General features: G+C 37.3%; 4 protein-coding genes across 4 annotated transcripts in view; 2 read left to right on the plus strand and 2 right to left on the minus strand.

Moving 5' to 3' along the window:
- The first annotated feature begins 6,283 nt into the window (after window positions 1-6,283).
- On the plus strand, window positions 6,284-10,596 carry LOC103712591 (40S ribosomal protein SA-like). Its single transcript, XM_008799155.4, has 5 exons — window positions 6,284-6,554; window positions 8,784-9,046; window positions 9,136-9,333; window positions 9,463-9,667; window positions 10,222-10,596. The coding sequence occupies exons 1-5, from the start codon at window positions 6,428-6,430 to the stop codon at window positions 10,359-10,361; spliced, it is 933 nt and encodes a 310-aa protein (XP_008797377.2). The 5' UTR covers window positions 6,284-6,427; the 3' UTR covers window positions 10,362-10,596.
- Window positions 10,597-11,149: 553 nt separating this feature from the next.
- LOC103712590 (phosphoinositide phosphatase SAC3-like) lies at window positions 11,150-32,431 on the minus strand. The gene is made up of 16 exons (XM_039129457.1): window positions 31,818-32,431; window positions 30,048-30,252; window positions 29,777-29,942; window positions 27,773-27,995; window positions 25,449-25,525; window positions 25,070-25,257; window positions 24,892-24,989; window positions 24,644-24,777; window positions 24,396-24,521; window positions 17,561-17,984; window positions 15,251-15,372; window positions 15,013-15,126; window positions 14,066-14,260; window positions 13,470-13,610; window positions 12,884-12,992; window positions 11,150-11,627 (listed from the first exon to the last, which is right to left on the minus strand). The coding sequence occupies exons 1-16, from the start codon at window positions 31,911-31,913 to the stop codon at window positions 11,508-11,510; spliced, it is 2,538 nt and encodes an 845-aa protein (XP_038985385.1). The 5' UTR covers window positions 31,914-32,431; the 3' UTR covers window positions 11,150-11,507.
- Window positions 32,432-50,977: 18,546 nt separating this feature from the next.
- Window positions 50,978-68,404, plus strand: LOC103712594 (RRP12-like protein). Its single transcript, XM_008799160.4, has 19 exons — window positions 50,978-51,601; window positions 52,938-53,469; window positions 53,562-53,819; window positions 56,735-56,826; window positions 59,627-59,836; window positions 59,915-60,106; window positions 60,197-60,409; window positions 60,975-61,153; window positions 61,261-61,354; window positions 61,443-61,499; window positions 61,638-61,772; window positions 61,902-61,973; window positions 63,899-64,012; window positions 64,138-64,299; window positions 64,450-64,578; window positions 65,935-66,036; window positions 66,116-66,192; window positions 66,851-67,003; window positions 67,477-68,404. Exons 1-19 carry the CDS (start codon window positions 51,089-51,091, stop codon window positions 68,042-68,044), a joined length of 3,852 nt encoding a protein of 1,283 aa, XP_008797382.2. The 5' UTR covers window positions 50,978-51,088; the 3' UTR covers window positions 68,045-68,404.
- Window positions 68,405-70,758: 2,354 nt separating this feature from the next.
- The window catches only part of LOC103712595 (respiratory burst oxidase homolog protein E), an 8,705-nt gene continuing 7,374 nt past the window's right edge, over window positions 70,759-72,089 (minus strand). Inside the window, exons 14-15 of the mRNA XM_026806737.2 lie at window positions 71,398-71,476; window positions 70,759-71,133 (exon numbers count right to left, since the gene is read on the minus strand). Coding sequence (XP_026662538.1) covers window positions 71,024-71,133; window positions 71,398-71,476 — 189 coding nt within the window. The 3' untranslated portion in view covers window positions 70,759-71,023. The remainder of the gene's footprint in view (window positions 71,134-71,397; window positions 71,477-72,089) is intronic.

Here is a 72,089-nt window from a genome sequence, read left to right on the forward strand (position 1 = left end):
TTCCCTTTCCTCATTCCTAATATGATCCATCTGGGTTACTTGCAGGGATCAAAATTATTTTTGACCTTTGCAGACATACGGTGAGAGAGATTCTCCTATACTATAATTATCTAAAATTAAAATTTTAGCATGGACCAAACCAAACTTTTTAATTGCTAAGCAAAGATCAATTCTAGCATTACAATATCCACATATTATATCAGTGCACGTATTGAAGACTTGCATGGTCTCATTTAATACCTACATATTATAAGATAAGGTGAGATTCGAACCTAAATCTCTGTTGCAATAATCAAGAGTGATCGAGCTCCAACGACAAACTACAACAGTATCTTGGAGCATGCATCATATAATAATATGTTGTCGAGCAAGTAATTTACTTCCATATATATATATATATATATATATATATATATATATATATATATATATAGTAAAATCAAAGCAAAGAGGTCCATCACAATATACATTCAACATCAAAGACCATCAAGCGGTGGAATGGTTAATGAATTGCAAAACTTCGCAACCACGATTGGTGGCTTTTCGTCTCATATTTCGTCCCTCCCAATCTCGTTCATGGGGCCCAGAGGACGGTTCACCTAAAGACAGACCGGCCATTCCACGTCCCTCCCATCATCCATGAGACGGACGGCTGCGATTTTTCCATCGCGTCCAGAATCGGATGTGTTCGACGTCGTCGTTCCGACGTCCCTGCGGACCGTCGACCGACACGTACCGGAGATCGGGAACCGAGGATTTGGACGGCGGGGGGGCGGCGGGCGTGGCGGTCATCGCGGCAGCGAAACATTCCCGGATCGAGAAGGGGGGGGGAGGTCGGTCGGAAAGCGACGGATATTATCCAAATCTATTTGGCGGGGATTTAGGATCCGGCGACGGACGGTGGCGTCTCACAGCAGACGGTCAACGGGGTGGGCCCCAGGGAGGCGCGTAAGCTCTGACGCCTGCCTGCCTGCTGAGCTGGCGCCCACGCAGGGAAGGGAGGAGACCAGTGAGGCTGCGACCGCCCGCGCCCCATGGATAACGATAAGGTGGAATCTATTGGCGGATTCGGTGGGTCCTCCCACAGGAAAATCTCTCGTACTTGCACCAAACATTTTGCTTTATTTCCTTAGCGGCACATTTCATGATGCGACGCGCAACTACAGCGCACCATGTATACGAGCTCAGGGTTTTTTTTTTTTTTTTAGTTAATTAGCCATTGCAAGGTGGAAAGAATTCATTCCTAAACAATCTTGTGTGTCCATATGGTATTAATGGTTACACTAGTATGGGCATGAACAATGTAATTACCGCCGCGCACCGATCATAAAAAACTATTATCATGCTATTAGAGCACGATTAACGGTTACCATGCTTCCTCATAAATTAGGTGATGAAAACCATTCTCATTCTATATATACAGAGAGAGATGATTGGGGAACAAAGGGTGAGAAATTTTCGGACTTTTCTTAATATATTTTACTTTTGCTTTCATTGTTGCTTTAGACCTCTAACTTTAAGTATTAGAGTATCTCTCGCCAAAAATTTTTCAATAAACGAATTTTTTTTTTTGCAGGTTTTCCAATCGATCTAAGATTGCTTGGATTTCATCCGTTCTTAGCGTACTTCAATTCTAACCGACCTCAACACAGCTCAGACATCTACTGACCTTAGTCTAGAATCTAATGACAACACAGTCCATCACCACAAGAGCCGGAGTTTAGAATCATTTGAGTGAGATGGATCTTAGGGAGGAAAAAGAAATGTTTACCAATAGAGCAACAGATGAAGAGGAAAGAGGAATGCTCAGTTTTTTTTTTTTTTTTTTAATGACAAGGGCAAGCATCTTCAAATTGATCAGATAATGCATTATGTACCACTGCAACAAACCTCCACTGAAACTGTTATTTATTATTATATAGCTACAGTAGTCATTATTTGCTTCAAAATGCATGATTCCATTTTTAAATATATTTAAATAATAATTGTCATACAGTTGTTATGACAATGTTATGGTGGATAATACTAGAACAATAATGACATTATAGCTTGTAATCCAATAAAAAGTTATTATCTTTGAGACCACAAAATTATTTTTTAATGTAATAAAATTTTAACTTTAAAAAATTAATATTTTATAAAAAGGTAGTGGTAAAAGTAATAAGAATTGTTTACCTTATAAAAGATAATTATAATGGTATATGATGTATCATACTGCTGTCATTTTTCCATCCATTATTGTATAAAAATTAAGCCAAACTTTAATATATGCTGCTCAACTACTATCAAACAATGAGCCAACTATAAATCGGATCCATCTCACAAACTTCAACATACAAAGAAAATTTCAAATCAAAAGAACTTTCAGACCACCTAATCACATGAAGGCAATAGCCTCGCAGAACTACTTTGATCCATTTTCCTCTCAACTTTAGTTCAAAAAAATAGAGACTAGATGCATTCTCGATTGGATGGTAAAACCACAGCCACTCATATTTTTCTTCTACGTACATCGAATATGTCGGGCACTACCTAACTTATAAATCAAATGGTAATATAAAAATTAGAGTATCGGCACAAAGCTTAGCTTGCCAACCTGTAGATCTCTTTATGAGAGAACATGGAATGTTTTGGGTTCAAGGCCTCAATCTAATCCAAAAAAGGAGGAGGAGGAGAATTTGGACACTCATACTTTGGCACCCAAGATTGGACGTTTAGTTTTCATTCTCAACCAGCGGTCCACAAACCGTCGGCTTGCCAATTTCATTTGGCTTAATTGGTCTTCGGTGGCCTTGGAATAAATCCCAGCAGAACATAAAACGGAAGGAATGCACCTGGGTCCGGTGACTGGTGGTGGGTCCGACCACGTCGTTACCAAAACGGCAAGAAAAGGAGCGGAGATCATCCAAGCGTCAAAGACATGCACTCAGGTGCACCAACAATAGCACGGCAGGTTGCATCTAGGGGTATAAATAGGTCGGATCGGATCGGATCGGATCATAAGTGATCCCGACCCAACATAATTTCTTATTCGAGTTCTAATTTTGGATCCAAACCCAAGATTGGGTCGGATTGGATTCACCGCTACAATTTTTGGCCCAATGGATTATTTGGGTCGGATCGGATCCATGTATAACTCGTACTCAATCTAAAATATTCGGTCCGGTTCGGATTAATCCATCTATAGCTTCAGAACTTGTTTGCACCTTTGAGGGTTGCGGTCCAGAGGTCCAAATAATTTTACAAGTTTAAATCGGGTCGTAGGATTGAAAACCCAAATTACTCGAATTTCAAATGGGACAGGTCGGATCGAATATGAATTTCAGTAAAACCAGACCCAACCTTACAGGTCCTTCAAAACAGATCGGATAGATCGGGTCACGAGTCAACCTAACCCATTTGCAGCATTACTCGCGCCTTCGTCTTTTCTCACACAAATCCACCGCATCCTGCACCTATGCCTTAGAAGGATTTCCGATCTGAACGGATGCCCTTCCGACCTATAAGTTGATGCCCACCATACCTCTCAAGGGTCGAGTGCTGACTCTTGCAAGCATCGAAAGGGAAGATCTAGGTGCCAACTGACATCAAACATGGTCAAAATATTATTAGACGCAGTCTTACATGAGAAAATTTAAGCCAAGCTCACGGCATACCGGCCTTTCCGAGTTAAGTGGGGCCCTGAAACCAAGTCAGATGGGACCCTTCACATATCATCCATGTCCATTTGGTGGGGCCAACTGATGGTGGGACTAGGGATGGCAATTGGGTCGGGTCAGGTCATAAATGAGTCGGATCACATGCAGGTCGGGTCAGAAAATCATAAACCTGAACCCGACCTGTTTATTAAATAGGTCAGAAATTACAACCTGAATCTGACCTGTTTATTAAACAGGTAACCCAACCCGACCCGTTTAACCTGTTTAATAAACAGGTAACCTGTTTACTCAATCCGACCCGACCTGTTTAACCTGTTTGCCCAACCTGACCCGTTTAACCTGTTTAGACATGTTTAACCTGCCTAATCCAACCTGTTTAACCTGCCCAACCCGATCTATTTAGACCTATTTAAATCTGTTTAATCTGTTTAGACCTGTTTAACCTATTTAACCCGTTTAACCTGTTTAGACTTGCCCAACAGTTAAACGGGTTAAACGGTTTAAACGGGTCAGACATCTAAAACCCGTATCCGACCCAATTAATAAATAGGTTAAACGGATCGACCTGTTTACGACCCGAATCTGTTTAGGCCAAACCCAAACCTGTTTATGGCGGGTCGAACACGGGTCGGATTGGCGGGTCGGGTCATATTTTGCCACCTCTAGGTGGGACTGCAACCCCACCTCGAGTGCCAATTAAGATTATTATTTTGATGGCCAGGCCATTATTGTTCTAAGCCCGCTTGTTGGGGTCGGTGGACGATAACATTTTATATTAATTGAGCTACGTAAGGCCATATATATTTGCATGCAGTGCTTAGTATATTGGAGCGTAATTTCTGAGCAAAAAGTGGATATAATTATATGCATCTTCTTCTTCAATGGACCATGCTGATCCATCACGCAATAACATTGTCAAAACAACCGAATGGCAGTTCTTAGGGGCACCATTAATTCCGAAAAAAAGTAAAACGGCTGTTTAGAACTCTCAAAAGCCAATCGATGGGGCCAAGGGCCGCTAAATCATATTTGATCGTAAGATCACTAAGAAGAATTTCTAGTTTAAGGTCAGAGAATGCATTTGCGTTGATGTCCTTCTCTTTTTTATTTCAATTGTTGGACAACTTACAACTAGGTATTCAAAATTTATTCTTTTTTGAACAAGAAGTGTCATCAAATTCCTTTAGAATGAGATCCTTCTCTATTTTGCTATCAAAATTGGATTCTTTTGAAGTATGAGGACTTCCAATAGGTCGAGCCAGATTCAGGCTAGATTTGTTAGGCCAGTAGCCTGACTCAGCCTAATTATTCAAAGGCCAATTAATTCGTACGCAGAATTTTGGAATAAAATGGATCATGGCCCAATTTGAGCCCCACCCTGCCCACAACTGTCAAGTTGGGCTTAGATCTGGTACAAATCTGGCCCAAAACCTTCTTTATCTCTTCTATCATAACTAGAACTACTGAAGATTGATGAACTCCATCTTTATGACAGCTATTAAATTGCTAGATAACTTTTTCACAACACAATAAACGGGTGCAAACATATAGCAACGTTTGATATTTTCACTGTTTTCCCTCTTCAGAGCTACCTACATAGGACATGTCCAACACTAGTAACTTATATGAGCCATAAAATATTGATATTAGACTATGAATTAAAATTAAACAATTAATCATAAAATATGTCGTACATATTTTCAAGTATTTATAGAAAATTTCAATGGTAGCCACGAGGTTATCAACCTTTCTCTCTATTTTTCTATTTTCTTTCTTTCTTTCGAAGTCCTGCAAGGACAACCTCAGCCAACATGACAAGTAGGTGAAGAACAAGCAAAATCGACAATCCAATCTACGACTTGGTTTCCTCGCAGCCAATGGGGGTGGCACGAAGAGGAACAACACATCATGTCGGATTGAAGATATTCATGCATAGAGATGCAAAGTAGGACAAACAACCCCTAATCCAGTTAATCACAACAATGATGAAGTCCTCTTCTCGACTATAATCTTTATGGAACCAAACTGTTCTATCACTTTGAGGATACCGGCTCGAGCACCGGTTTTCTCTCGTAGTAGGTACAAGGTAGGTTGAAAAAGGATAGCACTAGCTCAGTATACAAAAATGTGCTTCAAAAGAAGGAGGAGGAGGAGGAAAAAAAAGAATAGAATTCGAGCACGATCTAGCTTAAAATGGATCCGATGGATGCCATTTAGTTCATAGAGCACTAACTAAACACCCTAATGGGATCCTTGGAACAAATCCAACTTGAATTACATTGATGTCCACAAACAAGCCTGAAAGGCCATGCAAATACGAAGCCCATGAACGATCAAATGCTCTAATGGTCCACTGGATGTACGGCAGGCATTTCTGACTTTATTGGATGTATTCGTACCTATGTTATATGAAATGCCCGTTTTTAGCAGAAAATAAAAAAAAAAAAAGGCCTAATTGACATCCAATTCGAGATTGATCGAGCCCGAAATCGAGCCTAATACGGCCATTTGCAATCTGGTCGAGCCACTACTGCCTTGTGACTCAGAATCGGATTGGGGAGTAAAAAAAGTGAGGGCCGAGTCCTTTTTGGTCATTTCACACCTGCCCGGCATTAAGGTTTTGCGGCACAACATAGGGACCTCGGCTCCTCTCTTCTTCTTGTTTCGGCTAAGAGGCTTGGGGTCTCCGATCCCCCGCCCCCTCTTCACAATCCTAACCCTAACCCTAACCCTAACCCTCGATCTTAGAGGATATTGGAGTTGGAGCCATGGCGACGAGGGCTCTCTCGCAGAAGGAGGAGGACATCCAGATGATGCTCGCTGCCGACGTCCACCTCGGCACCAAGAACTGCGACTTCCAGATGGAGCGTTACGTCTTTAAGAGGAGATCCGATGGTAACGAAGCCCTAAACCTAGTCCAGATTGCTCTTCTTTCTAGATCTGTGGCTTTTTGTTGTTAAATTCGAAGAAAAAAGTGGCGCGATTTCGTGTTGATCTACATACGGTTGTTGCAGTTTTTAAATTTTTTATGAGGGTTTTAGTAAGCAAACGGTTTGAATCGCCTTAGGTTCGTAGACAGTAGTTATTTTGAGGAGTTGGTTATGTAAAAGGAGAGATTTTTTATGAGTTTGGTGCTCTCTTTTTTTGGATCATTGTGCATGCGTTGCCTATCCATTTAGGTAAAAGCTAACAGAGGAACAGTGTGGGCCTTTAGGCTGCTCATTAGTTGGATAGTACATGGCTTCCAAGTCAATTCATGGCACTAATTTTTTTTTCAAAATAACACTTTTTGCATTATGTTGTTCTAGATTTGAAAAGTTTGCTGATTTGATTATAATGGCCTTTGAATATGAACATGCATTGTCACATGGTTGCTTGTAATTGTCTTCTGATCCCATCATAGAGAGAGAGAGAGAGAGAATAGTTGTAGCATCTTCATATGCGCTGCAATTACACATCAAAACTTGATGATCTATAATGAATGGTAATCATATCCAAAATGGCTGCATGCGCACATAGAGTGATCACTGCCGAGTTCCTTTTTGTGTGTTGTTCACCAGGCCATGTTCGTTAAGGTGAAAAAAGTCGTTGCATGGAATGTTGTCTGTGTGTACCCATCTTCAATAAAATAATAATTTCACCACGATTTGAAGTTATGTTATGGTGATCAACATCAACATGCCCTCTATAAATATTCCCATCACTAGAATTTTGAATGTCCATTGCTTTTAAAACACTTGCACACGCTTCTGTTATCCTCTAGGGGATGGACCTCATGTTTCTATGTACATTCTTGGTCGAGAAGAAATAATTGGTAGTCTAGGTGATCATTGTGGAATATGGTCAATCTGCAGGTAGAGCTATCCCGCTCGCATGAGGTTTTGATTCCCTGTAGCATGCTGATCAAAGTTCCAATTCATTTATAAGAATTTACTGTTTGGAAGCAAACTATGTATTTCATCTTCCACCAGTTTCAACATTTTAAAAGATGGGCATGTTGGCCACCTAGACACTCTCCTTGACAGTTTATCATGCTTGAATTTGGAAAATGAGACTGATTTATGAATTAGAATATTGTTGGCTAGTTGATACTCCCAATTGGCTTACTACTTTTTATTTGATTTATAAAGCTTCACTTGGTAGCTTATAACTTTCTTTGAGGCTTCTCGTTATATTTATTAGTTCTTTGAGTATATTATTCCGGGGCTGCTTTGACCTCTTAGGGTCTGTTCTATTCCAACATGTATGTAGAAAACTTTTTAACCTTTTTCTTCTCAATATTGGAATATAACTTATCAGGTCCTCCGTCATGTCTATTGCCTAAATTTCTGAACTTGAGATATACATTCTTAAGAAATCGGAACTTCATAATAAACAGGCAATAATGCTATTTGCACACCTTGAGATGTAGTCGTAAGTTCTAACTGGGTGCGATCAAAACAGTATAAACTATGATGATTCTATGACTGTTATGATCTGTTTCATTGTCAAACTTGACAGATGCCAAACATCCAATAAAAAGTGGTCATGGCTTCCTTCACGAAAACCACCACGTGTAATCTTAATTGGTGATTACGCTAGTAAATATCATTACCCTTACCTCCTCCAACATATCTATGCTAGTCTATGATTTGACAATTAAAGATAAACTGTATGTGTCATACCCCTGCTGATAAGGATTCCACATCATGCATCATAACCTACGGTCTTTTGATTAAACATGTCCTGGTTTGTTGAATGGGTTAGCTTGCAAAATAAAAAAATTGAAAAAAAAACTTTTTTCCTTTCAAACAGTCAACTAAATATGATAAAAATTGAAACGGATGGGTACATATCTCTGCATATTTAAGCTGACAATAGGATAAACCCATTTGTGAACAGGTTACTCATCACAATGTTTTACAGCTCGCCACTAATTGTAGCTGTATAGCATGGCAGTAGCACTGCTCCTAATTAATGCTTTTCTTTTTCTCTCTCTTTTTTTGACTTTTGTGTTTATATATTGGTGTCTTTGCCCCTCACTCCTGGCAATGCAGAAAAAGTTTCTTTGATATAATGAGCATTACCTGGACAATATATACTATTAACTTTGTCTTCTTTCTTATATTTACATTCATTGCTCAGGTATCTTCATCATCAACCTTGGTAAAACTAGGGAAAAGCTTCAGTTAGCAGCTAGGGTTATTGTTGCCATTGAAAACCCCCAAGACATCATTGTTCAGTCTGCTAGACCTTATGGACAGAGAGCTGTCCTGAAATTTGCACAATACACTGGTGCTCATGCCATTGCTGGAAGGCACACACCTGGAACCTTCACTAATCAGCTTCAAACGTCCTTTAGCGAGCCCCGTCTCCTCATTCTCACTGATCCTAGAACGGACCATCAGGTGAATTGATCATTAATGTAGTTGAGCTAACACAAAAGTGGTGAATGTTATTTGTTCTTATTTATCTGTGCTTTGAAAAAATTCTGCAGCCAATTAAGGAATCTGCTCTTGGAAATATTCCTACTATTGCTTTCTGTGACACTGATTCACCAATGCGATATGTTGACATTGGAATTCCGGCCAACAACAAGGGGAAGCTCAGTATTGGTTGCCTTTACTGGTTGCTGGCTAGGATGGTTCTGCAAATGCGTGGTACTATTGCTCCTGGGCACAAATGGGAAGTAATGGTAGGATACAGGAATTTTATCAACACACCTTTTCTGCTGTACTGGAATAATTATTGTTTGCCTGTTTACTTTCGCTCTCGTCCATTAAGTATGTGCTTCCATTAACAGACTATGCCATGACACATGCAGGTAGACCTGTTTTTCTACAGGGATCCTGAGGAGGCCAAGGAGCAGGAAGAGGAAGCTCCTGTTGCTCCTGAGTATGGTGCTGTTGCTGAGTATACAGGTATGATACCAAATGATCAATGGCCTGCTGAACAATGGGCACCTGATAGGGGAGCTGTACCTCCTGCTGTTCCTGCAGTGCCTGGAGTCGATTGGACTGCTACTCAAGGTCAGAATCCAGTCCCTTTTCTTAAATGTTTTAAGGCTCATCAGTTTATTTCTGGATGCAAATTTCGTTACAAATTTCTTCATCCGGGTAATTATTTCCTTTCCTGGGTGAAAATAGCAAATTTTCTTTTCAGCATTGTTATCTATCCATCTACTTTCTTGTATCTGTGGACTGTGGTATCTGAAGAGTAGGTGGATTAACATTAACGATCATGAACATCGCTCATGCTTTTATGAATTTACCAGAAATCATATTCTGGTCATACTTTTAGTGACATAGGTTAAACCTGTGGATCCATTGTTATTGATAAATTTATGACGCTCATGCATATTATTAAGTGGACGTGACCCCTTGCATCACGCCCTACTTATCAGAATTCACCAGATATTTTCTGCTAAAAATCATCCTCAGATGTTTCACAAAGTCTGACGTCAGTCACAATAGGGCTTTATGAGTCTTGGTTCCATTACATATCTCAGAGTGGTAATGCTACCTTCATTTTGTGATGGGCCAGTCATGTACATACATTGAGGAATGTTCTCTTATTCTTATAGGTGCTGTAGCTGGTGATGGATGGGATGCTGCTGCGGCTCCGACCACGGACCTTCCTCCTGTTGCCCCGGATCTTCCTCCTGTTGCCCCGGCTAATTGGGATGGCCAGCCTCCTCCTGCCCCCTCAGGATGGGAGAGCTAGCATACAAATGGAATACATCTCTTTTCTCCAAAAAAACAAGGAGAGAAAAATATTGAATTAGGATTCTTTTTTTTTAATCTAATTTTGAGTGGCTGCCATGAGTTTTGATCGTGGACTGTAGATTAAGAGTTCATCATGGGCATTGCTGCTGGAGGCTTAATTTTCTTTTTTGTTTAACTATCCATTGAGATTAAATTTCGTAGGAGGAAAAAAAATATTGCTTCTCTATTTTCTATGGTTAACTTCATTTGATGCGTTTCTAGTGCATGTTTGGAAGCACAAAGCTTTTTAACATAGCTTAATGGCATTGGCCTGAAGGTGACATGGACAACAGTATTTTAGTAATAAATGTCTCAGTTCTTCAAATCCCGTGACTGATTGGATTGGAACAGAGAGCATTTTCTCTTTTCCTTAACTAAAAGTGCTGACTAAAAGTCTGACAACAGCGAGAAACAGTGCTTATCTGGCGTCAACATCCAAATAGAGCTCAGGCTGCAGGTATGAGAGGCCAATAGTTTGTCATTGTTATTACATAACTAAATACTCTGCTGCTGGATTAACTTCATAAACCATTGTTTATGGTTCAATAAATGCAAATTAAGCTCCAGATTTTATTGATCAAGCATGCAAGAATCATAATAATGAAACCTATAAAACCAGATTCCGCCTTCAGCGGCTAGGGCTAGTCAAGGGAGAGAAAGGGGGGCAAGAATACCATTAAAGATTATTTTTTGCATTTACCTGCTATTATGTATGTATAACTCTGAAGGCAGTTTACACTAATCATCAACCAAAATTGGTAAGAGGGAAAAATTGCTGCCATAAATGTTGTGCTCGAATGAGCAAATATATGTGAATATTTACATGATGGCATATTGAGGGTGGAACAAATGTAAACAGAGATCCGAAAGAATTATACCTATGTACTCATTCTTCTATCAGACTATTACTGAAGACAGCACTTTTTAACCAAATTAACACAATTGTACACGGCTGAAAAGAACGACATATGGGCAGGGATATCTTACAAGAATGTCCACCTTGAACATGTAATTTGTCCCCTTTCCTAATCATTTTGCTAAATTTTTGAGGGACCGACATCTGGATGCTGAGGGTCAGATGGGGCATTACCTAAATTTTCCTGCATCAGTGACATAGAGCATCTCCCTGGATCACCCAACGCACGAAGCTGTCAGAATACTCATGGAGAACATCGGAATTTTGGGCAGCTTCATTGACCATTTGTACCTCAGTTGTCTGCTTTCTCTGCAAGGTAAATGCTCATAAGATAGAGTTGATAGTGCCAAAATTAGCTGAAATTACCTTATCATACACAATGAATTACACTTTTTGTGGAAAAAAAACAATAATGTGTGCTACTGAAACAATTAAGTTAAATCTTCAACCTGCATCTTATTGTTCTCCAAACAAAAAAAAAATCTACATATTCTAGAGGGAATTTAGGGTGATACTGTGCAAGAGTTCCTACCCAGATTTTGAGCTGATCTAGGATTCAAGTTAAAATTTGATATACAGAGCCAGTCAAGTTAAATATACAGAAATGTCATCTAATACCTAAGTTTCAAATGTGATGTCAAATTATTAATGTATGAAACCTTTTGCCATGTTAAAGTTTATATTCAATTTCACACACATAAACAAATGTACAAATATGCACTAATTTCTGGTATTTAAGTAGCAGTTTCTGGTATCAGATAAAATTTAATGCTTCAGGTTCATAAAGTTGACTGCAGATTGATTAATTCCACCTGAACTCATGATTTGTATAAATTTTTGGTCACTCATGATTTGTTTATATCTTTTGACCACTTGATGCATAAACTAGCGGCTTCCAAAGCACATAATTTTTAGTATTTAAGTAGTTTAGAGGTCATATATTACATTCAATAGCTTGGATCGTCAATGTGGGACCCCTATTGTCAAATCTAGATTTGACCGGATTTGAGTGGAGACCCTCCCTAGGGTAACTCTCTCTCTCTCTCTCTCTCTCTCTATATATATATATATATATAGAGAGAGAGAGAGAGAGAGAGAGAGAGATCAAAATGCAAGACCTATACAGAATATCTTCTCTGCCTCTGCCCAATGGCTGCCAAATATCTACGGCAGTCGAACAAATAGAAACCCATCTCCCCCCTCCCCGCAAACAAAAAAAAAAAGAGGAAAAAACCAACAAAAAAGTCTAGATTTCTTAAATCGCCTTTTGGGAGAAATATATTATCCTGATTTTACCGGGACAATAAGCTCCAAAGGCTTCTGAACTAACACCGCATTCTTTCTCTATCTTACCCCTTCTCATCTTAAAACTCCACACACCTTATCTAGAGGTTAATGTGTGTGGTCCATTCCAAATGACCTGAAGTAAGGTGCACCGGCTAATCGATTTTTTTGTCTTAGTTCATAGGTCATACAAGCCCCAGACTGGAAATTTAAAAAACAAGCCTTGATCCAGTTAAGAGGTGAACAAATGAAATAGAACAACTGTGGATAGGACCGCTGACCTTTATGCCAGTCCCATTCTCACTTAAAGGTGGTGTTGTCTCAGTAGCTATGCCATTGATGACATTTTCGGTGGACAGATTCTCACTTGGAGAGTTCATGTTTGGGAACCTGCAAGGACATAAAAGCACTGTTAAAATATTCCAGAAGTTTTAGCAACAAGAGAAATGGTTCAATGAGACAAACAACTGATAAGTAGATTATGTTGCATGAAGACAACTTAATTGGTCTTGTACATATAATACACATCAAGGAAGTTAGGGGGAAAGAATGAAGAAAACAAGAAAGACCTTCGGAAAACTCCATACTCAATGGTAGTTAAGAAAGCATAAAAATAAACGAGCACATAAAACAGGATTAGTTAAAGTTCAAGATATCTTTATTTAATACAAAGAAGTTCAAAAATCAAAAATTATATAAACAGTCTATAGAGACTCTTCTACCTTGTACTGTACCAGAAAAGCAGCAGCAAACAATCAGAGAAAATTCATAAGCAGCTCAGATATACTACAACATGTGTTGAAATTCATATACAGTTTAAGTTGACATTACAACTATATACACAGTAAATTCTGGCTAGAAGATCACCTTTCATAAATTTCCTCCTCGCATGAATTACCAGAAGATGAAAGCCAATCAAGGTCCAGGAAATTTGAATCCCCATTTTCACAGAAAGAACTATGCTCATTATCTGCAAAAAGCTGTCTGCGAGACATTGTGGGAGTGTACCTGCAGAAAATAGGGAAAAACATTAGTCCAACTACAAATGAACTGACAATATGTATGCACTCAATGGTGTTGGAGATGCAAGTGACATAATGATAGGAAAAAAAGAGTAAGAAAACATCTACCCTCATCCATAGGCCATAGACCAGTCAAACCTTGATAAATTCGAGCATGATAGTGATGTGTAATTTCTTTTAGCAATAAAAAAAAAAAAGAACAATTCACCTCTATATTTGAATATGCATTGAAGATTTGATCTTATGTTTCCTGTCAAGATGGTAGTTGTGCAGGTTGTCCTTGTCTACATTATTTTTCTTTTTGAAATGGAAAAGGATCCCAAAATATCATCTGCTTTATGTGGTACAGTTTTTGGTTAAATTATGAACCTTGACATCAGACATTAAGTCAAAATCAAGAGCTTCTTAGTGCAATAAATTTCAAAATCTATAGCGGTTGACCTGGAATATGATACGTCACTTCCACAGGTTGAAATATCTGGTGTTGAATCAGACAGACCCTTGGCATCTCCCACTTGATGCTTTCTATCAGACAAAGCTGAGTTAGGGAGCTTTTTCCTGCTAACATTACAGCTGGAGGGTGTATTGTTTCCACGCAGAATATTGCCATCTGACAGGGATCTTTTGAAAAATGACCTATGGAACCAAATATGAATGTTAAGAAAATATATACAATTTCTGATCTTAAAAATAGATTCAATGGAGATATGAAGGTCAGGTGAAAACATGAATGCACGAGATCATGCACTATGTAAAACATCAGTTAAAAAAATACAAGCTGAGATTTTTTTTTTTTCTTAATGGAACAATTGTCATTGTAGATAGCAATTAGCATGCAATGGAAGTATAGATGTTCTAATCCAATATTAAAATGTGAACAGAAACAAAGTAGCAAATCATCAACTACAAGGTTCAAGCTTTGAGGACACAAGGCGTCTGGGTAGTAGAAAAAACTGTGCTGTGTTTGTGTCATACAGACAACTTTGACAGACAATTTTGATTACAGCTTCCATATCAAAACTACAACATACTGTTGCCAATTGACTAGGCTATGAGAAAGCTAATTACAATGGATAATTTTAGATGGTTCTTACTTAGACTGTATATCAAACTGCCTCATAAATCACCAAGCCCATGTTTATTAAATCCTAGACCATCAGCGAAATACTTTTCCACTATAAGATTGAGTGGAGTTGACATCATTCTAACCACAGGGGAAAAACTCACTGGAGTTACTAATAACTATGTAGTTTTAGGATCACCACCACACAAAAAAAAAATGAAAAAGACAACAAGAAATATTCTTTTCTCATAGTAAATTGATAGAAGCAACTAGATAGTTTTGTGCACCACTCACAAAATCACTAGAACTGTATTATTAACAATACCTTTCATTTTCATCAGCAACAGCATAAGCATGTTTCCCTATATTGCAATGCTGATCAGAGTCCAGCTCCCACAGTGCTGGTTTACCCTGTTGAGGCTGGAAGTTGCCCAAGAATCTGCATCATATGATATCAAATCAACTAATACACCACAGTCCACAAAGAAATGAAATTTCATTGCAGAAGCAATAACAGGCCATGAGATCAAGGTGAATTCACAATGATTTGATCATGAACCTACAAGTTTATTGCATCTTGTTTTTCAGCATCCATGTAGGCATTGCTGTAATATCTTTGAAGTGTTCTGAAGAATTCTTGAGACTGGGTTGCTGCCTTCCATTGACCTCTTCTCTCAGAGAATATCTACAAAGCATTAGCAAAGCAATGAGTCCATGGCACTTGAATGGTGGTGCAGTAGTGAGGACTGTTGTCAGAAAAATAATAGATAAAATACCTCACAAGCAAAGGGAACAATATATGTAATGCTAGACATAGTTAAGTTTAATTAATGAATAGAAAAGAGCAGGAACAACAATAGCAGGTTTTTTAAGGGCCACCCTACTCTAAGGACCAATTCCCTGGCTGAAACAATTTAGACAATGTTCCTAAATGATCAAGAAATTAAAGCACCAGCTACTTTCCAACAGCTTTAGTAATTGGTTGTTTTTACACCTTTTGGTATCTGGAAGGGCACCAAAGATCACTCATTGATCTAAACATCATGTTCAGTGATCCACTTCAGATAGTCCTTTGACAAAGATGATAACTTATAGGAGGTGCATACCGCTCCTATGTTAAACATTTTTCAGCCTTTTGGCATATGGTTAATTTAGTGAGTCGTGAAGAATAGCATGCTACAGAGGCAACTTTTTTATTTTTGAGCTAAGAAACTATAATATTTAGAAGAAACATCAGAATATACAGGTCTATAAAATTTCTACCACATGCAGCCAAATGGAGGCTCAACTTGGAATAATGATATCCTGTCAAGGCACCATTGGTCCTTTCCAGCACCTGGCATTAGTGCTTCCATTGAAAAAAATTTAAATGCCACACAGGTAAGATCGCTATTTCAATATGTTTGGGTAACAAAACATCACTAAAATTTTTCAAAAAAAAAATAAATCTATAAATAACCAGTTTTGTAGAAAATAAAATAATACATCCGTAGTTGGTTCCAACCTCTTCCAAGACAAGATTGCCAATCTATTTAGTGAGCTAGAAGAGTCTCATTGCTCAGTTTAATATAGATATTCACTGTGTTGTAGCACAATGGAAAGGACTTGGGTTGCACCATTCACAGAAGTTCTATATTCAAGTTTATATTATTTTGCTGATACATACTTTTGACAAGAAAAATTTCTGGATAATCAGTAATTGCTCTTCAAGTAAATTTCCATTCCCTGCAACAGTTCTTGGCTTCTATAGATAAACCATAAACCCAGGATCAACCATATGAGATACCTCTTGTTTCTTATTTTTTGAGAATCATTTGAGATACAATTGCTCGCAGTTGAAAATTTAAATGATTAAAATATGAAAAAAGAAATGATAAAAAAATTATGCTTGTGCTAAACAGATTATTGGAAGCATGGATATCTGATACTTTACTTCTGTTAAAACCATTGTCACACAAAGTCGTATTTTGCAAATATCTTTGGTAAATAAGCTATGGTTCCAAAATCCAAACAAAAACTCAAATGAAAATTGACTCTTTTCTGCATTATAAAAATAATAAAAGACAGGTTTATTCAATAAATATTTACATGCCCAGAGTCTAAATCATCCAGAGAAAAAAGTCAGAGAAATATCAACTCACGAAGCTTCATATCTACATAATTTTCGTAATCACTTCCACATGCATCATAACTGATATCCCCACCATTGTCACACAAAGTCATATTTTCCAGATATCCTTGGTAAATAAGCTATGGTTCCAAAATCCAAACAAAAAACCCAAATAAAAATTGATTTTTTTCTGCAATATGAAAATAATAAAGGACAGGTTTATTCAATAAATATTTACATGCCCAGAGTCTAAATCATCCAGAGAAAAAATTCAGAGAAATATCAACTCACGAAGCTTCATATCTACGTAATTTTCAAAATCACTTCCATATGTATCATAACTGATATCCTGAACAAAATGGGGAACCTGAATATCTTCACATTGCCAAAAGGATACATGACTTTTCAACAAATAAATCACTGGCACAGGACTAATTATTGTAATTTAATATTCCTATACTGTTAAATTTGAAAATATGGAAACTATTTCTGTATCCCAGCATTAGAGCACTAAACATTACTCTGGTGATCAAGAAATCCAGGCTTATATCTTCTCCTCAACCCTCTGTATAAAATTAAAAAATTTAAATATCCAAAGAAAAAGAAAGAGGGGATAAAATAAGCAATATACATATGGTAAGAAACATTGCCTATAACTATAAGATTATCATGAATCAACCATCCCAGCAGTATCAAATGATAGAAACAGCTTTTTGAAGGAATAATGGACTAAGAAATCTTAGATAACACTCCACAGCTATACCTTGTTGTGAGCAGCAGAACCACCATACTGTAGAGCAAGTGTGTCGCCCATCGTCTCATAAAACCTCATTAAATCATCAGCCAGAGGAGAATCTAGATCAATTTTGGGAATGTCTATTAAGCCTAAGACATGTAGTTGATGCCCGAGAGCAGCTAAACCATAGGCATATTGTGCAACATTAGTGCGATCCAAGCAGTCTATGCAATTTGTGCGCAGGATGCCCTTTTGAAACATAGGTGGCTTAACCAAGCAATTTTCACTACTTCTCGCTTTATCCTCTGCGGTTGAAGGTCCAGAGATATCAGAGCTCACTGCATTATCTTCCTGGTATCCATCAGCTGCGATCTCAGCATCATCATGGTTATCATTCGTGTTGTTGCTGCTTTTGTGATTATTAAATGACCAGTGACCAACATTGTCGTTCCTGTAGATCACGAGCATTAACCATATTAATAAACTACAAATGATAAAAATTAAACATGTATGAAAGATATGCCCTGCACTATAATTTTCTGAAGTGATGCATGTCTAAATTGGCTATTAAGTTCAATGTATTGGTCTAGGTCCGTAAGAGCACATCAGCATGACTTATTTAATATCACCAAAAGAATTTTAAGGAAAAAATAAAAGTGTCTTAGAACTGAAGAAATAAATTCTCTTGATTAGTATGGCTAGTTTGTGTCTTATCCTTAATCAACAAGCCTGATCCTAACTATAGGGCGTTGGCTTCACAAATCAAATAATAAGTCACAGTGTTCGAGAAGATTATATAACCAGCTTTAAACTTGACATAGATCCTCTAAACTGGTGCTGAATTGTTGCCCAAATGAACTTTGGTTGGGGAAAAGGCCTGCATGGTTGGCTAAGATGACAGTAACCATGTGACCATCAGAGAGATAATATGCCATTGAAATTTAAGATGCATATTATATGAGTCCCAGTCCTATCATCAGCTAAAAATTTATGAATATTCGTATTATGGAATTCACAATGTAAACAGACAATTCTCAAATGTACACTACAAGCATTACTTTTCTATAGATGTAATTTTTATTCATAATTATCAGAAATATGCCTATTTTAGTCCAGTGAGGGAAGATACTAGAAAGAAATTGCAACTTTGCAGGGAAATGTGGTTTATACAGAAGATGGCACACATATCTTATCTATGATAATCATATCCTTCAGGTTACCCAGGTACATGACCTAAAGGATAAGTTCGGAAGGATACTCTAATTTATTGGATCCTACAAAGTGCTACATCAAGTCATTAACTACTTGCATTAAGATATATACTTACTTCAAATTACATAGTGAGCTGAGGAAATCATAGTCACAAGTACAGTGGTCGGGAATAATTAAGCAATGCCGGAAATTTTGGAATTCGGGAAAAAACCAGCAAATTCAGATAAAATCAGGGAAAGTTCATGGATTAAATTAATAAGTAAAAAAATAACAATATCTAAATATAAATGTTTATATATAAGATAATCATATGAATTTGTTATTGTCAACATATTTTCCTAATAAAATCACTTTCTTTACAATACATTATCTTTCGGTCCAACTATGACTCTCTTAGGCAGCAAAATGCCTCATCATCTAATTAATGATGCAAATGAATGGATTAATGAAGATGTTGAGATATCAAGTGCTTCCTTACTAAAGACTTGATATCTCAACACCTTTCAGAAAGTATGGCTCTAAACCGAATGGAATGGAGGCAAAGGATTCATGTAACTGACCCTGACTATTTTGGGATTAGACCTTGGTTGAGTTTAGTTGAGTTGTATATTCTGATCTAATCATGGAAAAAAATAAAAAACTCTTTTGAAATGATGAAGTTTTAGAATTTGTATATTCAATAAAATCGTGTTTTCTCGTAAGACAAGAGAGAAAATTTTCTAGCAACTTCTCTATCTGGGATATACCTACTTTAAGATGTAATTTTTCTTATATTCAAAATATTAAAAGAGTCTTCTTTTAGATGAATATTTAAAAAAGTTAAAAAACATCTTTACCAGGAAAGAAAAGAGATAATATTTAAAAAGGGGCAAGCCAGTGCACAAGGTTCTTGCGGGATCTGGGGAGGGTTAAATATACGCAACCTTGCCCCTGCATGCGAAAAGGCTATTTTTATATTTCAAACCCATGACCTTCAGGTCACAATAAAGTAACCTTACCATTGCACCAAGGCTTGCCCTCTAAAGGAAAGAGAAGGCATTGCCAACCTTAATTATTTTATCTGAAAAAAACTTAAAGAGAAGGGCGGACCTAGCCTTTTCCTATTCCAAATTGTTTTCCCCCTCCATGTCCCTAGGCCACCTGCCCACATCCCATGGTCATTTTTGCTTCTTATATTCACCTGCTCACTCTGCCTCACAAAGCCTACAAGCCTGAATAGTTCGGAATCACACGATATATTTGCAAGATATATGAATTTTTTGAATAATTCATGACTGATTCATGGATCAATGAATAAATCACAAAATGATACAGCTGATCTTTGTACAGCAAATAATCTTGAAGTTTTCAAAAATTTTGTTGAATTTTGTTACTATGGAGGATGCTGCATAAATTAGACAAAACTAGAAAGCAAAGATCTTGCATTTTCTAACAATGATTCGATCTTCTCTGATATATTATCTGAATAAAAAGCAAAGGAAATATTTGGGTCATGGTGAATGAATACTCCCTAGACATGGTTGGTATCCTAATCTCAAAAGAAGAGACCTGCCTGTAAAAAATTCAACAGATGTCCTTTACAGTTTTATCAAACCTGGACAAGGTAATGTTGCATTGAGGATTTGTTGATTGGGGGGACTGGATAGGGGTTGTCAGGAATTCCTCTCCTAGGTCTTCATTTGATCTTTTGCTGGATAGTGGTACAAGATGCACATGTCAGACATGAATGAGCAAGACAAGTCTGATGTTGAAAAACCTGTTATCCCTAAAGGAGATATGTCAAATGCAACATATACTGCAAATAACAAGACAGCAGCAATACCGCATCTGCACAGTGGCTCAAGAGTATAATGTATGCCTCTTCAAAGATCCACATTTTATTTGAATTGACAAACAGAACAGAGAAATGACTTACAGCAAGGCAGCAGCCTTTCTGATAAAGGAATAATAAACAGGTTACATCCCAGCCTACAGAATGGGAGGCTTTTATGTGGTCTTAGTAGGGTAGGTTCTAATTGTTTACAAATTAAAGTTTGTAGGACATAGAAACATGCAGAGATTTAGGTAGGCAACTGGGTAGAGATAAGTTTAACATAAAGGTTCCAAAAGAAGAAAAAAAGGATAATTTTAGATGTACTGTTGCTGACTTAATCTGAAAAAACAAACCAAATCTGAGCTTCAGAATGAATTGTTTCAAGGAAAAATTACTTTACAAAATGACTTTTAGGGCTGTATGGGATCAAGAAATGCGAGTAAAGTACAACAAATCTCATCTGTCATTTAAGTAGGACTTGTAAACTCAATAATGTTGAGGGCCAAAACAGTTTTTGTTGTCTATGGTTCGATTAAATAGCTAATTCCAACAAAGTGGATGCTTGGGTTCTTATGGTTTGCCTTGAAAAGAAGTCCAGTATTTTTCAACAAAGTTATTGCTCTAATGAGTTACTAAGCAATTTCAAAACTTCCCTCCATAAACGAGCTTGGACTTTGCTGGTGATGGTGGAGAATGCTGCAATCATACATCTTCAAGTAGAAAGCTTGCTCTCATAATAATCCTCCTTACACAATGAAATAATATGGCATCTAGAAGAATATGCTAACCTTTCAGTCAATGATGATTGCTAGCTACAACCACTTCTATTCTGGACTATAGTAAATGCCTTAATAAAAAAAAAGACATGCATCACATACTAACTCATCAAATCCAGCAAACTTCCCAAGAAACAATTATTTTTCCATAAAATGGTATCTAATCCTCAAAGAAAGCAACCAATTTGCATCTGTTGAACAAAACTCTTCCTCAAGTCTGGCAAGAACCTCATGATTGGTGGAACTTAGATATAAATCTAGAAACCTCTATCACTACTCAAGCAGTAAAGCCATCGTCATTGGAGCAAATACCACACATGCTGGACAAATGTTGTCTTGCTACGTTCGACTATTTTAAGTAACAACTTTAGGCATGAAAGCCTAAATGTCAATCTCAAGCATCAAAAATACAAAGTGCCAAAAACCTAAGGTTAAACCACAAGAATGAGCTGCCGACAATTAATAAGAAAATCTCATATGATGACTAGAGCATCAAATCATGATATACATGATTTCTTGTATCCTCATCAAGGCAAATGTTTCAGCTATCTCCTAGGACATATGATTCTTATCACACCATAAGTAACAGTACAAAACCTCAAGCTTCAAGTGATTCCATGGATTTTTATTTTCTCATGGTGTATATGCTTACTTTTTAAGATGTTTGACGAACAAGGCTTCTCCTTTATCAACCTCCTCTACATGTTTGATTTACTAATCTTCTTCTAGATAGTCCTCTTCTTTCTTGGAATCTCTTCCAACAACTTCAATTGTTAGAAAGCATAATAAAGGTTCATGTTGAATCTTTTATTAGCAACATATATGGATAATATTAATACCTAAGGGCTGAATGGGCCAACTTGGCCCAATCACCCAAAAGCCCACTATGGGATCTCCAGGCTTAAGTTTTGGACTTAGAGCAACAGGCTGAGCCAAGCCTAAAACCTATGGCTTAAAAATTTACTCAAGATGAGCCTAGGTTTGGATTATTTAAACATTTCTAGCCCAAATGTAATAGGTCAATTCATTGTTGAAGATAGACAACTTTCCAGATTCAAGAATCAAATGAATATAATTCCCAAGCTCTTCTTTTCTCTCTCATGCAAGCAGTGTTGGATTGTCTGCTCTTCTAGCAAGCTCAATCACTGGCATGCCATCCCAAAGGACCAGGAACTCCATCACAAGTAAGATCTTCTTCTCATGACTGTTATGGTGTTATCTCTCGTATCCCAATTTTGCATCCCAAAGGTTAGGTTAAGTTGTCTTGAAGTTGCTGGTAATTTCAAACATTTCTTTAAATCTTCTTCTTTTTCCCCACTTCTCTTTTGATTGGGTAATCTAGGTTTCAAATGGTAGCAATACGTTTTGGATGATTAACGGTTAGGACTTAGGTAAAATTATAACAGGGAGATTGACAAGGGAGAGGAAGGATAGGATGGGTATCGAGATTAAGATTAAATTCAAGGAATAGGGTTTACAATGTGTTGACACTGGGATTTGAGGCAAATAAAGGAAAAAGAGAGACATCAGAAAAGCAAATCTTGGTTGGCATGAGATTTGATTCCAAGAATCAGGTACCACTTGGTCATATCCCAGGTCGGGACGTGGTATCCAGCATCTAGGAAGGGGACCAGGTATTCAAGCCAAACTCAGGACCTTGACACGTTTAGTAGAGCTACATGATAAGGAGAGCTTCATGATACATCTCCTTGATGGTGGCATGGAAAGACCGCATCACCCAGAGTTCTTTTTTTTAACCAGCCCTATATCATAATACAAGCACTTTCTGTTCTCTATTAAGTAGGTTTTTTGCTTTAACACCAATAGGATGTGATTGTAGAAGCGCGAGATAAACATCATAGTTAAGGGTACTCCAGCTTAAATGAATGGTAAGAAAGGAGTGTCATGATAGAGGTTGCTACAGAATTGGAACTTACAGCATGCTTTTGTTGAATAATTAAACAAAATGAACACTTAAATTAAAATCCAAATGGAATGGGAATAGAAAAAAAAAAATCAAATCACGAATCAAAATGGAACTGACATGGAAAATATGGAATCGGAGTTGACATTCCTATTCCATTGTCTGGGCATGAATTGAAGGAAACTACAGGAAAAAAACAGTTATTCCATTTGCATCTGATTTAGCTGGTCGTATTCTATAATGACTAAGGAATGAACTCAAAGTTTAATATATTTTTTAAATCCAAATTTTAATCAAACCACTCACTCTTTCAAGTGTTTACCTAATTAATTCATACCAAAGATATTGCTGATTCCTAGCTTGTATCAAAGATGCTGCTAATCAGTTCATACCAAAAACAACATTCATTACTATAGGAATGGGAATGAATGTTCCTCCAATCGAAGAGTGTCAATACGACTCATTTATTTAACGGAATGGTGAATTCAAATTTCATTAGGTGCTGTACACACCAAATGCAGGACGCTGACCAATGTTGTAATTTCTGCTCCAATCCAGTCCTCATTCTGCGATCCAAAGGTGGCATTACAGAATGAGCATGGATCAAGGAAAACACAATTTGAAATTTAACCCTGATTTTGGTGATGAAACTGAAGAAATTGGTTTTTTAAAGTTAATGCATATGTGTTTTTGATTCAAATAAGGACAACGTGATTTAGGGCTTGTAATTAGAATAAAGTTCTATTTTGAAATTTAAATTACAGATACTACTTTCTACCAAACAATAACCAAAGATATGGAGAACGACTTGTTTAGAATTTCATCAAAAAGAAAGATAGTTTGTATCAAGGTTTTAAATAAGGGTACCGAATTCTGTACCATTTTTCCATTGGAACAGTACAATATTGATATGGTATTGGTACTAACAATATGCATCGGTGCAGGCCAATATGGCCAATACGGTATCAGTACTGCTGTTTCAGCATCCCAGCACCCATAAAAGTGCTGGTTTTGCACCAGAACAGTATGGTACTGGTCGTACCATCCCGTTTTGGCAATTTTTGACACCATGGATTAAATATAATGCACAGCAAAAGACTGCACGGGAAAAAAAAACATATAAAAATAAATACTCACGATAGGCTAGGCCATTTTAAAGCACCCTCAAGCCTTAAAGCTGGTGTAACTTGACAGTAACAGAAGCCTGTTAAATTCAAAGCATAAGCTGCCACTTTACCCAACAATGTAAGCACATTTATAGCTCTGCAGGGAAAAAAAAACTAGGTTAGAATAATATCTTTAAAATAGTCATTTTCTTTAAAGTGAGCACATTTTCTTTACAGTAATCTTTCAGAAAAAAAGAATAAATGGAAGAAAACCGATACCTCCGAGAATGTTTATGAAGATCCCAATGTAAGAATCTCAAACAATTTTCCTCTGACAGATCTTTATTTATAGCATCAATTGCACTAGCAAATTCTGCACGAAGTATAGATTCTCGAGGTTTCTTCTCGTATTTCTTGGGGAAAAAAAGAACCATTGCAGGGGAGGGGGGATGATAATTAGATACATGCCGAAATATATATATCTTACCAAATAAGAAATTCTTACAGACATTTAGCATGAGGCCTACCTTAATCAAGTTCAAAATAATGATTGGGTTTCCATATCTTTTTTCTAAATTCTCGAAATGAAGCCTGGTAGCTTCATAATTTTTGTCCTTTTTCTGCACTGAAGAAGGGGGGGAATGAATCAAATAGGACATCATAATCTTATCTTGGACACCCTACTGTTACATGTTCAAAACTTACATATAATATCAGGTTTGAGGTTCAGCCGCGAAGTTTCCTGTGACCAAAAAAGGGGTATGGAACCCCTATTCTGGATGACGGAACTGACTTGTGTCGGAATTCCTCCAGGAGTGTCTTCAAAAACAATCTGTTCTGTCTCAACATCATTTGCTACTCTACCTTTCTCATTAACACCACGCTTGAGGTATCTGATTGACAAGTGGAACAGAAATGTTAAATGGTCGACAAAAAACATGGATCTATTGTAACAATGAAAGTACTCAGAGCATGTTAGAATAAACCAGCCTTATGCAAACTTTTTAAGTCAACTTAGCCAGCCCCATATCAGAAATTGAAGAAAATGAAACACAATTAATCTGAAAACATAACATATAATAACCTGGTGCCAGCATAATGACGTGAACGCCTAGCAATGAGTGTCAACCAGAAATCCTTTCCCGATATTGAGAGTTTGGCCTGAATTTACAAGACATAAAGCTGTCAATGTTCTCCAGCAAAACAAGATCTAATAGAAAAACATAGTAAGTTGACCAAGAAAGAAAGCAAAGCCGCAAAAATCTAATTCTTTACTCCAAGGAATACAGATATAGTAACACTTATTTACAAATACAGCCCTTCTAGACAGACTAAAAGTGCAATATCTTTCTTCTATTAGCATCATTCTACCATCATCTCCACAGACCTGAGTTCCCCATAAGAGGCACAGAAATGAATCTGAAGAAGAACCTACATCCAAGAAATTTCCAACAAGTGTAAACAGCTAAGCCTACCCCACAGGTCAGCTCAGGACAGAACCCACCAGCATAAAGTGCAAACTGGAACCTCGCGGAAATATTTAAAAGAACATTAAGAATTGATATGTATAAGCACTTATTTACAAACTTCTAAGTTTGTGAACTATTTTAAAGAAAAACAATAGAAGAAAATTAAGCAGATTGATATAACATAGTAAGGCAAAACCAGGTAAGTCTTAAAATTAAGAATGTTTCCCATCTAAGTTGCAGGTTAGTTTGACAGCTGACCATAAGTAACTCGGTGTCAAACTGTGAACTGCCCAAGATTATAACCAGATAGCATTAGCTCTTATGGAGAACCACTTAAAACCCCTTTGATGATCCACACAAAAAACAAAGGCCTAGCAGTTCATATCTGTCCTCAGGGTCGAGTCTAATACAGGCTCTGCTCTGCCCATGTGCTTCCTACATCAATATAAATGACCATGTGTACCTTAAATGCAGAGTCTTTCTACTTGGTCCAAACATCAGCCTCAAAACTCATCTCTATTTCTAATGCTCCTGCTCCCAAGTACCTCTTAGCTCACTAGGTCTCATATCACTGGAATAACTACCACAAATCCATTTTATTGGCTGTATGAGCCTGGATATCAAGTACTTGGAAAATTAGACATTGGCTTGATCTTTAAGAAGACATATCAAATATAACAGTAGTTCAACTTTGATCGCATGTTTCTTCAGTGCTTTGCACTTTAATTTTCTAAAAGTTTCAATCTCCTGTTTCTACAAAAGGATAAAAGGAGTAAACAATAATTGAAACAGCAAACTGCAATGACATAAAATGGCCCAACTATAAAATATCTGGTTGTGTACTGTATGAGAGGGTTATCCTTCCCACGAGTAATAGTGCTGGTAGCAAGGTTTTTAGTACGGGTTTTGGTAACAGTGTTGGTACCATCCAGTTCCTGGTACTGGCACTCCATAAAGGGGTGCACCAAGTATCGCTTCCCTACTGGCATGAGTCGATACATATGGTACAGACCTATATAATAAACCATGGTTTGGACTTTGGACAGTACCACATGGAGAGATACCATTCTGTATTGTATGAAGCCAGCTGCTATTGCCCAACAAGACATGAATCACATAGAAACAGCTGGAACTCACTGAATTCCAAGTCTTCATAGGAGGAGCTATTTTGCTCTCTCCTTGGAAACATTTTAAACCTCATTTCCAATAGAATCCAAGTATGCTGTTGGATTTGGAGGCAGAGTGACCTTAGAAAATGAGAACTCAATTTGCATTTCAAAATGGTGAGCATGATTGCACAATCCACAAACCCAAATAGTTACTTGCACCTATGGTTATGGATACCAATCACAAAGCCTTAAAGCATATGATAACCTCCAGCAGCAAAACAAGCATCAGCAAATGCATTGCGGACAACCCCATAGTTATGTCTATGATGTCTAGCACGGGGAACCAGCACCAGTTAATGAAATCTACAACCCTCAACATTCAATGTGAACACAGATATATGCATCCTCCAATTAAATTATACGTTGTTTTAGGCGATTAAGGGTTGTCGATAAAGCCTGTTCCCATGTTTTAGGCTAAAGTACATTAAAATGTCAGAATCTTTTCCTCGTATTTGTTTAACCTAATAATTTCTTGGTCAATTAGATGGAGACTTGGATAACTTTAAAATAATATGACACAGATGTTCATTAGCATCAACACGCATTGCATAAATGACAGACAATATTAAAATTTGTCTTGAAGAACCAAAAAAATCTTGTTGAATACTGAAAGTGAATCTAATTGACAGTACAGCACAATCAAAAGTATTTATAACAGATCTCGTGAAGAACATGATAAGATACATAAAGAGGTTTTCTTTAACAAAGAAAACTAATCATTCATTCAATATTTCCTATGAGTATAGTAAATTCATTTCACAAAATCTTACTTGTTTAAAGAACCCATAGACAAGTGCAACTGTCCAAAGAGTATTTTTGAGATGGCTTCGTATTCCACGTGTCAAGAACTCATTCCACACAAACATTGTTTCATATAAAACATGTCCTGTCTGATTATCGGATAAGTTCTTTTGAAGGCTACGCATAACATGGTATGAGTAGCTGAAAAAGAAATCCTTTGTAAGATCCACTGTGCATAGGAGCTTCTTATATCTGTGCCATCAACAAAAAACAAATGTGATTGTTGACAAAGAAAATCTAATAAATAAATAAATATATATATATATATATATTAGGAAAGCAGTGGCCACAGAAAAATGATGGTTCTGCTACAATAAGAACAAGAGGAAACCTGAATTTCATAACTTTGATATCCTGCATCGAATGAACAATTTATACCAACCTCTTGCCTCCATAAATAGGCAAGAGAAGTACCTTAATAACATTAAAGTGCTCAATATTATAAAGAGAAGTACTCAATATTATAAACTACTTCACTGAAAATTTTCAATTGTAACAAAAACAGATTCCTAATTGCAATTGAGGACACTATTACAACACAAACCAAATTTTAACAATGTTGACACGTTTAGACCCAAATGGGATCATTACGGTGGTCTTAGATCACTAATGATCCCAAGGTTCACCATTTTAGTGCTAGACCCGTACCTGTACCATCCTTTACATATCAATAGACAATAAGGTATGGTAAGGTTGAGCATACCAAGTATCGGTGCGGTACGGTACTTTGTATCGGTTTGGTGCTGGTACGATACGATACATCCGATATGGTAAGATACCGACCGGTACAGTGAACCTTAAGTGATCCTCATCCTAGGATAATCTGATTCTCAAAAATCTAAGATCACCATATTTGGTTACTATATTCCAATAATTAAAGATCTTCAGATTTTCATGATTAATCTATTTAGTATACCACGAAAATCTAAGATCACTGACCATATAATTCCAAAATTACCCATGATATATTCCATATATTTTGCAACTATTAAACAAAATTCTCAAATAAATCATAGGAAAACACATGTGAACATAAATCAAATTGTCAAAACCTGTAATCCTAGAGCAATTCGACAAGACCAAAAATTAAGCAAAATATGTAAAAGTAACTCCAAGGAATTATCAAACCTTCCCAACTAGAAAAAAAAATTATGGATTATCAAACCCTTCCGAATTAGAAGAATTTTTGCCTTAAAGATTAGCATCCAAAAGGAATTGACTCCTAAAAGTAGGAGAATGAAGCTCAGCAAGGTTGGGCTCTTATTTGAACGAAGTGCAAAAAATGCGATCTTTTTTGTCTAATAGAACAAACACATATACCTTAATTGAGTCGGTAAAGATCAGGGTGGTGGTGAAGCTGGATAGCAAGGGACTGTCGGATTCTTACACTGTAAGCTCATATGAGACGGGGTCAGGTGAGAAAGACTTGTTCGAGGGTGAAGTCAAGTGATGAGTCAAACAATTTTTCCAGCTAGACTAAGGGGCATTTTTGTTCCCAAATTTCAATCCAATGTCACTGCATTGGGGTGATCTTGGAAACCTATCTGCAAGGATGTGTTTAACATCATTGGGTTGGGTGGTGAATTTAGGAGTGGAGGTGATTTAGGACATTACCATGTAAGATCACTGGGGTGCAACTAAATATGGTGATCACATCACTGTTGATCTTGGGATCATCACCCCATACCAAATACCACCAAAAGGTTGAAAAATGGAAAGTGGAAGTTTGGAGTCACCTATCTCTTAGTAAATTGGAAACAAAAGTCCCCGAAGTCTATACCAGTAAAAGTCCACCAATAAAATTACCATAAAAAAATATTCTTTTTTGATACACAACAACAACAACAATAACAAACTTTAGTATAAAAATGGCAATGATCTCTCTCCATCAAAAGTGTCAAGCACTGTACCCAAAAAAAAAAAAGCGTCAAGCACATTGATCATTGAAATACATGCAGAATAGACAAAAGGACCTGTTCTCATTTGTAGAATTAGCCATATTGAGTTGCGCGGTAGAATTTGGAAGTGCAATCATTTCAGTTTTGGTGACAGCATACACTGTATGGCCACATATGGCACCAATTTGCCTTCTTTTGGTTATAAGCAACATGTAATATGGCCCATAGAACTTAATAAAACCTGAAAAGGGCAAAAATGTTTCATCAACAAAAAAAAAAAAATCATAAGAGATGGAACGCATGCTCACATGCATGCATTGTAAAGGATACAATGTGAAGAACTTACCAACTATGCCATAGCAATTGGTGACAAATCTTAGTCCACCAGTAGATCTATTTCCTTCATGTATTCGCCTCAACAGGTCTTGACATTCACTTTCCGAGTATGTGGTGGAGTCCTCACGGATGTTCAGCTCTGAAGGCTCTAATCTATCTATCGTTAACACTTTCCATAATGTTCTACTTTTGTCTCTTCCAATCATATAGAATTTCTGTGACATAAGACAGCGATGATAAAGGCAAAAATTTTAAAGAAAATATAGCATAAAGTGGTCGATAATTAGCATACGATATTGACAAAATAAATCTGAAAATGCAATAAGAATAACCAGCTCCTAGAAATCCACTTTATCTTTGTAAAGAGAGACAACTGTAAACGGAATTTGTTGTAGCTTTAGTTAAAACAACCAAAATGTAGTAGTGTAGCGTAGTGCAAAAAAATCAAGACTTAGCTTAAATCTGATCGCTATGCTGTTAATCAAGATAATACCTTATATGTCTGAATATATTCTCCCAAATAGAAACATACAAAGAACAAAGCAACTACTGACATAACGGATTTCTGGGACTTTTTCAACGGGATTGCAACCACCAAAAAGCAATATATGTAAATTCTCCAATCCAGCAAATAATTATCAAAAACAACTCCAAAAATAGGATTTTAAGGCATTTCATGATTCAGTACGGAAATTTATGACAAGCAATAGTAAAATACTATTTCAGAATGCTAGTCTGAAAATCTATTTTTTTAAAACAGGTACATGTCCGACTAATCTACTCCCAGATAGAAACAATAAATGACAAACCAACTAGTCACATAATGGACTTCTGAAACTATTCCAGTGGCATCACAACCACTAAAAGCAATATATGTAAATCTCCAATACAACAGTTAATTATCAAAATCAACTCAAAAAATAGAACTTTTAAGGCATATCATGATTCAGCAATGAAAATTATGAGAATTAACAGCAAATTTATACTATTTCAGAATACTTGTTTGAAAAATCTATTTCTTCAAAGAAGCGCGTGCCTGACTAATCTTCTCCCAAGTAAACAATTAAACGACAAAAAGACTACTGACATAACAAACTTTTGAAACTATTTCAATGACATTGCAACCACTAAGAAGCAATATACATAAAACTCCAGTGCAGCAAATAATTATCAAAAACAACTCGAAAGATAAAGACTTTTAAGGCATTTCGTAATTCAGTAATGAACTTCAGAACAATTAATAGTAAACCTCCAGTATATTCAAAGACTTGTGTGAAAAAGTTTTTTTCCATAAAATTGAAATGGATAATCTCGGAAGATCTACTTCCCCATATACGTTAAAGAAAATAGCATTTTTTATTTTATTGACACAACGCCAGACTATCATGATACTAGGGTGAAGATATACGACTACTTAAAGTATAAGGTATTAATGATACACTTATTGCGATGATTTTAAAAGCCAGCTAGTTGTAAATATCTCTCTCGAATAAAATTCAACTGTGCTCGGAATCAGATACACAAAACATTTATGCAAAGCTCAATTTTGTTCCAAAAAATCTAAATTTTCCCAAAAAAAAGAAGCATATTTGCTAAATTACGTACAGATCAATGAAGGAACAGAGGTAAAATCTTTCTGAAAAACAGGCATTCAAGCAAGAAAGGACAAAAATCCTAACAAGTTCCCATCTTTAGGGGATTAAACGACCGGAAACATCAAAACAACCAAAATCGAGCTAAAACAAGAGGAAAAGAAGGCCATTTCAGGAGAAGTCCTCACCGATCGAGTCTCGTAGAGACTAAATTTCTGGAGATAGCAGCTCGCGGCATCCGGCTCGTCGGCGATCCGAGTCCCCGCCCGGTTCTCCGCTGCCATTCCGTCCGGATCCCGAGCCGTGGGCTCGGGCCAGATCACTCGCACATCCAATCCCTCCACCGAGTTCACCACGCCGCCGTCCGCCGGACCCCTAGATTCCCCCTCGGCTGCTTCAAATACAGCATCCTTCTCCCTCCCTCGCTTCTCCACCGTCCTCACCGCCTCCTCCCCAGCCCTCTCTCTTCCATTCGCCAACCAAAAAAAGTATTTTTTCAGCGAAATGGAGGTCAAATGGAAGCGAAAGCGCTACCGATCTTCTCAGGAGAAGGTCGGGAGACGAACTCCGGGATCCAATTCGACGAAAAGATGGAAATTGGACGAAAGAAACCAGAGATTTTTTTCTGCTTTGGTTTTGGTTTCTCTCTCGATATCTCCTTCACTTTTAGTGCTTGTTTTTTCGGAGAGAAAGGGGAGGGGGCTCGTGAGAGCCAAGGAAAACCACAGCTTGCGCGACGCCTCAATCCACAAAAGCTCCACGAGTCGGAGGACAGAAGAGAGAAGAAAGGGAAATGGAAAATGGAATAGAACAACTTATATTATTTATATATATATTTTTTTTATTTTTTTGCCTTTTTTTTCTTCTTTTTTTTTTGGTCCAAAGCCTTTTTTTTTTTTTTGCTTCGTAAACTGGTGAATATTACATTTATTTAAGGGCAAAGCACCAGGCTTTGTCCTCTGTAGAAGCTCCGGGAGAAAGCTTGTTACTGTGTGCGTAATAACGTGACTCCTTTTCAAGCGTTGCGGATTGAGCTGTTGCTTTTTTCGTTTGTTTCTTTTTTTCTTTTTTTCTTTTTTTTTTTTTTTTTTTTTTTTTGGCTAGAACAGATACATCGTACGAATATAAATATATCTAAAAAAATTAAAACTTAATAAATTTTGGAGCGCACTAGATAACCTCCTATCTCTCCCATCCGAAGAGTTTCTCAAAAATGGTTGGCCACATAAGAGGCTACCCAATCTACTACCCCGTTGGCCTCTCTATACACATGCTTAGCCTGCAAAACCATCCGACCATCGTCTAGATATTCCTAAGCAGCAGGTGATAGTCGTCCGATTGAGCTGTTGTTTTGGTTAGCTCGTCTTAACCCAATTATTTTATCAAATAACTACAAGAAGTTTTTATTCAATCCTCTAACATAAAATTATCCCGAATTCCATATGATCTTGATAGTGGAGAGATGATATTTTTTTGATTAGTTCTATAAATAAATGTCGCACTAATTATGGACGTCATACATGTAATAGTTGGACGCTCATTTGATAGGCCCCCCTCTCCTAATCAAAAAGAAAAAAAAAAAAAAAAAGCAGTTATACTTAATATATGGTTGATAAAGTTATATAAATTTATTGAATAATATAAATGATTCCTGTGCAAATTACTAGTTGAACTTTAAGATTAAGATGGCTAAAAGTGTGATGCATAATGAAAGTATTAAAATGTTGATATGGTTATGCACTAAAAATAATTCTTTTAAATATAGATCGATGGATTCATGATTCACGTATATAATTAGAAGGTGTGAATAGAGGACTTTTATTTATTCCAAAAAAGTGCAAAAGGAAAGTAAAAGATCCAAATAATAAATTATGTTATTAAAAAAAATAAAGTATCACATATAATGAAATATCCAAGCTATGAATTGTAAATTTGATTTTATGGACGAAACCCCTGTATAAAGAGTAAGAGCGCATTTTTTATGCTATAAATGTACCTTGAATCTATATCATTGCTATAAAGTACAACATCGCGATTGAATAATCAAACTAAATGAGTCACTTAAATATTTTTGAAAAAAAAAATTAAAACTTGCCAAAAAAGATTGAATGATTCACTTAAATTAACCGAGTTAATAAGGACAAATCTCAGATTAATCATGGGAAGCTAAGCTTCCTGTACACAAAGCTAGCGTATCCATCTTAATTGTTCATATGAAAATAAGCGCGTTTTCTAGATATTTGAAATTTAGACCTTGTCAATTGGAGATTCGTAAACGGCAGAAAAACTAGAATATACCGTCGGTCATACACTATGTTTCCATTATTTCTATTATAGAAAACCCCACAAATTAATAGTCAAACCCATATTTAATTCTCATAATTCATTAAATTACCTAAAGCTTCAAACTAAACTTGTATTAATGCCTTTTCACCCTTCTGTGTGACTCCTCTACAAATTATCGTTTGTGTGCAGCAGTTGATATCCCTTTTGCTTGTCACGTAGCAAAAAAAAAATAGTACAAAGATTAGTAACTCGTTAGTTTGCCAGATTATATATTTGGTGGAAGAGGCTTCTACAAACTTCTAGTTGTATAAGAATCACATATGGACTTGCTTCTAGTCTTGAGTGCAGGGCTAGAGTTTCTCATGAGATAACAAGCAAAGCAACCGGTGGAGTCAGGAGAAGAACTTGGATTCGGTCACCGTACGGTGAGTCAACGCCATGTGGTTAAATGGACTGGCTTCTACCACGACCCGAAGCTTGACGTGGGTTGATTTTTTTTTATTATTATTTTTTTGCTGAAGCGAGAGACTCATATCACTCTAATATGCACATACTTGATAAAATCAGAGAACACAATCACGGAGTGCTCTAGGCAGCGCTTCCTCCCTTGTTCACAGCGTACATCCAAAGTGGCTGGCCGCTTAAGCAGCTACTCAATTCGCAGCTCCATTTACCTCTCTAAATATATGTTTGGCCTCGAAGGCCTTTCCTATTCCTACTCATAGCCCATATATCTCGAATCCAGAGGATCATACTGGATTACTTGTATAGCTTCAAGAAGGTGGCAAGATTTGTTTTATTATTTTGGATGATTCCTTGGACTCTCGAGCTTCATCCAGAATAGGAGGGCTGATAAGGATTCCTATAGATTTGGCCTTGCTAAAGTTTGATAGCAATGGCAACATCATTTTCACCCTTTGTTGGTCTAGGTTTGATCTTTGCTCCTTACCAACTTCCAGTGAAAAGAGAGGGTTAGAATTGATGCTTAAATGACTGGACATGGGTTCAAATTAACAAGCACCGACGCACGAGTTGGCTTGGTGCTTACTCCCTTTCTCAGATTGGTAGAGCTCCTTGTTCAAATCACTGCAGATTTATATAAAACCACACAAATAAAAGTACAAATTTGGAGCTATGGTTATCGTGGCATGTGTGGACATTGTGCAAGTCACAAACCAGCATCTCATCCAAAAAAGCTAGCCAAATAATATTTTTTGAATTTTTTAGTTCCGTATAAATATTCAAAATCTTCTTGGCGAATAACCGCTGTGAAACTAAACATACGTCCGCACGTGTCCTCACATACTTTTCCTATTTAAGCCCTAACGTCCTCATCGGGCTAAGAGTTCAAATTTATTCACAAGCACCATGATCGGTCCGTGGTCAGCTTCCATGAACTCGTGTTACTGTGTCCCCTAGTCCATATAGGCTATGGCCCGAGTTTGCTTTGGTATTATTTATTACAATCTAAGAAGGTATTTTTTGGGTTCCTTAGTTCTATATAAGTATCCAAAATCTTCTCGGCGAATAACTGATATAGGACTAAATATACGTCCGTACAGATCCTCACAGTGCATGAGTTTAGCATCGCGAGTACCGACGGGTCCTCCAAAAATAATAGAAAATGCAGGATCAGCAATATGCTGCATGTGCCCAATTTAACAATTAAATATTTGCAAATACTTTTGACAATCGCGGATATACGACAAAGACACAGGAGGATTTGGTTGGACTGATTGTGTGTGAAATATTAGAAAATAATATGTCATGCGAGAATAGAATGCCTGTGAGATTTGTGTAGTGAATGGCACACAACTCATTATCCTGCCAATCTATACATTTGGGGACAGAACTCATGAAGTCAGCATGGCATCCTACTCCAATATAGGTGTATTCCACCTTGCACTAGTGTACAGTTGCCCTAGCATTTTATTTTAGCAACAATATAAGTCTAGGCAAAAATGGCTCTAAAAGAACATCACCATCTCTACAATCGCCATCATCACCATTATTTCTAGCTCAACCACTATCCTCAACATTTCCATCATATTGGCATTGCTGCTATGGCATCTACCACATTAGCACACCATAATTACTAACATAGTTACATCATCAGTGCCCTACCGCCACTGCACTACTATAACTTTTATCGTCTTTGCCACCATTGTCGCCATCGTGACTACTACTATATTTATGTATTTAAAGATCACTAGCAATACCAAATATATTTATATTTTAAAAATTAAAAATATTTTTTATTTTATTGATAAAAATAAAAAGAAATGTCCAATTAAAATATAGCATCTATACTTTAATTATAGATAACTCGTGCCATATTAACAATTGACTGCAGAAAACAAAAACACAAGTATATTGGCTAACTTTCCAAACTTGTCCAATCTTATCTTTATATTTATTAATAAAAAATAAGTAAATATCAGACGTTTTTCTTAGCATGATTATTTTGGAAACCATATTAGAACAAGCAAACTTTATATTCATAATGATAGAGCCCTTCTAAGGTCGGCATATCTTATGTTTATCTCTAGATTCTAAACATTAGAGATAGAACTAAGCAACTCCAATTTCATCCTGATTTATGCTATTCAATTTGGAACGACCATCCTACTACAGGCCTGATAGCGGAAACCAAAATAAATGACCAGTTTTTATGCTATAGGATTTATGAAACAAATAGCTGCAACTTAACATAGCATGCACCATTTATATGGTATCATGTTAGGAAAAAGCAAGTTTTTTTTTCATTACCGTTCTCATTCAATGTCCAATTTTCAATTGAATGATTTCAAACCATCTGAGATAACATATTTGAGGAATCGAAACTCATAAATAATATCTGTATGTCTCTGATGTTCTACAAATGGAGCGACAGACTTGATTACCTTTTTATAGCATTTTTATGGGCCAGCTTCGTGATATTTTATTTTTCACATTAAAAAATAAGCCACCTGAAGAGCGTGGCAATATTAATTACTGAGCATACGTGGAACATTTTCATAGGCTGTCAACTTAGTAAGAAATGACCTATGAGATTCTTCTCCAACTTTCAAGCAAAGCATGGATCCTTTAAGCTTCCGGTGAGGTTACCGATCTCCAGTACCTCGCTTCGTTGCTCCAAAAAGCTTTTGTCATTGAATACTTCCATCGGATCTCCCAATCCCCCGCTGGGACCCCACGGTCGTTAGGTACAGAGCGCGTTTCGACGTCAGTCGGCGAGCCTTCCCTTCGTTCTCGTCTGTTTACACCCGGAGGTGACGGCAAGCTGTCGCTGTTAAATAAACCGCGATGGTCAACGTACTCGTGGAACTCGTTGAGGGTACCGACTTCCCTGACGTGGAGCAACGTTACGGCATTTCGAGCCCTGCCCAGCTGTCTCAGTCTCCAGCTTTCGCAGCCATCGCATTTGCAACGGGCGAGAGAGTTTCCCGTGGGCGCATTTGCTTGGCCCATGCAACCGCAAGCAAAGTAGTTTAACTTTGGTGTGTTTTATGACCGGGACGTGACTCTCGACATTTGGACCATAACGAGAGGCGATATTGTGTTTCAGATCAAATATATTTATAGAGAGATAAATAAAATTATAGATTAGGTGGCTTCATATATGGTCAATTATTTCAAAAAACTCTATATATCTAAGAAAAGAATATGTATATATTATTTTTTGACTTTTTTTGAATGTATCCAGTAGATGTGCCATCTGTAGTAGTCATATCAATACTAACGATATGCATCAAAGTTGCTGCAAGGTTCAGCTCTATATTACTAGAGCTATTTTGTACTAACCCGGGTGAATTGCACCTACTCTTCGGATTATTATTATTATTATTTTGTTACTAGAAGTAGCCTAATATATTGCATTGTATGAACAGACCATGCATGTTGGATGATGATAATAAGTTAGAGGACAACTCAATATGAATTTAATCATTTTTGGTTGGATGTGGAATAACTTCTAGTTGTGCTGACATGTGCAGGCACGCCACGACCATTCTTTCATTAGTTTGGAGGCTGGGAGGGCTTTGACAGCAACGTGTCAAGGTGCCAGCTTGTAACTAGTTTTTATATCTCTAATGAGATGGAAAACAAAAGGAAACAAAATAATGAAAGAATGCACGTAGATGCTGCACTTTGATGCTATAGCAAATAACAAACAGATCGAGGTGTTGCACAATTAGCCAAGGATAATATTTATTAGTTGGCATGGGAAGCGAGGGATAAATGATATGCCTCGAAACCGACCATATTTAAAGATAATATTTATTAGTTAGCCTTGGAAGAGAGATAAATAATATGTCAACCGTATTCGATGTGGCAGACTAATGAAAGCTCGCCACGATATCTTCGACCAACTAGTCAAAGCCTACCATATAGCCGACCCTAAAGACACACAGAAATATCCTCAAATTTCAAAATCTTCTTTCAACTGGCGACAACTTAGCTACAATCATGAATGATTTTCATAACTGCATGACGAACGGGCGAAAAGGGTGGAGCAAGATGCACGGGCAAAATGCCTACAAGTGATCTCGAGATACACGATCAGTTACCGAACACGGCCAATCCGTGCCCCGATTTCCTCAATGATGGGTGTCAACCCTCGTATATATAAATAACTCCCAGAGAATCCTCCGAGTAAGTACTCTAGAGCTCTTTTATTCCCTTGCATCACCATTTTACCGTTTTTATAACATTTCCGAGAGTTTGTCTGACTTAGGTATAAGAGGATCCTCACCGAACATTCTCCAACAAGAGGATCTTCCTGTATTTACTATTTCAAGTCAGATTCAGTATTAGAGCGAAGGTCTAAGCAAAGTCTCCACCGTTCAACACCACCTCGAGTACAACCGACATTGAAGCCATCACCATCTAAGTGCAGCAGCCACCGAAGCATCCCGCAGAAATGGGTGGTGATCTTCGGTCAATCTTCATGATGGTTTGAACAGCCGATCGTCCGAGCACTTCGGTAGTCCAGCCAAGTCGGCATCTGTGTTCGGCAGCAACAATGCAATATTTTGATCTAAGTTACACTATTTTGTATTCCGTACATATGCACGTTTGCATGTGTCATAAACTTGTGTTACCAGTAATGCTTGTCTAATGAGCCAATGTCAAGATGTAAAGCTCGTTTATTTGCATCAAATTCGATAAACCGGGAAGAAAAAGTTGATAATGCTAACATATCATGTGATTTGAGATTGTATATAATTCCCAAATACGTCCTTCGTTAAAATTAATGAATAAAATATGTGTTTGGTTAAAATATGTGTTTCTTGACGTAACGCTTAGCCACCTTTCAACCACACCATGAATCGGTCTCTCATATGACAATATTAAAAAAATAACTACATTGTCAAATTTTTAGACGTGAAATATTTTCCAAGTGTCAAGTCCATTCACATTGGCAAGATATATCATATATCGTAGATGACTTGTCACCTAAACAAATGGTTATCATTTACTAGTCTAATTTCAGCTTGATCCATGTTACAAAACAACCATACTGGCGACCATGACCATACCCAGTCTTTTAATATATAATGCAAATTTCTAAGGTTGGGACCCACAAGTCTCCAATGTGGCAATGTCAATATTGTCGACAATGCTGCAAAAAAGAGAATGCTTTGAGAGAGAGTAAACATGCACCTCCGTACCTTTTTATGTTTACATTCTATCTACATGAAATCAAGGATAAAAATAAAGAAGTAAACACATCAAATTTAAGAAAAAAAGTGTTTATCAAACTTATTTATACAACTTGGTCATTAGCAACTTGGTCAACAACAATCTACTTTATTAAAGTTAAAGTTTATTATTTATATCGATTAAAAGCTTGTTTATATTATAAATTATATTTATGAGATTTCATATTTTAATAATTATTTCTTTTCATAACAAATTCAATCTTTTTTTTCTGATAAAAATTAAAAAATGAACCACTTTATTTTATTCTTTATGATATTTTTAAAATTATTTTGTTTAAAATATATTAAAAATAAATAACATTAAGATATTCCTATATCTGTATAATTTTTTTATAAGGTCTATAAAACCTTATTTATGCTACAATTAAAGAGCAATTGCGGTATTTATCGAATCTTACCATTATTGATGTATACTTTCAGTCAATATTTTTATTTTGTATCAGTTAAACACATCTTTTAAAAAGTATTTCTGCCTTATTAGGAATAAAAATAAAGATGAGCTATAAAAATTTATCATAAATATAGAGCAAAATATTATTTTCTAATATTTATGAAATATATCATCTAAAATATTATCATGTTTTCTATGAAAAAGATAATTTTTTAGCTATTTTTGAATTCAAAAACATTTATTTATCTTGCTTTGCTGAAATTATTTTAAATTTTTTTTTTTTGGTACATCGGCAACTCACACCCGACAAGTGTGGATATAACCAACAAAATCAGAAAACAAAATACTGCGCGAATGCATAGGCACAACCTCATGATATATTTAGCAGAAACGTGTAAAGTGATAAGCCACAAAGGAAACAATCCAGCCTGCAATACAGTTTTATTTAACTAACACTCTTGGCGATTTTTAACACAACCTTCCAAAGGCTGTTTCCTGTTTGCCATGACGCAGCTCTAGGATCAGCTGCCGCGCGCGCCAAAACCGGCGCCGCACGTAAATGAAACTCTCACCGGTCCGGACAATCAGCCGTTCCTTCAGCCGGACCGTCCGATTCGTCCGACCGCCATCCCTCGCCGTAAAAATTGACGGTCGGATCGAGAAAGGACGGAGCCGTCCGTCACTCGGCACGAAAACCGGGCTGCCACGTGCCGGCAGATGTGGACGGGCCCCACATTGCGAACCACGAGATTGCAGGCGAGACACCGACCGCGGCACCACGTGTCGGCATCGGGCGCAGTCAAAAAGCTCACCCCCATCGGAATTACCCACGCCCACCGCCACAGGAAATCCGTACAGCCAATCGAAGTGGGCCCCAAGGGTTATAGCTAGAGAGCGAGTGAGTGAGAGAGAATGAACAAAGAGAGCTATCAGCACAGCTCAGTTTCTTGTCTAATTATTATACGACACCATCTGATTAGAGACTGTTTGGTTGCTTGTATTTGGATCTCAAATACAATAGGTACAAGTATTTGGCTGCAAGCAAGTGGACTAAACGCAGACAACTAAGTTTTGGATATATCCGCATTAAAATTGTATGAATCATCCGTCTCAGTAAAAAAAAAAGATAATTTTCTTCATTCAGATTTATATCTCAGGATGTACGTTCTAGATTCACCGCTAGAAGGCCGTCACAACATTTCCTTCTCTCGAATGAATATATGATACTAATATGTGGTTACGGTAATAATATGTTCATCCTATTATCATAATTCTGGTATGATAATTCACTAATAATATAATAATAATGTCATATAGTAACATAATATTGTTATATAATAGTATAATATGATGATATGATTATAACATCAAGATATACAATTTATTAGTTAATAGTTAATACTAGTTATTGCAATATATTAAGCTATCAATATTAGTTAATTACTAAAACGAAGTAATAAAATTAAATGAATTAATATTACATTATAATCTTAATAATTGGAATAAATTAAATTATATTATATATTGATATGTTTAATATATTATACTGTAATATATTTATTATATTGTACTATAATGTTATAATAATTGATATAATGTGATAATATGATATAAAAATATCAGCTAAGGTAATCTTACAATTTTAGTTGGAGGGTGATTGCAGCCTCTTCATGTCAAACAACTAAATAAAAGAACTATAGTTTTAGTTTTCAGATACATGCAAGCCAAATAAATATTTGCAAATACAAATACAGCAATTATAGATATTGTTACATCCAGAAATGTGTTAGCCTAGATGCACAAATATAATTAAATATTTCTAATATTCAAAAATAATAAATAAGAAGAATAAACTAGCAAATAACTAACTTGACAATATAATAATAAAATGAAGAAAGAGAGAGAAGATGGCCTGTGGATCGAAGCACGCTGATGCGCTATCCCAGAAAAGTTTATGCCCCCCACGCACGGATCTGCTGGCACAGATCTCCTAGAGATACGACGACCCAATACAGAACCACGTCTTCCCCATCAGTGCGCCTCCAGGGAAGACACGCTTGCAGATAGCTCAAAAGAAACTTGAAAAAATTATGAGAAGAAGAAAAATTTTCTTTATTTCTTTTCTCCCCAATGATCCCTAGAGCCTTTTTTTATCTAGACTCTTGGAATAGGGAGAAGAGAAAATTTTGATTGTACTTTGAAATGATCCCTAGAGCCCTTTATATAGGCTCAGGCACGTCAAAAGAAGAAGATTCCCCTCCCGCGGATTGATGACGTGTCTTCTTGTGCTCCTTTGATTCTTCGGCTTATTGCATCTTGGCCGTTCATGCTTCCTTCCTTCTTCGAGGGGCCTTTCCATGTTTGCTCCTGCGCTGGATACATGACACTTGTCATGGTTTGCTTTCATTAGAAATTCTTCCATGTTTGCTCCCTTGCTTGTGCACGGATGCTTGCCACTTGGCCGTTAACCAATTTTGGTTTTCAAATTTTAAATTATTTGATTTAATTCAACAATCCCCCACATAAATTAAATATTTAAAAAATTTAAAATCAAAATAAAATTTTTTTAAAAAAAATCAAAATAAAATGCTGAGTATCTTATATTATGTAATAGGTGTAGGTACCTTTCGGTTTGAACCTTCACTTAGTGACAATTGATTACCTCTGTGGAGCCAAGGTGGACTATGCCTTGAACCTTGGTCCATGGCTCAGATTTCATCAACAGCACACATAATATAGCGTGAACATGCTCGAAGCGGGTTTGCGCTTTACGGCCATACGCAGGTATCTCTTCATGTGTGTTATTAGGGAACAGCCCACTTCCCACAGTCGCGGCCTCACGACTACACGCATATAGGTGAATCCTGAAAAAGGGTACGAGCAAGTAGGTACCCTGCCTCATGGGTCTCGGATTCATTAAGAGTAAAAACTCAACCTAACCCTTGCTTTTTATGAGCACTGTTGCCCTAGGGATGGGAAAAACAAATAGTGCTTCTCATTAGTCACCTATCTAGCTTGTTTCTACCCATTGAACCTTTTCAGGTTGGGTTACCACCGTGGTGACTTTACTTATGGGCTTAGCCCCATCCCCCTCGACAACTCTAGAACCACTGTTCTAGACAATCCTTTGGTAAGCTGATCAGCTAGATTCCTTTCGGATCTTACAAAATTTAGTGCAATCAAGTTATTCTTTAATTTGTATCTCAATGATTTATGGCGCACTTTCAAGTGCCTATTCATTTTTACATTTGCATTTTCTTGATTGCATTTATCTATAGCAGATCTGCAGTCACAATGAATAGATATAGAAGGTAATGGTGAAGTCTCAATAGGCAAATCTATCAGTAGATCTCTAAGCTACTCGGCTTCAATGCTAGTGGTATCTAGGGCAATCATTTCAGATTCCATGGTGCTCCTAGCCACTACAGTTTGTTTGGTAGACTTCCATGATACAGCTGCACCTCCTAAAAGAAAGACAAAACCAGTGGTGGATTTGGTGTCAACTGTATCACTGACTTTCCTGGATTGTTAGCCTAGATGCACAAATATAATTAAATATTCAAAAACAATAAATAAGAAGAATAAACTAGCAAATAACTAACTTGACAATATAATAATAAAATGAAGAAAGAGAGAGAAGATGGCCTGTGGATCAAAGCACGCTGATGCGCTGTCCCAGAAAAGTTTATGCCCCCCACGCACGGGTCTGCTGGCACAGATCTCCTAGAGATACGACGACCCAATACAGAACCACGTCTTCCCCGTCAGTGCGCCTCCAGGGAAGAAAGAAGAGCACGTTCACGCTTGCAGATAGCTCAAAAGAAACTTAGAAAAATTATGAGGAGAAGAAAAATTTTCTTTATTTCTTTTCTCCCCAATGATCCCTAGAGCCTTTTTTTATCTAGACTCTTGGAATAGGGAGAAGAGAAAATTTTGATTGTACTTTGAAATGATCCCTAGAGCCCTTTATATAGGCTCAGGCACGTCAAAAGAAGAAGATTCCCCTCCCGCGGATTAATGATGACGTGTCTTCTTGTGCTCCTTTGATTCTTCGGCTTATTGCATCTTGGCCGTTCATACTTCCTTCCTTCTTCGAGGGGCCTTTCCATGTTTGCTCCTGCGTTGGATACATGACACTTGTCATGGTTTGCTTTCATTAGAAATTCTTCCATGTTTGCTCCCTTGCTTGTGCACGGATGCTTGCCACTTGGCCGTTAACCAATTTTGGTTTTCAAATTTTAAATTATTTGATTTAATTCAACAAAATGCAAGCAACCAAACTGCTCACTAATGGGTCTTGAAACCACCATGCAACATGTTGCTTCATCTATATAATCATGGACTATTGCATGATTACTGAACGATTGCAATTTCAAAAGTGAACATATCCAGTTCAATCATGAAGGAAAAAAATATAGACTTGAGGGGAAAAAATAAAATATATACTTCTTTATTATATTAACTGAGAGAGGGGAAAAAACACTTGATTATAGCACCCTATAGAATTTCTCTTAAAAGATCGTATAATACGTTGATCATGAAAAATATCGAGCACACCGTAGTCACACGCACAAAAAAAAAAAATTGAGTCCACAACAATGCTAACAGTGACAGCTTATAACCAATCCATATGTATTATGCTAATCTATATAGGTCACAAAGAATCTATTATCAAGCTTATCAAAATGCTAGCATGGTAACTCGCGATTCAAACAATCCATAAGTATCACATTAATATCCATGAGATGCATCGACCTCTTTCCCATGAGGCCAAATTAATTTTTCCTGTGACAAATTGGACATCTTCAAGCATTATTGATTATTCATGATATCCTTGTTTGGTTTAAGCATACTCCTAGTTAAAAGGACCTAATAGTTTTGTCTTGCCAGACAACACTTAGTAGGCTTTGGAGTATGATAGATTTAGAGTTCAACACTCAGCACCATGCAGATAATAATTTCATAGATCCCTTGGAACTGAGTTAGTAATTCATGATATATATCCATTTCCTATGTTAGATTTGAGATGACCAAAAGCCACTCATTATTAATTGGCTATTGAGATAAATTATAAAAGGTAATTTTGTCTTTAGAATGAAATTAAACAAATTTTGCAAGTATATTCTACAAGTATATAGTAACCATTATGTGGTAAATAACTCAAGCAATGCCTAACTAATATGCTTAGATGAATCAAAGGATAGCTCCTTTTTTCTACCCTTCTGAAGGGTCACCAAGATTTTTTTTGAGGTAACCCATATGGGCACAAATGTTATTGCAACATGTTTTTTGAGAGCTTCTAACCAAACACAAAACTGTCTTATTCTATTTGTATTAGGAGATATAATGCCAATTGCAAATAAAAGGGAATAGGTACAATAACTCACAACTTCTCAATATGCAAACACAACATGAGCCTTATTGAAGTCATGATGATGGAAAAAAAAGGGCCACACATTGTCAGCTAATGAAATAATTAATATGCTATTAATAGTACTCAAACAATAAAAATAACAAAATACTAATTTCAAACTGGTCAAAATCTAAGTGAGTTCAGTTATTAAGATGATGCTTTAGGTTTTAACTATGAATCTCTCGAAATATTTATACATCCCATAATCAATCAGGTTGCACACAATGCTTTATGCGCATATTCTCAAAATAATTAGTCCAATTTCGCAATTCCATGTAGATTTTGAAACAAGCACCGCAACTTACAAGTGGCGTTAATATAAATGGAACATACCTACTAACTTGATATAACAAGGAAATATACTAGTTTTGCAAATATATCCATGTCAAAATATGACCTTTTTCTTTTGCTTAAAGTAATTTGAAATGTCCACATTATGATGATGCCATAAATAAAGGAGATCTATATCATGTCACATCTCCAAGAAACGATGGATGCATCATCTAAATGTTGTTAATAGGCAATACGCAATCTTTGTAATAGATAGCACGAGGTGTGCTTTCTTGAAGCATCATGTCATTTTGACTGTTCCTAAACAAGCATAAAGCATGAGTTGATAAAGTAATTCACTTCTGTTTTGTCCCATTATTCTCCAATTAGGCTAGCCTTTTGTAGACCTCATCACATAATTGGCAATCCCAAATATATCAAAAGATAGTCTCTTATGGTGACAAATGGCATATCATGTTGAAAGAATACCATTCCTAGTAATGTTACAATAACTAAAATTAGAAATGTCGAAGAAAACCACACGCAAGGTTCACCTTGGATATAAAGTAGCTACCAAGTTTCCAAGATCTAATTGACTCTGCCACATCATGATTCATGGAAATCAACCTTTGGTTTCAAGCACTGAAGCAGTTGGAACGTGTCAAGTTTTACAAGTGAAAAGGCCATGATATGGTTTCATATAAATGCCTGCTCGCTTCAATCTCTTATCTTTTTTGTTTGGATCAAAAGGCTAGAGTAAGGGTTGAATTTTTTGGATAATAAGATGATGATGGCATAAAATTTGACCATTTTTTGAGAAAAAAACTATGTGAGGCACCAAGCAATCTGCATCAGTGAAAAGAAAACATGAGCTTGAGCAGCAGAGCACCACATGGGAGAACTCTCTATTGGAGGATTGGATTTTAGTCTCAAGTATTTTTCAAGTTCCTGTGTGATCATAAGATTGCTCTGGATCTTTTGCATCACCATTTGATCCTTGGCTCGCTAAAAATTAGTTCTGAAAGAGATATAAAAACCTACTTTACCCATTGATGCTTTCAAGTCGTAGCTTTTTGGCTGTATCAAGCTGAACATAAGCTACTTTAGCCTAGCTTGCATTCAGCATGCTTATTTTTCGATCTCAGGCTAAAAATTCTGGTTAGTGCTGAACCCATCCATTAATGAGCGAGCTAGCATCAAACTAGATTTCAAGTCGAACACGAGCTATTCAGATCAAGCTCATTCGTTCGACAACCCTAGTTTTTGGTTCATAAAAATTTAGGTGGCCACTGGCCAATATTGTTAGTTATGGAATGGATATATTACAAGGCTTGAAACTAGTACCCTTTTCGTGTGGTATCTTAACTTTTAGATTTATAGGCCCACGGTCTTATTCATGGGATTGGGCTTACAACTTGACTGGGCCATGTGCTGAGTCTGGCCTGAGCCATGGCATTTTGCGTAATTGGGCCTGGAGTTTAACTCAGTTGGGCGATAGAGCCCGAGGAGGCCCAACCCCAGTCCGGTCCATTATGAGCCCTAGGGAGAGGTACAATTAACCGGTCTAACCAACCAACAAATGCAGCCCTCCTTTTGTTTCCATGGTCACTATGGATCCTACCTTTACCATGCACAGAGCCATTTCCATGGTCGTAAACTTCAACGCATGCATCTCTACCTTGGCATAGAGTAAGCCAGAGAAAAATGGAAAATTACCACTTTCGAGATTCCTTTGCTGCTCTCTCTCTCTCTCTCTCTCTCTCCTTAAGGTGAATTTTGATGGCAATTTGTCCGCTAGTGGAGGAGGCATGGGTGTTGCCTTTGTGATTAGGGATCACGAGTCCAGGCTGATTGCGAGACGCACCTGTGAGTCATCTGTTCTGGGGATGGAACTTAGAGCCGCATGGGAGGGGATCTCCTATGCGAGGTGAGTTCTGGAGGCCCGTTGCATCATTCTGAAGGAGGACTTAGTGCAAGTGGTTGAGTGGCTTCTACAGGAGGGGTTGGGGGCTCTTGATCATCCACTTTTGGAGGATGTCCGGTGGTTACTAGGAGAGTGCGATATCTTTAGTGTTGTACATGTATTTCGGAAGGCGAACAAAGCTGCTGACTGGATCGTCTATTTGGAGAGACTTTCTGGATCCAGTGCGTTCCCGTCCCTCCACTGCCGTGGAGTATTTTGTCTTTTGATTCAGTTGGCCATGCTCACGTGAGACTAGTGTGAGCTACCGGTGTACCAAAAAAAAAAAAGATGATCTTTCTTCTATCCCATACCTAGGTTGGGATCTCATGTATGTCATTTGGATATGTTGGGCATCTCGTGCATTTGTTGAATATTACACATACTATCGTCCTCCCTGTAAAAGAACTCGGGCGATTAAAAGTTCTAGTAATTATGACTAAAAGTATCACAATTACTATGAGGAAGTGTGATGCCCGTATATAATTCATTATGTGAATCTAGATCTAGGTTCATATTTCCACCAATAGGCATAACACCGCTATCAATCTTAGATGCTAAAATTTTTCTTGGAATGACCTATCATGGAGAACTGCCCAACTATTTACTCAACTGATTACAGCCAAAATATTTGACCCAATATGACCGATAGCAATAACATAGAATTCATTATGTTATTTTCATATGGAATTTTGCTACCAATTTAGAATTTTATTTCCTACCCATCTTCGCTTGAGTGCTTCTATCAACAATCACCATATCTTGATTTTTTTTTAGTTTGGGTGTGGAGGAAACCAAACAGAGATCTTTAATTTTAAGGAAAAATACAATAAGACCCTCTCAAGCTTTTGTGTTTTGCACTTAGCCCCCTCCATGCTTAAAATATTTTAATGTGAGCTACCAAATTAACATCAATCTAATCCTTCTGTCCATCTCCATTAGCTAGTCTTCAATAACATAAAAAAAAAAAGCATCATACCTTGAACTTTGCTAGAATCCCAACAAATGCATCTTAAAATTTGCAAAAAGAAACTCAAAATGCACTTGGCATCTAAAATAAGAAGGGAGAATGGGAAACAGGACTGCCACCTCCATTGCTATCGATGGTGGCGGCGACACCAATTCCACCTCCTCCAGACCACCACTACCACCTCCAATCCAGAATCCTCACTCCTATTGGTGGTGAGTTCTTAAACTCCTTGCCCAACTACATTCTCATCATTTTATAAAGTGCTGTCCCAGTCAGAGAAGAAGGGTGGTCGAAAGGAATAGAAAAGTTCGAGTCACAAACTCTCTTCGGGTGAGAGTAACCCTTACAATTTCCCTACGAAAATACTAGGAAAAAAACTCCTCTCCTTCCCCTTCCGGACTCTCCGTTTATATTCTATCATTCATCCCCATAACTCCTGACGTGAAGTCCGGGCCTCCACTCATCAAACTCCTCAGCATCACTCATCAACTTTCCCACGTCCACCCCTTGCTTCGGAGCCCACGCCCCACATCCTCCGACGTCTTCGCTTCGGAGCCCATGCATGGCTCTCCCTCTAGCGTTGTCCCACTTCCGACTTCGAACTTCCTCTCACTCGCAACTGCAAACGGCTTCCCTCTCCCAGTGTCACGAACTTCCCGCTAGCGACGGACCCAGGTGCATGACCTGTCATTGTGCTTCCTCTCGCTCCCAACCCCATTGCTGCATGATCTTCTTCCTCCTGCGAACTCGGCGCTGCATTCCACGTGTCAACCATGCGGTCGATGGCTACCCAAATAGCGGGATCCATCATGCTGCTATTAAGATCAGTGACCCTTTCGTTTTAGATGGTCGTAAGATAATATCTATACTATCCTGTCATCCCTATCAAATCATGCAGCAAACTGGACATATCCAATTTCATTCATGTGTTGAACCATGATTTCTAATAACTTACAAACTAGATTAACAAATGGATTGCTACTGTCGCATGCAACAAAATTGCATACCTTGTTCCTCGCTTCAATCCAACTCATCCCTTCATCTTTGTTGCTCCCCATCCCTCTTTCAATGACCCCTGCGAACTCTTCCATTAACTTCCAGCATCATTTCTTTTCAAGAATGCGATAGAAGTGTTTGATCCCTTTTGCTTTAAAACCACAATCTTTTGAGCAGCATTCTGTGCGTCTTATTCATGTAGTTGTGAGAAAGTCCAATGCCAGGCACCTCGCTTCCACCATTCCAAGTCCAATGCCAGGCACCTCGCTGCCACTAATCGAGGTTGTATCATGGGTGTGTGGACGTATATTTAGTCCCATATCGGTTATTTGTTAGGTAAATCTTGAGTACTTATACATGATCAAGGAACCTAAATAATACCTTCCGGCCAGCCTTTTTGGAACAGGTTCTGGGTTGCTACAAATGGTATCAGAGTGGATCTGCTCCATAACCTATGTGAACTAGGAGACACTGCTGTCTCCAATCAATAAGGAGACGGCATATACTTCTCGAGGCGTCGTATAGCGGAGGTCGTTGTTGATGAGGACCTTGGCATGGATTTTTTTGAAGCTTGGTACGCTATTATTATATTATATTATTATTTTAATACTAATATTTATATTGATTAGAAAAATAAGGTGCATAGAAATAATATATTAAATAATTTCATAACATAAGTATAAAATACAAATTTCTATTTGCATTATAATTATAAAATATATATATCATAAATACTATATATAATACTAATATAATAAAATGATTATATTAAAATATTATTTTTTAACTGAATTGAGGAATATTTTTTCCTCTTCGATCATATAATCCTACTATGATTTAAAAAGTAAATATAATTTAAAATTCTGCCATGTAAGGTCAATATGGTAAAATTAAATACGATGATCTCATCGTCTCAATTCATATTATTTTTGGTCATGGGTTGATCATCTACCACCGAGGTGGTAGCACGGTTGGAACAAGGTTAAGATTCTACTGGAATAGCTCAGGTTCGAAACACATGGGCGTCGATTAAATGCGGGGATCGGATGCCTTCCACCTGATTTGCCCGGTAGAGTTGCCATTTGGTCTGCCGGTACTTAGGTACTGCCGGTGTGACGTACCTACATAAAATTTGTTTGCCCGTATCAAATATTCTCTAGCAAGGATGAGGCCCAGTGGGGGTTGCTACGCGAGTGAGGTTCTCCTCACCTCCCTCTTCATTTTTCCCCAAAAAAAAAAATAAGTAAAATAAAATAAAAAGAAAAAAAAAAGAGGAAAAGGGTTGATCATCTCATATAAATTTATTTTTATCTCTCTCGCTTGCGTCCCGTCTCTCGTAAGTCTCGTCCCGGGTTAAACCATTTCAGTCTCTGCCTCCTTCCGCCGCCTCTCTCTCTTTCCCTTCAAAACCCTAGGCTTGGGGTTTCTTCTCGAAGCTCTCTCACTCGTCATGGAGGGCCTCGAGATGGAGGGCGAGATGCCCTTCCTCCCGGAAGACGAAGCCGCTGGAGAAGATCTCGCCGCCGGCGTCCTCGCCCGGTTCCACAGCTCCATCAGGGACGACCACCAGCACCTCTGCGCCGCCGTCGGCACCATGGTCCAGGCGCTGAAGGATCAGGGCATTCCCCTCACGCCCGTTGCCTACTTCGGCGCCACCGCCTCGTCCCTCGACCGCCTCTCCCGTGACTTCGCCTCCGGCTCCGACCCCGTCGCCACCGCGCTGCTCTCCTTCCTCTCCATGGCTCTCCCCAGTGTTCCTCCCGCTGTCCTGAGGAGCAAAGGAGCCTCGGTTTCCGATACCCTGGTTCGGATTCTAGGGTTTGGGTCGCTGCCGGAGGGTGGTGTGAAGGCTGGGTTGAAGTGCGTCTCTCATCTCCTCGTGGTCGGAGACAAGGGGAACTGGACGAGCATTTCCACTCTCTATGGAGTGCTTATTGGGTTTGTCACGGATCACCGGCCGAAGGTACTTTGAAAACTTTATTGCTTTTTGATTTTCGAGTTGTGTATTTCTTTCTGATCCTACGATTGTTGCATTGAAAACCTCTTCTTTTCTCCACTCTTTTATGCTTGTTTGATTTTTTGCGGTTTCCATGCATTAAAAAGTTTTTTTTTAAATATTTTATGTTGTCCTATTGTAGTGTACAAAACAACAAATTTATCAAGCTTTATTTGCCTATGATGAGAAATCTGATATTTCTTAAAAAGTGTCAAAACAATACGCAAGCCATGTGTTAGTTTCATGAATTCATTTTGAGATGTAATAAGTTGGAATATTGAGAATTTTTGTGAATTTAGCTGCGTAAGACTGTCATCAACATCTAGCTTATTCACTCCTACTCGATAATTTATTGAAAAATTGCATTGTACATGATGTTTGTGGTCTTTGTGGGCACTAGGAGTAGAGTTGATGTTGGTTTAACAAATTTCCTACATGTTTTAAATGTCTCTTATTTGGTTTTGCATGACAAACTTTGTCACAAGCCAAGGACTTGTTTGGTTTGTGGGAGGAGGGGGGAGAGTTGGATCAATGGAAAAATGGAGAGATGCTTCATGTTTGGTTGGAGTTTTTAAAGAAGAGAAATGAGAATGTAACTTTTTCATGGGAATAAGATTTCCATATTTCATGGGAAAGAAGAACCCATATGGGACATAGGAAAGTCCAATTTCCACTGGTTGGGAACTAGGGCAATTTTTTTCCAAAAGTGCCCAGATAGAATGGTGTAAAATATTTCTCTTGATTGAGGATTTCACATGTATTTAACCAAACATAAGCCACTCTGAAATGTGCCACCCAACCAAACATGCAAAAATCACTTTTCCAGGCATCAACTTTTCCCAAACAACATTCTGATAAGAGAAAATTCTTCCCGCAACCCAAATGAGTCCCAAATTGTATCAAGAATTACATACTTGTGCGCTCATATCTGTAAGCAATAGCATGTTGGGTCTTTGGATTATGTGATTGACAGATAGAGGATTCTTTTTACCTGTTAGCCTTTTGATCTTTCTTGTTTTATTCTTCTGTAAATTTAACAGGGAAATTAAATGATTGTATCATTTTTATTTTGATTACTTGGCCTTATTGTGCGTCTTATTATTTTCTTTCTGCTTGCTACTAATAAGCTTTTTTAAGATCATTTTATTCTCATCGTTTTCTGTTGGGTGGATGATGCAAATCACTTATTCTTCAAAAAGGCTACTTGCACAAAGTTAATATCAGAAGGTTGTCACTGGGGGTACTTTATTAACTTTTAAGGGCACAGTGTAACATGGGTAAATGTTAAATGGATGAACTGCAGGTCAGAAAGCAGTCTCATGTATGTCTGCGGGATGTACTTCAAAGGTTCCAGGGGCTGTCAGTTCTGGTGTCAGCAAGTGAAAGAATCACAGCCATTTTTGAGAGGTTTCTTCTGCTTGCTGGTGGATCTAATCCTACGAGTTCAGCTGCAGAGAGAGAAAGGCCCAGGGGAGCTATGGAGGTCCTATATATTTTGAATGCTTTGAAGGACTGTATCCCTCTAATGTCAATGAAGTCTACAAATGTTATTCTAAAATACTGCAAACCATTGTTGGATCTGCGGCAGTCAGTTGTTACAAGTAGTATATTGGAGATTTTACACTCTCTCTGCGGCAGTCCAACTTCAGAGGTTGCTCCTGAAGTGTTGCTAGATCTGCTGTGTTCATTAGCATTATCCATTACTGATAAGGAAAAATCAGCAGATGGGATGGCATCAGCAGCACGCTTGCTCAATGTTGGTATAAAGAAGGTTCACCAGCTAAACAGGCAAATATGCATCGTGAAGCTTCCTATCACATTTAATGCCCTTGGAGGTTGGTTTAGCTTTCAGCAGTTCGTTTTTTTGGATTTAGACTAGATTATTTGGTAAATAAAACGATCAATTTGTTATTCTATCACCTGACAGAGATCTTAGCCAGTGAGTATGAGGAAGCCATATTTGCTGCTACAGAAGCTTTAAAGGGTTTGATAGGCTATTGCCTTGATGAAAACCTGGTCCAGCAGGGTGTTGATCAAATCAAGACTAGTGATGGAGGGACAAGAAAATCTGGACCAACAATCATTGAAAAGATTTGTGCCATCATTGAAGGCTTCCTTGGTTATCGCTATAATGCAGTCTGGGACATGTCTTTTCAAGTTCTTTCAACAGCCTTTGATCAATTAGGTACCCTTTTTAATTGGTATTTTCTTCTACATGCAAGCCTTCAATAAATGTAGCTGCTAAATTAACTAAATTAGTGAGAACTCATAATACTTATGTCCTTTGTCATTTAATAGAAAGTAGATGCATGCCTTGTCTAGAATCTGACATAATTTTTGCTATGAATAATTGACTAAGCTATTGCTAGTGATGGCTTCAGATGCACTTGAAACGGAGTTCCAATTTAGTCACCTTAGATCAAGTAACTAATAACATCTATTTCTATATATGCGTCAGAATATTAACTTTTGCTATCAAAATTCATCTAATTAAATTTTGGGTCAGCTTCAACCTTTTTCACCATTTCCATCTTTATGTACAGCTAGTTGTCTATGAATGCATATTACATGCATTTATCACATTTCTGAATTTGCAAGTAAAATCAAAAACAGGTGTAAAACCTATCACGAAAATTACACTTTATGCACATTAGTGGAGAGCAATACAAGTTACTTCAAAATAAATAGACTATGTTGCTTGAGAAACATCAATGTACTTATGAAATTGCACACCGTGAGCTTGAACAAGTTTGAGTAGGCCTGCTCTTAGATCAGTAAGTTTTAAAAATCATACTTACAGGATGGTTCATATTGGTTGAGACTCTAAACAGCCAAATTTTGCTCCATCCGGCCATGAGAATTATTCTTTGATTTGACCTGGATTTTTTCCTTATGGTCCAACTAGTTTCATCAATTATAGCTGGTGATTATTAAAGGTTTTAAGTGATCTTAATTTTTATTTTTAACTAACATGATTAGATGAATAAGGGAGATGAAACAAGCTAAAAGAGGGGAGGGGGGGGGGGATAAATTTATCATATCAACTGAATGAATTAATATTGCATCGTTTAGTTTTAACTTAATTTTTATTTTTTGTACATGCATGTATTTACTTATTCATGCATGCATATGGTAACCACATGCAATGTTGCACACAGACACACATCTATCTATACTAAAATAACAGTTTTGAATTTGGAGAATATTTCCTTCTGATTTTATCCACCATTTTTTCTACCAAATATACCCTTACACTCTTCTTATAATACATAACTAATTGCTAGTTAAATGATCCATGGCATTCAATTAAAAAAAGGGAATACTGAAATCCTAGCTGTTAAAAAGGGGAAAAAATAATTGTACCCTAATCGCTATTTTTAGGGAGGCAAGTTTCTTGAGCTCTCTTCCTCTTTGATCCAAACCTAGGTCTATGCTAATTCATTTGTTTTTAAGGGTGACAACACAAGGAAAAAAATAGAGATTCCCCTATTATTTTTAAATTTTTTATAATAATTTAAAACTTTATACTTATTTTGTTTAGGATGTTCATTGCATGTGTCTGGTTGCTAGGATATTAAAGTAAAACTTTAGATTGGTACTTTTTGAATCATATATTTTTTCTAACATATTTTTCTTCTTTGCCCCTTAGGAAAAATGCTTGGTGCATGAGAGTCCATAAAGCTGATCCCAATTAGTTGTGCCCAGGCTGGATTATTATATCTAGGGTATCATTATGAACAGATGCAATTTTGAAATGCATGATTGAATTTTTATAAAATTTGTCTTAAAACTATTATATCTTATAATATATGTTGGCAAAATATTCCATGTTAGTGTTGTACTTGAGTTATATATAATATATTGAAAAAAGTACTTGGGTTGTATGCAAAATGGTAGTGCCAAGATGGTTAGGCAAACACCTCAGTAGCTGCATAGAACATTGAAGTCGAGGTGGATACCTACTAGATTTACATTTGTCTGGGTAGGTTGCAGGCCTAGATGGTCTGTACCTTACTACCTTGGTAGTGAAGCATGAAATCTCTCTAAGAGTGTTGGTGGCCTTTTCATGTGCACCAGGGTAAACTGCTTGAGCACTTTCTCAATGCCCATGATAACACCGAGCATAAGTGGTGGGTCCTCTCAAAGCACTTAGGCTAATTTTTGGAGAGGACCCTTTCCAAGCTGGTTTGCCATCTGTTTCTCTGTCACAATTGTAGGTACAATACTTGGTACAAGTATTTGAAGCCTTGTTTCAGTAGATTTGGTTAACATTTTGTGGGGTAAAATCAGTAACTTTTTTTATATCTCAATATTGTTTTTTAAATTAATTTCCATGGCGGGTGATTTGATTAACCTTGTCTGTATATGGAGGGGGGAAGACTTTTCTTGTTTTAGAGATTGATCCAGTCGTTAAATTCCCCTGTGGACTCCAAAATATTCATTCAAGTTATCCTCATTATATTCTGTTTCCCACCTTTTTCCTTTATCAACTTTAATTTTGCAATGGCCAATCAATTAGGATCCCTATCCTGTAATAGAAAATTACAGTTTGGTATCAAAGAAAGCTCCTTCATTGTTTTCAGTTTTCACAAAGAAAGCTCCTTCATCGTTTTCAGTTTTCACAAAGAAAGCTCCTTCATCGTTTTCAGTGTTCGTGATACTAAACTCATGGCTCTATAGGATGCGGAGTCCTCTAGAATCAATTTTGTATGATCTCTTTTCACTAACCATGAAGAGATCTGTTTTTCTTTTTCTTCCTCTTTGTTTCTCATTTATTTATCTTTGTAACACGAGCCGTGTGAAAAAGCATGCATGTTGAAGATTTTTTTAAAAAAGGGTCTTGATCATTACCAAGATCCCATGTACCACAACATTTTGGCACTTGTGAATAAGGATTGGAAAAATCTCCTCATCCCACCATCTTCACCCATGAGGCAAAGAAAGATGCTTCCTTATACCGAATATCTTGATCACTGTTGTTTAGCAATTCAAGATTTTCACTAGGCTTTGTGGTTCATTAAAAATGATTTCATTCTAGAACTTCTTTAGAATGCTGCTCTACGTATTTTTGACCTATCATTCTTAATGGGGAACATTCAGGGGAATCTTCATATTATCTGATGGCTGGAGCAGTTAGGAGCCTTGCAGATGTACAGAAGTTGTCGGACGAAGACTTTCCTTACAGAAAGCAGGTAGTTTTTTTTTCCATCCATTGCATTTGCTAATGTCCATTGTTTCTTTCTTCTTTCTCGTTGTTTTGGAGAAACATCCTTTCTTTCTTCTCAAAATTGAGGTGTTACACCATAAAAATTTTTGATGTTTATTTTGTCTCTTTAATTCCAAAACTATATAAATTTCGGTTAGTCAAATTTCAATATGAGTTGTAGCTATGCAAGGTGGCAAAAAAACTAATAGTTCAATATTCTTAGATTTTATTTGTATCGATATAATTATGCTCATACATGACATAGATGTAAGGGAGATCAAATCTAGACGGCTTTGTGAAAAAGTTGGAGGATAATTTTGAAATTTGCTATTCCTAGTTTGGAGTTTGAACCTACTTATAACTTAAAAAAAGGTTGCTGATGCCTTGCAAAGACGTTAGGGAAGATGAAAGTAGTCTTACTTTTATAAGCAACTTCACCTGTTATGCAAGGATTAATGCTGTAAAAAATTCTTCATTCGCAGATTTTAGTTTCCAAATTGTACACATAATGAAGTAAGCTGACAAGGGTATGCAATCTTATCCTCTTGACCTACAATGTTGGTGCATTGGATGGGTAGATTTTTGTTGACATCCTATTACGTCCACTACTAGGTGGTTTCGTACTGAGTGTTAGCATTGAAAGTGCAAAACTTGGAACCGAAAAAAAAAGAAGAAAGCATACATGTGCCTGCACAAACTTCTATTATGTATATGCGTATATAGTGAGAAACAAGATCCACAATCTTGGTACTGGATACCATATTGGTACCTTATTGGTTCAGTATGGTATGGTATGCATTTGTACTAAAATAGCTTTTTAAACATTTTTCTCAATTTTTATCTTGATACGCCTTGGTATAGGTTGGTACGCACCTCAGTATATCTCGATATGAGACGGTACAGATCCTGTACCGTCCCAAACTTGAGCTTCGTACCGGTTCTCTCTCTGTATGGTACGGTATGTCCCATACCGAGTGCTCGGGGCGGTACATTAGACCATAGCGAGGAAAAAATGTGGCTACATTTGACTTGAGGGCAAAGTTGGTTGTAACAAAGATCCAATTTGAAGTCTCCCTGTTGTAGACAATGGTCTTTAGTGTCTAGCACTAAAATGCTTCAAAACTAAAATTGAAATCATATATTTTGGAAATTGCTTGTTTAAGCATCTGTCTCAAGATGGACAGTATTGATAGCACAATATAATGTTTTGATTTAGCTTATGGATTAGAAGCATCCAAATAATAATTCAATTTAATGTATGTGCCTAGATCTAGATCAAATGGTATGTAATATTAATTTATATAGCCTACTAGATATATTAACATGTTAGCTTTATTAGTTCCATCTATTTTGGGATAACTTGGATGCACAAGAGATCTTTGAAATATACGACATTTAGTTTGTTAAGCATTTTAGATGCGATAGATCATCTTCAATGGTGTGGGTATCTTCAATGCGATAGATCCCCCCCCCCCCCCCCCCCACCAAAAAAAAAAAAAAAACACACACACACACACACAACAACAACAACAACAACAAAAAAGAAAAACAAAAAAAGGAACCCCCAAAATACAGGCAGATATATTCAAAGACAGGTTATTCATTTGCAATGACAGTTTATGATGTTTTGTTATACAATAAAGCAATTCTGATGAGGGTGATTGTCTACTTAGACCTTGTGAGAGCAGATATGAGGGTGCTGCAACTACAATTGGAAGATTGCGAAGAGCAAAATCGAAATAACGGTTCAAGTAGTTGGAAAATCATAATGGGTTATGTTTCAGGTGGACATAATACTTGGGTCCATATGCTGAAAATTTTATTGAGTGAATGCTTAGGTCACTTGGCGATTCTGCCATGCAGTTAGAGTGAATTTGGCAAAGTGGTGCATGCTGCTTAATTCAAGGCGGTAAAGCACTTGTATGTTGATAATCTGCTTGGAGGTGTTTGCTGGCTTGGAATTGTGGTCCAGATATAGCCCATTAGATCACATCTGTAAATAGCTTAAAGTCTGATTAGTCATTATTTATCGTCTCTCATCATGAATTTTTGTCACCCTGAGCCTGCTTTTCCATGCCTGTTGCTGTGGGTATATATTTTTGCATTCTGGTTGCTCACCCATGTTCCTAGACTTGGCACCATCTTTAAAAAGGCTACCCATTCAGTTAGCAGAGATGGAAGATGGCCATGTCATCTTAAGAGTATGGTTAAAATATGTTGTAGTGGATTGTTTGAAAGCTTCCATTGCCATTGCTTGATCAATTCTTTCTACTCATGATGCTTCTTTAGTCCTCTACTCTCAGCTTTACCAGCTCCTACTTTGTGGTCAAACTCATTCAAGGCTGTTGGTCTGCAAGAGTAATTCTTGCTTTGCACCCCTTCAGTATCGTATCTTAAGTTAGAATATAATTTGGGGTGCTAGCTGATGCAGATCTGGGGTATATTAGATCTGCAATCAAATCTGCCGAATTGAGATATTTTTATTATTATTCATTAATCTGATCTCATGAAAATAACCTGGAATCTGGAAAATAGCACTATAACTTTGAAGAAACTATGAGAAGAGGGTGAAGGTAAATGCATTGAGAGTTAAGTTGGCATCTGCTGGGCCCATAATTGTTTGCATATCTGTAGAAGTTCAATGGAAAATATTTGCTCTTACATATAATGCTCATCAATTCCTTTAATATTGTATGATTAGATGTGACTTTAAAAATATACTTAAGATGTCAAAAGCAGATGACTGTCTTGTTTCTGTGTTGTGGGCTTACTTTGTCAACCTGCAGCTTCACAAATGTGTTGGCTCAGCCCTTGGTGCCTTGGGACCCGATGCATTTTTATGCCTTTTGCCTCTCAATCTGGATGCTGAAGATATATCTGATGCTAATGTTTGGTTGCTTCCTTTATTGAAGCATTACATAGTTGGTGCCCATTTAGGATATTTTACAGAAAAGATTTTGGAAATTGTCAGAAGACTACAGCAGAAATCCCTGAAGGTACTAATCTTCTCATGTAATAAGTTGATGCCTTTCTTCTAGGTAGTCCTATAATAATGAAAATTTGTTATGCCACAGCTTGAAAAGGAGGGACGGGTTTATTCAGCTAGGAGTGCAGAAGGCCTTGTATATTCACTGTGGTCTTTGTTGCCTGCCTTTTGCAACTTTCCTGTTGATACTAGCAGTAGCTTTAAAATTCTTCAGAAAGTGTTATGTCGTGCACTTCGTCAAGAGCCTAGTCTGCGTGGCATAATATGTTCCAGCCTGCAGGTCTCATGTTCGTGATCCAGATTCGAATATTTAATAGCATAAAATGTGTCTTCTTATCTTGTTTCTTTCTCTGTTTATTTGCGTGTGTAGATTCTGATTCAACAGAACAAGGACATACTATCTGGAAACTCTGTCGTGTCTGATGATGAGATAAGCAAACCTGAAAGAAAAGCAAGAGATCACTATACACTTGATGCAGCGGACAAAAATTTGATGGCAATACGGTCATTTTCTTTAGAGTTTTTCTCAGTTTTATCTGAAGTCTTCTTGACATCTTCAAAAGAAAGTGGTGGATGCTTGCAGGTACATTGTTTTCTTACTTTCCCAATTAACATATATGAGATCTCTTATTTGGCATTGAGTGCAATTGAGCTGCTCGCTTTGTTTCTCAGTATAATATATGGGTATCCATCTGTTGATAGCATCATCAGAATTTGATGTATCCTGTTTTTCCATTCAAAATTTTACAGATCTCATGTGCTTTTAGATCTGAATGTTAGAAACTGGTCATATGAATGGGCCATATGGATTTATCCTGGTATATATCACCCATATCTAACTTTCCAGGTTTGGGTAGACCACAGTGTAGATCAATACAAGATATTCAAGACTATAGTATTGTATGAGAGGTTGCTTTTTTTACTAGCTGGTAATTAGTTTATATTCCATCATTTAAGCGTGGCCATTTTTTTACTTTCCTGAAGCTGTAAACATAGCTTGGGAACTCTCCAACTGCAGCTTCTTTAGAAATAGGACTTTCGTGCCATCCAGTCTTAAAAGTAGTATATGTCATATTTGTGCCCCTGTTTGTTGTGCTTTTGGTATGTTAACTTTCAGAAAGTGAATATTGTGTTCCCCTACCTTCCAGTGTGCGATCCACGAGTTTGCTTCCATATCAGATGAAAAGGTAGTCAAGAAATTCTTCATGACTACTATGCATAAGCTGTTGAAGGTGACTCAGGAAGTGATTAAAATGAAGCAAGATAACAATTCTAACTCAATGCAAATTGACAATTCATCTGACGAAGTGTCACTCTCACATTCAAGGTATTGACTTACTATGTTTATTTTTAGAAGTTTGCTCGAAACTAGTTCATCAAAACCTTAATTGGATTTGTGCAATATTTGATGCTGCACCTTTCATCTGATTGCAGGGCCCTCTTATTGGACTTGGCAGCTGCACTTCTGCCAGGTCTGGGTAAGCAAGAGATTGGTTTATTTTTCACTGCTATCAAGCCTGCGTTCCAGGTGCTTCAATGTTTGAATACTAGTTTACTTGTTTGATCTCCAGATTATATGCTTGTAATGACATTGAGTAAGATTTGATAAATTCCAGGATGAAGAAGGGTTAATCCAAAAAAAAGCATATAAAATTCTTTCAATCATGCTCAAGGTTTGATTTTGTTCTCAATATCTGAAATAATAAGCATTTTCCAAAACTTGCGAAGATATCATTAGTTATGTTTGATTTGTGATTGCTAAAAAAAAACTAATTATATCTATTGATATTCATGTCAATGTGTGTGGTCAGGAATGTGAAGGATTTCTTTCAAGTAATCTGGATGAACTACTTGGGTTGATGATAGCGGCATTGCCTTCTTGTCATTGTTCAGCTAAACGCCACAGACTTGAGAGTTTATATTTTTTGATTGTCCGTATTTCAAAGGTTGGTGATGATAATATTTTTGTTTTGATCATTCTGAATTTAAATGCATGTTGATAATTATAGATTCATCATCTTGGAATTCATTTGACTAAAAAAGTACTGGAAACTGAAAAATTACTTTGTTTGCAGGATCCATCAGAACAAAAGAAGAGGGACATTATCAGCTCCTTCCTCACTGAAATTTTACTTGCTTTAAAAGAGGTATTAATAAATCCCCTTACAGGAAACTTATCCTCATCTTGTCATCATCATCATCATCATTTTTATGGCTGATTCCTGTTTACAGTATCTACATATATATATAGAAGTCCAACTGGTTTGTTCTACAATTGGCTGAATGCACTGGCACATACTCATTACTTACAAAGTCCTCTTAAGAACAGTGGGGAGGTTTCTAGATTGTCAAAAGTCATTCCTCTGTTTATTTTGATTTAGCATCTGCCTAATACCACTGTTTATGTAAGAGTTATCCGTGCATCAAATGTAGGACAACTACATGCTTGACAAACAGTTGCTAGTTCTTACTTTAAACAGTAAGAGCTGCATGAGGATCTTAACTCCTTAAATATATTAAACCATGCTACTGTATATTGCATACTTGCGGGTGCCTTGTTGATCTTATAGAATGATCGTTTGCTTAAGAGCATGCACAATATTGAGAGGAAGGCATAGGAGGGTACAGAAATATTACCTTGTTAGACTATAGGTATTTGGAAATTTTGTAGGGATTTTTCTATTTTTAGAAGATGCATCTTCTCATTATTCTCTTAATGTTACAATTTGGATGTTTGATTCCACCCTTCTTTGAAAGCTTCATCGATGGTCACTTGACCAGATGCTGTTCTCTCCTTTTCTGATGCTTTCTGGGATCGAGTTTGTATTGGTGAGCACGCAATTTTGCAAGTAGTTCGATGCATATAATATATTCTACAGAAACACAATAGTTAAATTGAAAACAAATTTTGAAGCTCTTATTAGCATTGCAGCTGGGATATATTCAATTCCATGGGAACCTTATTGGACTTTTTTGGGGTAGCTTGGTGATTTATCCTTGCAGTGGAATTTTAAGAAACAGCTTACTAGTTTGAGAATGAGAAGGGGAGTATACTCCCTTGCTAGCCATATAAAGTCTGGATTCTAAATTTGTACTGAAGTATGGGTGTTATTAGGTTCTTAAGGTAAAATCATAGCTCATAGTGTTTAATACACTGAAGACTCTCCTCTGAAACTTAAACCTGCATTTGATGTTGTATGGGTGGAGCTGGCTAGTGGGAAATTCTTGTGCTAGGTAATTGATCTTTTTCAGAAAATGGAGGCAATGTTCATGGTTTTGTTTGCTGGCTTGACGTCTATTTGCATATTGGTCAATAGCTGGGTTTGCCAGGATGCTTTCTTTCTTCTATTTCCTGGGCTTAATAGGCCCCATTTGGTGCTTACCGGTACCGAGGATTGCTAAATGGAGTTGGTGCTGTGGCTTTGTTGCCACGGCTTGCAATTGCCCATCGCTTAAGCAATTGTTGGTTACTGTAGGGTCTTGCCTGCTGGGTTTCTTGTTTGCTTTCTATGAGTGCATGACTGTTTCTTGCCGTGACCTGATTTCTTCCCTGCAGCTGCTGGACCTGCTTACTTGCTGCGGGTTTGGTTAGCCTTTCTCTGATCTTCTTTATTTTATTTTCCAGTTCTTGCTGGCCAGACTAATAATGTGATAGTGCACCTTCCACCTTAAGTAAATTTATTTAGGCTGTATGGGTGTATGGATAGTTCAGAAGGTTATAAATGTTTTGAGGTTTATGTTGAGCAAATAGAGATGCTGACTTCGTAGCCACCTGTTAGGCAATGTATCTTCACACAAGCTCATGCATAAACTTCCCGTGAAAATTTGGATCCAATCATGTACCTGCAGTAAGTATAATGCATAGTGTGTGCATGCACACATGTACTCTCTGAATTTTCTGTTTGCATGTACATCTCTTTTCTAATGTTACATATTCCTTTTTTATTGTTAGGTTACATGTCTGAGTTGTCGTTGACCATTCCTTATGGATGATATGAATGTGTATGCTCATTTTTTGCGCAAAATGGGTAGATGCTTTGCATACATAGTTGATTGTGGATTCTCTATGCAGGCTAACAGAAAAACAAGAAATAGGGCATATGACTTGCTTGTTGAAATTGGCCATGCATGCGGAGATGAGGACAAAGGCGGGCAGGAAGAAAATCTACTACAATTTTTTAACATGGTACTGTCAATCATTTGCCTTTTCCTTGAATAATGTGTCCATTGGGGAGAACACAGATTTATCAAGCAGGGAAAGTGTTAATGCTAATTATGTTATGCTGGTAATTTCTCCCTCTATGGACTCAGATTGCTGGAGGTCTTGCTGGTGAAACACCACATATGATCAGTGCTACAGTAAAAGGGTTGGCACGCTTGGCGTATGAGTTCTCAGATCTCATCACTGCATCTTACAATTTGCTCCCATCTGCTTTTCTCCTCCTGCAAAGAAAGAATCGTGAGATAATCAAAGTACCTTTCTTTTCCCACATGAGTTTTGAGTACTCAATAGAAATCTGACTATTTTCTGATGATTATTTCTGGTTTTAACCACATACCGTTTCCCCCTTCTTTTCTTCTCTAGTAGTTGGCTGAGCTCAATATCTGTTATACTTGCTGCAGGCTAATTTAGGTCTCATAAAGGTACTGGTTGCCAAATCTAAAGTGGACAGGTTGCAAATGCACTTGAGGGAGATGGTTGAAGGACTATTGAAGTGGGAAGATGACACCAAGACTCATTTTAAAGCCAAGGTATCTCTCTGTAGACATGTCTGGATATCAGTTTTGTAAATGACTGCTGAAGTCATGAATACTGATCACATACACACGGTCCTTATCTGAAGTCATGATTTTTCATTTGGCTTCATTTTGGATCAGCATGCCTGAGCCAAGTAACTATGCTGAACCAATGTTGGAGAACTTGTGACTCAGACTTTACTCACCCTCTAGTACTTTTTTGACTCAGGCGAGTCAGCTCGGTGACTCACATATACATACATACACATGCATATACATACATATATGTTAAACTCCTACAAATAACTAAAAAATATATTTGATTGATCTAAACGTTCACAATTAATTTGAATTTAATTTAATCTAGTACTCTAAGAATGAGGATGAATTTATTGATATTATAGATTCAATAGTGATATTTATGTGCAAAACCAAATGAATAGCATTACCAAAATGGTCATCCAAGATTCCCAGTTAGAATAAATCATGTCCATGTTATTTAGTCTAGGAAATATACTAACTTCAAATTAACACAACAAAGAAAACATTGAAGTCTTCAACTTCTTGCTTATCACTTGTCATTTAAGTAGCCTTTTAGAACACAAAAAATCAATCATTTCTAGCCGTGTTGGCAGATGAATAGGATCTCATTTTCACCACTTTCTTGACCCTCAACTCTTACAACCATGTCTCCGTGCCTCCTTGCTCTTGTTTGTCATCTACATTGTTGTCATCCTTTAACTCAGCAATGACTCGGAGTGACTTGACAATGATTTGGTCTAACTTGGTGACAACTCTATCTAACTTGGCCGAGTTAAGGTCTTGTGGTAACAATAATTAAGAACACGATGGCAGTTTATTTTTTCTTGATTCATCAATTCAACCGAGTTATCAACACTTGGCTAGGTTTGTTCATTTCTTAATATCAGCCCAGTTGTCTGGACTTTTGACTTGGTAACCTTAGTATTTGACTCGACTCGGCTGAGTCATAGGTTGACTCGCCGAGTTTTCCAACCTTGTGCTGAACTGATTTACTGGTTGATTTTAAATTTCATATATTCCTATTCCTTTTCGAGCAAAATCCCTTTTGACAATTTTATGAGTGAACTACTTGAGCTAATCAATTGAAACATTAATGCCACTTGATGGATTCATGTGCCATGGAGACATCAAGATATTCTATTTTTTCAATGGGTTATAATCAGTTGTCTGTTCCTTGCATTTTATGTTAGTTATTATGCTATTTTTTTCTGTGATGTTGATTGCACATTGCCGAAGGATTACATTATTAACCTCCTCTGAAGAAAGAGAAAAATGGGGAAATCAACAACTTAGCATGTCATAACACTCACTTCTGTTTCATGTTGTCAGGTTAAGTTACTCATTGAAATGCTGGTGAGAAAATGTGGTTTAGATGCTGTTAAGGCAGTGATGCCTGAGGAACATATGAAATTGCTGGCCAACATTAGGAAGGTAAAATTTCTTGGGCTTAATGATGCTCCTATTCTGATTATTGCAGTACACTTCCCTTAATTTTTAATATAAATGACAGACTAGGGAGCGGAAAGAACGAAAAGCCAGATCTGAAGCAGATTCAGAATCACTTCATTCAAGAACGACTATGTCCAGGTAGGATCTCTCATATAGCAGCTTTTAATTGCAGGTGTCAAGGTTTGCCGTACTGGTCGATACCGTACCGTACCGGACATACTGTATCAGTACTGAACCAATACATGGTACTTTATGTACTGATGCTTTATATGTTGAACCTTACCGTACCGTACCATACTGCGTACCGACATTATAATAGAATGGTACCAGTATGGGGTTCGGTACTGAGACGGTGAACCTTGGCAGTTATACTTTGTGATGATATATACTAACAAAATCGACCAGACAATCCTCACCCTTACAAAAGACAGCTAACAGAAAATTAAGACCTTCAATAAAAAATGACCATGGACTAAAATGTCATTCTTGAACAAGGTAGAAACAAAGTTACCTGTTAATTTTATATTTGAAGTTGGCAAGGAAAAATTATAGCAATCCTACTTTCATTGGATGCTAGAAATTTAAGCATATGTTACCAAGTTTATATCCAGTAACATTTTAAAAGTGGGTCCAGTGTGAATGGGGCAACCATATTTTCATATCGTGCATTTGGAATGGTAACCACCCTCACTGTGATCCCATGTCATATTTTTGTTTGTCATATGATGCTACTATTCCATAACAGATGCTTTACTAATGTATGGATATGTTTGCTTAATTGTTTTCCTGTTTTCAGGCAAAGTAGATGGAACCATACTCGTATTTTCTCTGATTTTGGAGATGAGAATGGGGACGATGATAGTGATGCAGAACTTGGGGTAGCCAGTGCTTTTTGTGACCGACGGACCAAGGCTTTCTCTCTTCAAGGCTCAAAAGCCGCTTCTTTGAGGTAAAGAACTTTCTTCATCTTTTATTCTTTTAAAAAAGAACGCTATAGATTAAACTTGTGCCACGCAAGGGAGAGATCGTTGGACCTGCATCCTAAGTTTTATTAGGGGAAATGCTTTATCTCCTGTAAAACCTCCATGGAGAGACTGCAACTCACAGTTTTTATGAACTGCCAAGGGCAAAATTTGGCAATTCAGCCCCAACCTGACAACTGAACCCCGAGAGACACTAAAAACTGGGTTTGGACCCCTTCAATGGAGGTTGTTGGGGAAACATAGCAACACTGTTTTATTTAGTATGAGGCAGAATTTGTTTGTTGAATGTGTGTAGTCGGTGATATGCAAATCGACCATACTGTTATGAGTACTTGTATGCAACTTCAAGAGTACAGAGTTGGATTTGCACAATTTAATGGAAAACAAATCATTATCACTATTGACACTGTTTTATCATGGTCAATTGGTTTCTGTATAGGTCAAGCCAAATGCGTCAAGCAACTAAGAGCTTGCCAGAAGATTTGTTTGACCATTTAGAGGCTGATCCACTTGACTTGTTAGATCGACAAAAGACTAGATCAGCCCTCCAGTCATCAACACATCTCAAAAGGAAACAAGCATCTTATGACGAGCCAGAGATAGACCCTGATGGCCGTCTTATTGTTCATGAGGATGGTTGCAGACCTAAAAAGGAGAAGAGCCTTCCTTCAGATCATGACACGGATACAAGAAGCTATATTGGCAGCCGTTCAATGGTAAGTTCTTCAACAAGAATGCAGAAGAAGCGTCGGAAAACAACAGACACCGGGCGGGCTTACACGGGCCGTGAGTATACCAATAAGAAGGCTGGTGGGGATGTCAAGAAAAAGGATAAACTTGAACCATATGCATATTGGCCTCTTGATAGAAAGCTGCTTAACCGTAGGGCAGAGCGCAAGGCAGCCGCTCGCAAGGGTATGGCAAGTGTTATGAAGTTCACAAAGAAACTAGAAGGGAAGAGTGCTTCTGGTATACTTTCTCGCAAGGCAATGAAGCTCAAAAAGTAACAAAATAAGGGAGGCAATAGCAGGTGAGGTGTGAATACTCATGGCAAATAGGATGAAGCCTTGCTTGTGCTGAGGTGTGCTTGAGGAGGCGAGTTTATGGTCAATGACCTACAATACTCAAACTTCGATTGTTGTATCTTTGTTCAACTTAGCACGGAAAGAGTTGTTCATGGAAAAATTGCATGGGCAACGTGAGTTCTGGAGATAAGTTGAGGTTGTATTTTTTTTAAAACTCATTTCTTTTTTTTTCTTTGCATTTTTATAGTTTTGAACAGTGTATCATGACCTTTAAGTTATTTATATCTCGGAGAAGGATCATTCATTGTTTTTATTGGTAATATGATGCTATTTTGGATTTTAGTAAAAGATCCTGGAAAAAAAATTACTGCTTTGCTATGCCTTTTCAGTTTGGGGAAAAAAACAGGGGGAGGGGTGGAATTCAACTGGCTTTTGATTGGATCTTTGAGTGGAACTTCAATCCATTTTGAGCCGTTTGAGGCGGAAACGGTTGTTGAGCTATGTAAAGGTCTCTTTTCCCCAGATTATTATGTTAATGTTAAGCAACAGTTATTATAAAGTTTTTTTCTTTTCTTTTTTATTTTTTCGGGCCTTTGGGTAAAAGACCGAAAAGATGTTAAGCAATCGAAGATGGAGGCTGAATATTCCGAAAAGACCGAAAGTACTGAGCTTGCTGTCCCACAGATCCAGGGAAGCAAACCACATCGATTTGGAATCGGCAGCAAAACATGGAAACCAGATGGATCAGTGATTTAACCCAAGGCGATTTCTTTCCAGTAATGTACTCTGTTGAATCTAATTAAGATTTCATGATGACTTTTATTATCTTCCTGACTGGTGCTATGGAGGACAACCATGATATGAGATGTGGGATTTCTTCATTCCAATTTCACATGCATATCCAATTTGGAAGAATACTGTGGCGATCGGTTGGAGTACGGCAGACTTGGTGAGATCTTGAAGCATATTCACTTGAGTTTTTTAAATCTTAGGGTAAGCTTCCGAAATTACCAATTACAAAGACCTTCTGAAAGCCAAAGTTAAAGATCAAGCTTGCACCCAGAGGCAGAGATTTGCTGCAGATATTCTTATCAAACGTTGGCTGGTTCCAACATCTTGTGTCCCTCGTCAGAATGTTCGAATGTTCAGGACTCAGATTCTCGGCTTTTGCGAGCATGCCCCCCCTCCTTTAGAAGAATCTTCAACGTGGCTTGAATGACGTGTTCTCCCGTACCGTGTTGGGCTCCGTGGAGATTAAAATAATAATCCAGAAAATTAGAACCGGTCCGGATATGTTATTGTCAGCATTCTAGTGGGAAATTTGGAAGAAGAAAAAAAATAAAAATTATACCCTACACCTCATGCATCCCATGGCAATGCACCGTACGGATCACCTCATCTCTTTTTTGATTGGCTAATCACAGTAATGAGTGCACGATGAATGGTGCCGATAGAAGAAGATGAAATGATTGACGTGGTGCACGATCATGTTCGTGCACAATGTATAAGGTATAATTTAGAAGAATTTTTTTTACCAATCTGGACCCATCCTAAACACCACCCCTCATCCTTACCACTCTCAACAGTGACTCAGGAAGGTGGCTGCCTAATTCCAGAATCCATGGCCACTACCATGGTTTCTTTTGGATTCAAAAGTTTCATTCCCTTTCTTCTCACTATAGCTTTAGTTGCATTGGTGTAGAAAGGTTGCGGGTCTCTCAATTTTTTTTCGTTATCTAGAGTGGATCAATTTCCCAAAGGACGGGTTTGAAGAACCGGCCTTATTTGTTTGGCCCAAGGGTTTCGTAGTTCAAAGCCTGTCTATTCTAGCATCCGCGAAGCTCTATGCGCATAATGGTTTAATGATTCATTCTAGAACTTAAAGAAAAACTACTCTACAAAGCCAGTTAACTGGGTACCTCTATTTCATTATGTTAGCATAATTTTAAAAATCACATAATTGCTTGCGTCAATCATAATATTTTTTTTATTAGCGTGATTCTGTATTAACGTATATTATTTTTTATTAGAAATCACATAACAACTTGTATTAGTTAGCAATATTTTTCATTATTAGTATGATCCTATATCAGCTTATATTATTTTCTTTATATAAAATTTATACATAAATATATATAATTTTTGAGATATACTGAATGTGACAGAATAGAAAATAAATATTTTAACACCTAGTTTAAAAGTTGTTCATGCGTTCATGGGGAGAGTAAATTTTACTCTTTTAGAGCATAGTTCATGCTTGCAGAGTTGGAGTCGGTGGCATTATTTTTTTTGGGCAAGACCCATCCAGTGGGCCCCAGATATCTTTAATGCCACAGCTCAGCTTTGTATTCTTCCATCATCGTTTCACTACTGTATCGTTTTCGGTCTTAAATGTTCTCTCGCCAGATCTCCATTCATTGTTTAATGGCCAGGTTTGGTGGGTTGCTTCTTCCTTCGGGCATCTTCCAATGAGGCCACATGGGATGACCATGGAAGGCAGACAGAGGAAAAAAAAGGGAGGATTATTATTGGTGAAAAAGTTCCATAAATTATTGGTGGAAAAGTCAACGCTCTCCTTCCTGTTAGGAATAGATTCCGTCTGCTTCCTTTCTCTGCTACAAGGATGTTCTTTGCAAGCACCACCTTATTCATAACATTATGTAGATACAAAGCTAGAAAGGAGAAAGAATTGCATGTATATATTAAAAAGAGGCAGCTTCTATATTCTTAGTATTTATAAGTAATCAGACTGTATACATGTGTGGCTATAAAAACTGATCATCGAGAAAGCTTCTAGGCCCTCTCTTTGTGAAAGCAAACTCTGTGACCATCTCTTCTATGATTTATATCAGACAAGCTATATACATTTACAAGTGGACATGGGATTGTTTCCCTTCTGTCATTTTTAGAGAAGTAACACAAAATTTTGATCCCCTTGTATCTCCTATATACCGTCGAAAACTAGAAGTACTCCTTGTGGAAGTGGAAGCGTGTTGTAGTTTTTTGGCTCATCTCATGCGATAATCTTTTTAGCTCTTTGGCTAATATGGGCGTGCCGCAGTAGAATACACCTGCATGAACCATGAATCTTCATGAGATTCTATTCTGTCTTTTTAAAGGAAAAATAATTATGATTTAGATATTTGTTTCTATTTCATTGAAGAATAGGTAATGATTGGATACATAGTTGATGCAGCATCTTGTTATCTTTTTGTTTGCTCTTTTGTTTGAAGAACCTTGCTGTCATCTTTTGAGAAGGTTTTCTTTTTTATTTGCTTAGAAATATCAAATCATCCTCTTAAGAAGGCTCTCAATCGATTGGTGAAATTAATTACCTACTGTGGCCCCAGGATGTGTGGAAGCTATTCTGGCAAACACTTCTTTCCAGTTTGGCCTTGCAAAGTGCGTTCTCACCTGCCAAATAATGAATTCAGCAATCCTAAGTTAGACCAAATAGAATAACAAACTCTGATTGCTAAGTAAAGTCCATACAGACAGATCCAGTTTATAAATTCTTCAAAGACATTCACTCTATTATGATGCTCATCTTTAGCATGAGTTATTTATATCCTACTTTTGCACCTTATGACCAAAGTAGCATCAGATTCGTCTGATTTCATAATCTGCATTTCTGGCTTAGCCCACTTGGTTAAAGTGCTGCAGTTGATTTTATTAATACTTAATAGAAATTCAGGGATCGGTTTGTAGAAGAAAAAAATTCTTATGTTTAGGAGGGTAAGACGATCTAGTTGGTGGAATATGACTGCAAATATAATAGCCAAACTCTTAAACTGAGACCATTAGAAGATTTTTACTCAAGCGAATAAGTACAACTAGTTGAACTTTCTTAAATAGAAAATGCACTTGAGCTTTCTAATCCCTTGGAAATAATTGATTTTTTAGTTTGATTTTGGAAGAGTTACAATAACCTCGAATGCCTGTAGAGATTGATCGCCTTGTGCGAAAAAAAATCTAAATGCATTAGTGATCAATGGTGTCTCTTTTGTTCTCATTAGCAATCCTTTCT

This window comes from Phoenix dactylifera, chromosome 8 (genome assembly GCF_009389715.1).
Source record: "Phoenix dactylifera cultivar Barhee BC4 chromosome 8, palm_55x_up_171113_PBpolish2nd_filt_p, whole genome shotgun sequence".
Lineage (NCBI taxonomy): Eukaryota > Viridiplantae > Streptophyta > Magnoliopsida > Arecales > Arecaceae > Phoenix > Phoenix dactylifera.

What these genes read in the sequence shown, in the direction of transcription:
- LOC103712591 (XM_008799155.4), top strand. Translation starts at nt 6,428, where the DNA reads ATGGCGACGAGGGCTCTCTCGCAGAAGGAGGAGGACATCCAGATGATG. An exon ending in GGCACAAATGGGAAGTAATG is followed by an intron (nt 9,334 to 9,462) that starts GTAGGATACAGG and finishes TGACACATGCAG; the next exon opens with GTAGACCTGTTTTTCTACAG. An exon ending in CGATTGGACTGCTACTCAAG is followed by an intron (nt 9,668 to 10,221) that starts GTCAGAATCCAG and finishes TTATTCTTATAG; the next exon opens with GTGCTGTAGCTGGTGATGGA.
- LOC103712594 (XM_008799160.4), top strand. Translation starts at nt 51,089, where the DNA reads ATGGAGGGCCTCGAGATGGAGGGCGAGATGCCCTTCCTCCCGGAAGAC. An exon ending in AAAGTGGTGGATGCTTGCAG is followed by an intron (nt 60,410 to 60,974) that starts GTACATTGTTTT and finishes CCTACCTTCCAG; the next exon opens with TGTGCGATCCACGAGTTTGC. An exon ending in TTTTACTTGCTTTAAAAGAG is followed by an intron (nt 61,974 to 63,898) that starts GTATTAATAAAT and finishes TTCTCTATGCAG; the next exon opens with GCTAACAGAAAAACAAGAAA.
- LOC103712590 (XM_039129457.1), bottom strand. Translation starts at nt 31,913, where the DNA reads ATGGCAGCGGAGAACCGGGCGGGGACTCGGATCGCCGACGAGCCGGAT. An exon ending in TCTATGGGTTCTTTAAACAA is followed by an intron (nt 25,526 to 27,772) that starts GTAAGATTTTGT and finishes TTGTAAATTCAG; the next exon opens with GCCAAACTCTCAATATCGGG. An exon ending in CCTCAAACCTGATATTATAT is followed by an intron (nt 24,990 to 25,069) that starts GTAAGTTTTGAA and finishes CCCCTTCTTCAG; the next exon opens with TGCAGAAAAAGGACAAAAAT.